The sequence below is a fragment of the Crassostrea angulata genome, chromosome 10, assembly GCF_025612915.1.
Source record: "Crassostrea angulata isolate pt1a10 chromosome 10, ASM2561291v2, whole genome shotgun sequence".
Lineage (NCBI taxonomy): Eukaryota > Metazoa > Mollusca > Bivalvia > Ostreida > Ostreidae > Magallana > Magallana angulata.
The window spans coordinates 43,928,232-44,000,320 of NC_069120.1; the positions used below are offsets into that span (position 1 = coordinate 43,928,232).

The window sequence follows — 72,089 nt, forward strand, 5'->3', positions numbered from 1 at the left end:
TTCGCAATTGAATAAGAAACAAAGTCGAGAATCCATCCGGTCTGATTTCAATATATCCTTCACACCTGTCGTCAGAGAAAGATGCGTCTTTTCAGTTGGTAGTCTCGACTGAGATTCGGCTCAGTTTGATGTTTGGACGAACTGATTTCTACGCTGTGAAGCTTCAAACCGAGCCGAAAATCAGCCCATATAAGGATCGTTGCAAAAGCGCAACAGCCCAATTACTAGTATACAATACGCTATTGCGCTAACGCGAGCTCACCCGGAAGGAATGTATTCATATATTATATATTTCAGATAAATTCATGGTTCCCAAAACGTAATATTGAAAATGACCAAATAAAAAAAGAATTCTTTAGAAATTCCTCGATATATATGAGTGCTCCGTTCTGCGTCTCAGGCGCAAACACGGCAGATCACAAACAAATACAGAATAGAATGGCGTTACATTCTCTTAAATGTGCAAATATCAGTTGCTCCCGAATAAAAGAACAGGTATAATGACTATAAAATTCTGTCAAGTTTTTGTGTAAATAAAGGAAGACTCTTCTCCAGCTCTCAAAAAAGCAAGATGGAAATACTATACATTACCGTATCGCATGGGGTATTACACAAAGCCAATTATGAAATCCTATCCTGATAACTTTGTTACCGAGATTCTTGAAATCTCTCTCTCTCTCTCTCTCTCTCTCTCTCTCTCTCTCTCTCTTAATTTTGACCGAGATTCTCTCTCTCTCTCTCTCTCTCTCTCTCTCTCTCTCTCTCTCTCTCTCTCTCTCTCTCTCTCTTAATTTTGACGAAGGTAAGGCACATACAAATGTATATAAATGCATGCACACTAAAAGACTAATAGTTGCGCAATATTTTTGTGCCTTACAAGTGAACCTCGATCACAACGAAAACACTGGTTCCTAGAGTCAGTATTTACACAGGGTACTGGAGAGAAACTTCCTGGTACCAATATTATTGCCGTAATGTACTCAATTCCACGGGAAAACACTAGTATTCAACAGGCGTTTACCTATCATGAAATTTAAAGGATAGCACAGACACCAAATCAAATTTTAGAAATTCAATTGATCGACTTAAACCGCCGATGGAAATTAATTTAAATTAATATCCAATCAATTACACATACCGATGGTTATTGATGAACCCTGCATCCAATTTTACAGTGGATATATATACTGGGGTTTTGTGTTCTGTTTGTTTTGGGGTTGTTGTTTTGTTTTTTTTTTGGGGGGGGGGGGGGTAATTTAATTCTTTGTATTTACGCCACATATTGCAAGTAATGGTTATATCCCAAAAGGTATAAATTTTATACTAGTGAACCAATCCGACCCTGGATCATTAGCCATTATAAGGGAGGAACTCTCGCGAACATGTAACACGATAACCCTTATAGCGTTACTAGATCCTTCAATTTGGGTTTGTTAGGGTAGAAAGCAGTGGATTTGACTTGGGTAATAGGTTTTTTTTCCTTAAAAAAGTGCATACTTTCACATAGATGCAGGTCGTCCATCCGAAATTTTCAGACCGGGGGGCTACAGGCCTGCAGCAAACTTTAACATAAAAACTTCCTTTGGTGTCGATTATTATAGAACTTCATAAAATATGTCTAAAAATCATATAAAAAATTAGCTGAAATTCCGGCAACCCCCCCCCCCCCCCAATACTACGCTTATAGATACATAACTCTGCTTTGTCTGCAGTACATTGATGACAATGTTGTAGGTTTGCTATAAAAATATTATATTGGTGTCAGTGCTACACCACTGATTACATTACGTTGTGATATCAGTCCTGTGGTGTTACTTATAATTATTATCTATAAGTGCTTGAAATACATCATCTCAAAACGTGCAGTTTACAAAAATCTCGATGTTTTGGTGGGTTCTCACTATACGTAGCAACAGCGGCTGTACAGTATTTTCATCCAACTTGTAATACTACACGATATCGTACTATACACGAGACTATATGCCATTAAGTTACCAATGCAACAGATCAAAAATACCAACATGACATCAATGCTTTTTAATCCATTATGCCGTTTTGATACCGATCTATACCATTGAGATAACATATGACTATTCCACCAAATAAAACACTCGTCTAATATTTTAGTATTGCCATTAGATATTGAAATTACAACTGTGATATCAATGTATGCATGTATGTCAGATACCAAACAAAACTAAACTATCAAATGCTGTGCTGAAAAGTGTTATACAACCATTGTTTGTACTACTGTAGCATCACTGCTTATTGATATCTTGTATCACATTAATATCGATATCATACTGTTACTAGCTAGGACACTGTTGTGATATAAGTTTTAAACAATAGTATCATTGTGATATCAGTGGTATACAATTGTATTCATCGAGATACCAGTGTTATACCATTGTATTCATCATAGTGATATCAGTGTTACACCAACGTATTCATCATTGTGTTTTCAGTGTTATACCATATCATTCATCATTGTAATATCATTGTTATACCATGATATATATTATTGTGTTATCAGTGGTATACCGTTGTATTTATAATTGAGATGTCTGTGTTATACCATTGTATCCATCACTGTGATATTTAGTGTTATACCATTGTATCCATCACTGTGATATTTAGTGTTATACCATTGTATCCATCACTGTGATATTAGTGTTATACCATTGTATCCATCACTGTGATATCAGTGTTATACCATTGTATTCATCACTGTGATATCAGTGTTATACCATTGTATTCATCACTGTGACATCAGTGTTATACCATTGTATCCATCATTGTGTTTTCAGTGTTACTTGTGATATCAGTGTTACTTGTGATATCAGTGTTACTTGTGATATCAGTGTTATTTGTGATATCAGTGTCATATCCTTGAATCCATCACAGTGATATCAGTGTTATACTATTGTATTAAATTCATCATCGTGATATCAGTGTTCTGAAATATGTCAGGTTTGACACATCAAACTAGAGCCAACAATAAGTTGACATTTTTTTATTTCCTGACTTCATGATCTACATTGTAGATATATGTAGATATTCGCTGCAATAATGTAGCCCTCTCCAATTTTTTTTATATCTGATGTTTACTTTACCTGCATGGTAGCTTATGCTATATAAATCAATAGACAATTTTGGAAAAAAATAGCTGGGTATTGAATATACACAGAACAAGCTCACAGGAAGCAGAACAGAGTAGAATTTTTGCTTTACATAATACATGCATGTGTCATTACATTACATTACATGGCATGTAATTCATATTGAGTTAATGCACTGAAGTAGCAATTCTTGAGTTTTTATGATTATACCTAAGAATATTGTATTCTTAAAAACCAAGTAAGAATTATGTAACTTAATACAATGCCTTCATCAGAAACATAAAAGTTGCATAATTATAACCTTATAGGAAACCCAAGGTTATAGTCTGTTCAACTATCTTCAATGGCTTTTAACAATGAAACACCACTACAAGAAGTAAAGAACCACTCTATCTAGCAGGGATAAATAAATCATTAGCACTTGACATTAAAATATTTCATATTCAAATGTAGAATTTCTTTTTTTAAAACATAAGGGCGTACAGATAAAACGCATTTGGTAAATATATAAGTAATATATTTGGCCATGTTTTTCTTTAAGCATTTTTGGTGGAAAACCCACTTCTGCTATTGAGTACACTGCTACGTATTATTTGTATATAAATAAGAATGGAGACATTTAGAAATACCTGAATTCAAATCCACTAGAACTGAAAAATCATTTTTCCGCCACATATTGCACACGCTGAGTATAACACGCTTACAGTAACAATCTTAACACCAGGCTTTGAAATTATTAATTACATTATTGGTATAGAAAATTATTGCTCCACAAACTAAAACCAATATTTTCAAACACAGAAAAAACCTTGCTCTTTATATCATTGATATTCATTCTCTCTCTCTCTCTCTCTCTCTCTCATATTTGTGTTTATCAATCTATACTTAGATACATGCAAGTGCCATAAGGTTATTAAACTGTTAATCCTGACAATCCACAGTACAATTTAACCTATGGCAAGTCCAGCTCCCACAGTAAAACCTTTGGCAAGGAACTGAACAACAGTTACTGTAAATTCCAATTAATTGTTCTCTGGGTACCAAAATAAAAACATGTCAAAATCATAACAAGGTACACTTTTTTTTATCTCTTTCAAAAATAAATAATTATATATAAATGTACCAGGTATAAACTATATATAAATATGTGACATCACACAGAACAATGCAATGACTTGTAATAAAATGTCTAGAATGAAATCTATATTCTGGACCACGGACAGATTGACACACAAGAACTGGTCTCTACTGGATGATTCTGAGGGAGGGAGAGGGGGCCGGGGTGTTGACTGATATGGATGGAGGGGGCGGGGGTTATTTGGACGGCCTCAGGTTCCGGCATAGCTGATCAGACACAGAGGCATGACCTGTGAGATGTTATAAACGATATATTCCTCATTGTAGACCATATCACCCACTCCCTGTGAAGTATGAAGACGACCGGGTGTCTGAAAGAAATGAATGGGAAAAGTCAGAAATACTGGTACATGAAAGAAACCAAAGGGGAGTCAGAAATGTGAGCAAAAAAATTTAGCGAAAATGAGTTGTTTACACATTTGAAAGGGTTGCCAATATTTGTGTACTTTATTTATTAGGATGATAAAACTTTATTATGAGTTCTTTTTGCCTGACAAAAGAATCAAAGAAAGCAATAAATTTTTCCACAAAATGGGTTCTGACTTACAATGATTGAATCAAACTCCGGACTACTGGGGGATTTCCGGGTTTTATCCTGTTTGCTGACTGTCTCAATGTTACCTAGGCCAACCTCCACAAGGAGAATTTTCTCATGCTGAAAAATTCATTTAACAAATACATCTATTTCATGCATAAAAATATTTTTGTGATATCTGAGAAAAAGACTGAATGCAAAAATTTGTCTTGTTTAAAGAATTGTGAGCTATTTCTTCCTTAATTAAATCATATATTACATTGTGAATTTCAAATTTCTAGTGCACAAAGCCCTCCAAAATTGTAGAATCCCTTAAGTGGTGTGGTCACATTTAAGGTATTTTAAGAATGTATTACGAATGAATAATAAACCCTTAAAGTAGCAATACCCTACAAATTAACCCTAATTTTCTTGTTTTAAACTTTAAAAAAAGCTGTACATTTTCAAGGTTTCAATATTTTAATTCATTCAAAAGAATAAAAGAGTTCTCAAGGTTACATCAACAATGCTCATCATTCAATGTAAATTTTTTTCAATTATTATCATAGAAAAGTTATTATAATTAAGAAAGAAACATTGTCTGGTCACCAATTCATATGTGCAATGTACTTGTATTCACTTGCAGGTAAATGACATTAAGTACATGGGCAATAGACAACACTCACTGCAGAAAACTGCGCAGCTTTAGAAGGATACTTGGAAAAATATAACCCTCGTCCAAATTCCCCAAACACAAAATCTGTAAAGAGAAAAATAATAGTTTAAGTTCCACTTCTTGATTGTCAGTGTTACGTACATAAGAATGTCTGGGGGGATGCAGTGCTAAATACATGTCTGGTGTTTTTAATACCAGTTTTATTGCCGCCCTTAACTTGATGACAATAGTCACAAAGCTTAACTGCTTGTTAAATACAATGCATATACACGTAATTCTAAACATTCAAAGACACCATTTTGGATTACATGCATTGTTCAAAGTGACAAATGTTTCAATACACTTCTCATCTTTCAGCAAGTGTTGAATTTTAACAATGAAAATCTTATCTTTCAACACAATAGACTTACAACTCCCTAAATTAGCATACACATTCCCGCCGAACCCATTTCTGAGGAAAGTTGTATTCTTTCTATTCAAAGTTTTATGTGTTACTTTACAATGAAATAGTTTTTGTAAGATTCCTAAAGCATTTACAAAATAAAAGAAACATTACAAACACATGTAGCTTTACTTTGCTTTATTTTATACATCCCATTGTGTAACATCTATACTATTGTACCCCAGTCCATCCAAAGAAAATGAATGTTATAACTGCTTAAGGTGGAATGGGACACCTCCATATTAAGATGCACTTTCCATTTAATTATACAATACAAGTGAAAAGCTGTCAATGTGACAGCAAACCGGGTTTTCATTTATGTGAACTGTATCCATAATCCATGTCAACTCGTATCCAGTGAAATGAAGTACCCTATATGCAATATTTTGCCAAAAAATGTTTAAGTTCAAAAGCTGGGTTTTTTTCATAAATTATCAGAAATCAAAATCCTAGCAATATGCACACCTCTAATATAAGTACAATTGATCTGCAAAAGAACTAATTCCTATCTTGAAAACTGTAGGAGGAATTATCCATACAATGAGGGTACCCTTTTGGCAGCCACCCGCCCGATTTTTCCGTTGGAAAACCCGGTTAAAAATCATGTGTAATTTCATAATTCTTTTTCTTTCCAAAACTTGTAATCCAACAGCGTAGCGCAGTGGGTTAGAGTATTAGCTATGCAGCTGTGAGTCATGAGTTCGATCCCGTGTTGAGTTTTATCAATTTTACCTTTCCAAAAAATTTTAAAAAAACATATTCTGGTCAAATATTGTAAACATTTGAAAATCATAAAATGGTGAAAGTATTTTGAGTATAATGTACTTTTATCCACATTAATAATGATCGGTGTCCATACCACCTTAAATCAAAAAATAAAATAAAATGCAATCAATTTGAATCAAAACAGCAGGTAAAGTACTTCAAAGACCTCAACTCCAGACATTGAAAATTCTAGGAACTGTCCTCTAGCTGAGACACTTATTCATAGTTGATGGGTTTTTACTTCCAATTCTTGCAAGCATCGATGCATTATAACAAGACACTTGTGTATTCAATTGTCAATTTAAATCTTGACTATATTTTCCTTGAAACCAACAATCAATACCCAGGTACACGCCTAATTTACAGTCTGAATCATAATGTAATCATGTGACATAATCACTGCCTCAATCTTATGATGCATCATTAAAATTTCTGACCTTGCTCTTCGATGTCGTTTTTCGACTATGTCTAAGCTATCACAACGATCAAATCATTATCTGACCTTGCTCTTTGAAGCCATGTTTGATGATGTCGTTCAGTCTCTCGGGGTGCTCTAGACCCCCACAGAAATAGAGGTCGGCAATCAAGGTTGGTTCCTTCATTCTCTTGATCTGCTCCCTATATTTCTCCACATAGGAATCGGTCAATGTCGCCTGTCAAAAGACACACAAATAAGTTAATTGATACTAGAAAATTTAAAACAATTAACTTACATTATATAAAATACAGTAAAAAAAAAAATTGTGGATTTTTTCCTAAAAAATAACTAGAACTTTGAAGAATGTAAAAATCTATCAATTTAAGAGAAAACAAAGCAAGATCATTTTTCGTCAATTAAGGGTCAACTTTGATTAATCACAAAATCAAGGTAGCTCGAATGCCTGAAACCCTCACAAATAAATGAAACTTATTTTAAAAAACAACACTATTCACTGTTTGAGAAACAAAGTTATAATGAGACATGATCAAAACAAACTGCATCCATTAAGAAGTCATTTGAACAAAATCAAAGTCCAATAGCTTTCTGGTTGTCTACTAATCCCTTAATCATCAACATAAAAGTTTTAAAAAAATGCCTTGACATTATTGATATACCATATATCAGTTTTTTTTCCATGTTATGTTTTCTTCCTCAAATCAGTTTTCACTATTGAAGTCATAGTGAAAATATAATTCATGGTTGTTTAAACCTGTGAAGTAAGAGGGAAAAAAATACCTGTATTCATATTTTTCCATTCTTAATAATGAAAAATTTGGACAATGAGACCATTTACACGTAAAGGCGGTCACGCAAATGATTTTTCTTTCAATGGGTCACGTGGACTCAGTACAATTGATTATTTACTATCACCTGTTCATATGTTTGATTGTTTTCATAAGTTTATTGTCTGTAATTTCAATGCTTTTTCTGACCATGCACCACTACACATAGAACTGCACATTAGTATGAACAACAACCCATGCCAAAAGCTGGCTGACTCGCATGAATACTGTCAACGTAAACGTTCCTCATGGAAAGTGGAACACCTCGGACCGTGCACAGAATCTATTATCCAAAATCAACACAGATTGAATCATTGTATTAATATTGAAGATATCTCATCTCAAACTGACATGGATTCTTGTATTAACAAATTTAATCAAGTTTTTCATGAAATTGTAGATCCATTTTTTGAAATCAAGAAATTTGACACCAGTGATTGTAGCACTAGAAGAAATCAAACAAAGCAAGATAATGTACATGAATTATATTTATCTACAAGTGATAAACCATGGTTCGATTGTAAATTAAAATCACTGTATAAAGAGTATATTGTTGCATTACGTAAATTCAATTCTTGTAAAAGTATTGTTAATCATCAAGTATTGATATGCAAAAAGCGCACATATATTAAGCTTTGTGAAGCTAAATGCAAAAGACAGTATTTATTGCATGAAGGTCAAAGACTAAAAATTCTTAAGAAAAATAATCCTAAGCAATTTTTTGCAAAATTTAAACGAAAATCTAATTTTAAATCTATTGTGCAACTAAGTGAGTTTTTTGACCATTTTAAATTAACTTCACAAAGCAATGTTACTATTGATAATGATATCTCCAATGATGCTGAAGATTGTATTTTTGAAGAACTAGATAAGGATATTGATGTTGAAGAAATTAAAGTAGTTATTAAGAAATTAAAAAAAGGTAAATCACATGGTGACGACTGTTTACTTAATGAATATTTCATTGAATTTGAAGAATATTTGTTGCCTATCCTACATAGACTTTTTAATTGTATACTTCAAACAGGTTTCTTTCCTGAATCATGGTCTTCTTCTATTATTGTGCCTATTTTTAAAAAGGGAGATAAATCTGATCCTAATAATTATAGAGGAATCAGCCTTGTTAGCAACATGTGTAAACTTTTTACTTCCGTATTGAACAACAGACTTATAACATGGTAAGATGAAAATGATGTCATTACTGATGCACAATTTGGTTTTAAATCTAAATGTGGTACAAGTGATGCAATCTTTGCTCTACATACTTTAATTACTTCATTGTTGGCTAGTAATAATAAAAAACTTTACTGTGCCTTTATTGATTTCAAAAAAGCATTTGACTCTGTTGATAGGTCTAAACTTTGGATGAAATTGTCAAAAATTGGTATCCAAGGAAAACTTCTACGTGTTATAAAAGGGTTGTATAAAAATGTTAAAGCATGTGTGACTTCTGATGGACACTTGAGTGATTTCTTTAACAGCAATCTTGGTTTAATGCAAGGTGAAGTACTTTCACCCATTTTATTTAATCTGTATGTAAATGATTTTGAAATCAATTTTTTAAATTCTGAATGTGTACCATTTGAAATTTCATCACTGAATCTTTTCCTTCTTATGTATGCTGATGACATGGTGATTTTTTCAGAAACAATTGCTGGTCTTCAATCACTTTTGGATGAATTAACATATTATTGTAGCACATGGAAATTACACATTAATGTTGATAAGTCAAAGATTGTTGTTTTTAGAAAAGGTGGAAGGGTAAAAGAAAACGAAAAATGGTATATTTATGGTAAACCACTTGACATTGTAGATCAGTTTGCTTATCTTGGCATTATTTTTTACTACAATAATAAATTTTCTAAAGCTGAGAAACAACTTGCTGAGCAAGGCAGGAAGGCATTATTTGTATTGAAAAAAAATATTAGAAACATGTTTTTTAACCATAATACTTTGCTATCATTGTTTGATTGCTTTGTTGGCAGTGTCATTAACTATGCTTCTGAGGTATGGGGTTCACTCAAAGCACCTAATATTGAGAAACTTCATCTTGATTTTTGTAAACATATCTTGGGAGTTAAAAGGTCAACTTGTAATGTAGCAGTTTATTCTGAATTAGGACGCTGTCCTCTGATGTACCAAAGAATGTTCAACATAGTTAAGTTCTGGAAAAAAATACTGTACCATAATAATTGTATTATTCAACATTGCTATTATACACTATGTGACTGTGTCGAAAAACATAATGCAAAAAACTGGTTGTATCATGTTAAAGATTTTTTATGCAATCTGGGTATGTTTGAATTGTGGGAAAAACAAAAAATAACAGCTGCAGATCTCATTGTTGTTAAGCAACGTATTTTTGACCAAGCTACACAGTATATTTTTTCTCAACTAGATATTTCTAGTAAATGCTCTTTTTTCAAATACCTAATTGCAACCCATAATTTACAATTTTATTTAAGGAAACCTCTTCCAAACAAATATCAAAAGTGTATTTCCAGATTCAGGTTGTCTTCACATCAATTGTCGATAGAAACAGGTCGATTTTATAATATTGTAAGACACAATAGAAATTGTTTTTTATGTTCAAATTCTATTGAAGATGAATTTCATTTTATTTTAATATGTCCCATACACGAAGGCTATCGCAAAAAATACATTAAGCCTTATTACTGGAAAAAACCTTCAATGTGTAAACTTCTGCAACTTTTTAATGTTGAAAATGTAAAGGAACTATGTAATCTGGGTAAATTTATTCACTTTGGTTTGAAATTAAGAAAAGATTTACTTAATGCAAATTAGATGTTGATATCATAGTATGTACACTTCTGCCACATTCTCCTGTTAACCTACCTGTACGTGTATATTGTTTATATTTATTGTACTGATGAGCTGTATAGCTTAAAGTTAATAAAGAACTTGAACTTGAACACGATTTCCACAATGTGAAATAATTACCGATAATTTTTTTCTGAGATGCCAAAAATTATAGATCAATAGATCATGAATCGTTAAATATACCAATAGGCTAATTAGGTCTGACAGGTATAATTAGACATTGGTTTACACTGGAAACGTAACCACTTCAATTAGCTTCAATGCAGTTTATGCTAATTTATTTTCAGTGATTCAGAAATTGTCATAAACAAAGCAGCAATTGGATATACACATGGAATAAACTGATAAAAGGTATGCTATGAAAATCTTAAGAAATCTGAGTAATTGACAGTGATATATATAATGTATTCTTTTACAGGAAAAACCTGTTAAAGTATTACACACAGCAAGTAACTTAACAAAACTTGATATATTTATTTTCTCAAAAGTTATATTAAAAGTTTTTTTCTCTCAGATATCACAGACTAAGATACTTACAAACAGATAATCAGACACACGAACCTTAGAAATAGTTGTGACTTCATAACTTCCCTTGATTTGTGGGTCTAATTTCATTCCTTTCTTGAATTGTTCAGTAACATCGTAGAAGAATGCGGCGTCCTTCATGTGGTCGTATGGTTCTCCCTGCTTCTTATTTCTTGTTGTTGGGAATGACATGTATTGGCTCTCATCTTATAGGAACAGTCAAATTCAATTACATTTCAATTTTGTACTACATGAATATAGTAATTTAACATAGATTTAGCAAACATGCATATAATGAATTCATGTCCCTATTCTTAAAATGTACCATAAACTCTACAGACATACTGTAAACCAATTTTTATTTTATAGCGCAAGAAATGTTTTCAATGGTTTGTGAAAGCTGCCTCGATCGTCATCACAATTATAATTAATATTTTCTGCCATGAACCAATCCTCAAAAGTATATGAAATTTTATTTTCAAGATTTTAAACTATAATTTGATCACAAAAGTTAGTTATGGCAAACCGCAGATTATCTCTGGTAAATCGTAAAACAAAAGCATTGCAAATAAAAATATATATACCGGTATGTGCTATAAATTGATGTAATCAGACACACAGCACATATTCAAAACCACATTTGATGCTCCTCTACATCTTTAAAATTTTTTCATTTTAGCGAGAGCAATATTAACAAAACCATGGACTTGGCATCTATATACTGTAAATTCCTTATATTACGCGAGTACTTAATTCTGCGATCCCGCTGTTTTGTATCAAATGGCGAGAATATAAAATCGCGAACGCGGAACATTTATCCATATTTCTTATAGTTATAAACTCTCAGAAAATAATTGCGAGGTTTTAAAATCCGCGAGGGATGCTTTTCGCGATTTTACGCGGATATAAATTCCTCGCGTTTAATTAGGAATTTACAGTAGTTGTGTCAAACAGCAATTAACATGTAGGCCTGTCTATTTCATTGTCAGCTATTCAGTATTGGCTCTTTGAAATCAACAAGATTTGTCTCACTTAACAATCTATGCATTTTTTGAGACTATGCAGCAACATCTTCAACTTGTTTTGATGCAAGAGGCAGATAGTTACAGCTTACCAAAAGTCCACATAGTTTTGTTAAAATGGCTCTACCCACACCTAGAACTGTATAAACATAACATTAATTTAACAAATCTTGTGATAAACTTTTTTCTCTAGAGCTCTTGAACAAATAGAGCAAAACAGCATCATTTTTAAAAAATACCTCTAAAATTTATCATATTTGTGAAGTGAGATCAATATTATATAAGGTAGCGTAACTAATCAGCCAAAAAGATCAGCGGGATTATGACATGAATACCCCGTAATTAGTAATCGGTCTTCCTTGCATTAAATCCTGAAAGTAAAGTCAATATTGGAGACCGTGTATATAATGAATTGACTTGATTAGTGATGGGCCTTACCGACTGTTGTGAATTTGCTCTTGGTGATGGGGTCTGAATCAACCAGTGACTGGAGACGCTCTCGTTTGATTGCTAGATCCATTAGATCCACCTCCCGTTGTAGGCCGGATATTAGATCACTGGTATCAATGTCATCTTCATCATCTGTAAAGACAAACAATACAAGGTTTACAAAGGAACCACGCAGCCATCACAAGTTTTCCCAAAGAATAATTTCACATTTATAGTATATGTCACACAAAGTTCAACTACAAAATGTTAAATAACTTAATTAAAAACAAATTAGTTTTTAGCAAAAAGCATGCATAGAATCAGCAAATGTCTTTTCGTTGATTATAAACATGTAATTATCCTTAAAGATATTAATCACACTAAATTTGTTAGGCATCACACTATCGCTGTATTAAACCTCGATCAGTATCTCTCGCATGCTTGAGCTTGATAATACATGTACTAAATAAAGTGCCAAATCATATAGCTGAAACAAGCAAGATTTCATACCAATAAATTTGTATATATACATGTACCAGTAAATGCATTTATACATGAAACTCAAATTTGTATACAAAAGACCAATACATCATGGCAAAAAAAGCTTGTACAAATTTGTTATTAAAGTAGTAAAGCGCCTAATGAACAAAGAATTTATCAAAAAAGTCATGCTTTAATTAGTAAGCTCATCTCCATTGACAAGACTTACCTGTCGGCAAAAATCCGCGGGGAATTACTACAGAAGTCAAAGCGTGATGGGTCTTACTTATATACTTATACAGCTTTTAAAAATAGCAATCAAAGCAACTAAACTCTTAATTGAAGAAACAAAGTTTGGAAAAAAGAAAGTAATAATAAAATATTTACTTACATGCAATTACTAGAGTAGCTAATTCACTGACATAATACAATATGCCATGGATTGCCTAAAAATTTGATAACTCATAAACTTACCTTTTGTTCATCAACGATATTTTTGCAAAAATAATGTTTCTAAGAATAAATCAACATACACTTCCCTGGTATGACTGATGTGTACCTAACAGCTGGGCTATAGATCACATAATTAGGTTACTGGCTGAAAGTACCAGTATTTATATATTATAAACTCTACAGATCAATAAAATGTATGCTGTGTCATGTACGTAGTTTAATTATGTAGGAAAAAAATTATTGGGTGACCTGATCAATACAGTAGATGGCACAACTGCTGTAATTGACACTCCAAGGCTCAAGCAGATTTCTTTCTCTGTGTCACTCCAAGATCATAGAATTACACTTCCGAGTATAAATTCAATTTGCGAGTGCTCAAAATACATTCTACGTCATTAATACCTTGATTAGATGTCTCTACAGAAAGTTCTACCTATATTCTGTCAATATTGCTCCAGAAATACTCAGTTGAATATCTAATAAATGAAAACGGTCAAATGCAAGAAGTGTTAAATATTGTCTTAACAGAGTGACATTTGGAACAGGGATATAGCTTGTGGGACTTAAAGATGCTGTATATACCATCAATGTCAAATTGTTTGTTATATTTAACAAAGTTTTTAATATTTTTATGAACTACAACATAAACAGGAAAAGTTCATCAATGCATTATTTTAAAGATGACATTTCGAAGATACATTATGTAAAATGCAATGTCTTACAGCCTCAAAAACAAAATTAAAACTGAATTGTAAATTATTGATAACATCAGACCAAAACATACAAGGACAAGAACTATCTTGATCATCTAGTCCCTGTAGAAATCCTAATTAGATTGATTTACTTCAGGTATGCACTAAAGACCAGGTGATCAATAAAATAATTGATAAATTCAAGTAAAACTAAAATATAACAAGGTCTTCTTTACCCATGCAAGTACTTTATTTTGCAATCCAGCCGTTTTGTATTACCGGTAATTGAAAAGAACATAAAACCTGGAGCACTGAACTTTTATAATGATTTCATAAACTGGTAGTGTACAACAATAAAAAGCAATGTTCAAGATCATGACATTTCTCAAGGCCATATATATTGACAATGAACCTGAATCATTTTACACTGTATGTATATCTTTCCCCATCTTTAAAAATAAAGAAAGTCTAACATATTCACCCCGTCTTGTAACCCCGACAGCAAATAAATGACCTTTGTAATAAAGTTTGAACTTTTCAATATGCTATGGTCCGAGTTTGAATTTTTCTAAAAAAAAAATCAGATCAAAACACAAGAACGACTGATCAGAGTGATCTTGATATTTATCTTCATGCATGAATCCTGTTGAGACATCTTTTCAACAATAAAACCTGACATGATATGTCAATATATATGCAAATTAATGTTGATATCTATAACTTTATCACTTATTCCACACCAACTTCTGTTAACACCCACTCACCTCAAACATCTCTTGAAATCTACCTTAATAATCAAGTTTTATATACGCACCTATAACTCTACTCAGTTTCACTGGACCATAATAAATATTAATGCATAAGATATCAACTTACTATCATTGACTTTATCACTTCCATAGGCCACAGTTCTGGCTGTTGTCAAACGATGGTCCAGGTATTCTTTCTCTGTAAAATATTTGAATTCGTTTTTTCATATATATATCAAAAGAAACAACAACTGAACAGAATACTTCAAGTACGCAAAAAAATGCACACTAAGATGTAGTGCAATCTTCATCTAGTTCAAATCAAAGCATTTTTGGGCCCTAATGTTATAAGTTCAGTTAAAGTTTACCTATATATTAAGCAGACTTGTTTATGATGCTTACATAAGATGTTATATGAGGGAGATGGGTCACACAACCATATCAAGATTTCATCTGCACCAAGTACTTACCAATCATCAGCTTTTCTTTTTTCAGTCTCTCATTTTCCAAAATCAATGTATCTATCAACTCGTTCTGTTTCTCATTCTTAAAATTAAATTTTGAAAAAGCTATTCATACCTGTACAGGTAAAGTTGAATTATCAAATGAAACTTAGATAACCATATAGTAATTACTTTTGTGCAATATTTGTTATATTTATATGTTCATGCCTCTTACAAATTGTCAGAAATTGAATATTACAGTGAAAAGATGAATAACTGACCATGCTTTTGAGCTCAATGATTTCATGCTTCATTCTCATCACTATGGACACCTGCTGCTGGTAAACCTCTGTGGTCTTCTCTTTCCTGAGGTATAAGAGAAAAACATATTTAATTGTTGAATTATTTGTATACAGTACTTATTATGGTTACTTATAGACTCAAACAAACTTAAAAAGGAAAGAATTAAGACTCAAAGGTTAATTTTCTTTATACATTTATTCTTAAAATTCACAGGTAATATTATATACATGTGCCATTACGTGGGTGACAGCTGAGGTAATGGAGGTAACTAACTCCACACTTTGTTTCCACAGAAAGTGATCATAATTATTACCACGGAGGAAAAACATACTACTCTATTAAAACTTTATCCTGTGTGTTCTATAATTTGGCAAGAAAGATGCATATAGGATAGATGATGTGGTAGAATCATTCGGACCTGTGACAGAGATGTTCCTTACATACACCATACTCACCACTTATTGAACTGTTGTTCTAACTCAAACACTTCTAAACCTGGGATTTTTAAGGTAGACAGTAATGTGTGACCTAAAATCAAAAACAAAAAAATCAAAAATACTTGGAAGTTACTCCTGATAATCAAACGTTTCTTGTAAACAGTCTTAGTTAGTGTGATTAATATCTTTAAGGATAATTACATGTTTATAACCAATGTGTAGTACATTAATGGTATATAGTATCATTATATAAATAGTGCCTGTTTGGGAGGGTAACAGTTGAAATTGACACCCCGAGAAAACCATTGTCAACCGACGCGAAGCGGAGGTTGACAATGGTTTTTGAGGGGTGTCAATTTCAACTGTTATCCTCCCAAACAGGCACTATTTATTTTGTTATACTGAATGTCTTAATCTTAAAGAAAATTTACCTGCTTTTACATAGGAATAACGTGAATTCTACGGCAAACCGTATGCGCATAATTTTCGGGCATGTAACAATTTTTAATGTTACCCGTTGCTAAGTGCGTTGCTAATGCTGAGGGTAATAGAACGGATTATGAACTGCGTCTAAACCAATCAGATTTCAGTATTTAACATGAAAGTATAACAATATAAAATAGTGCCCGTTTGGGAGGGAAACAGTTGAAATTGACACCCCAAGGAAACCATTGTCAACCGACGCGAAGCGGAGGTTGACAATGGTTTTTGAGGGGGTCCCAAACAGGCACAATCTATTTTATCATACTGAATGTCTTAATTTTAGAGAATTTTTTATATTGCTTTTATATAGAAATGACGTGAATTCTACGGCGAACCGTACGCGCATAATTTACGCGCATGTAACAATTCGTTGTGTTACCGATTGCTAAGTGGGTTGCTTACGCTGAGGGTAATAGAACGGATTATCAATTGCATCTAAACCAATCAGATTTCAGTATTTAACATGAAAGTATAATAAATTATATTGTTCCTTTGTTAGAGATAATTTGTAAAACATTGACAGAAGTAATAGTATGTTATTTCATTATTCTAAAAGTGTGTTCATACACTCACCAGAAAATGCTGGAAGGTATGCCATCAATGTACAGTTTGTGAACTGTTCTGCTAGTTCACTGAAATGATAGGAAAAAGTTTCTCTCTTTAAAAAACAGTTGTCGACACCTAGAACTGAGAAGAGCAAATAGATTTTCCTGTTGGTATAGTCACAATATTTTAATCTATTTACCTCCACCGGCTGTTGAGAACAATGTCATCAGAGAAACCAAACTTCTGGAAAAAGTCGACAGCACCATTGTCTGCATGAACAACTATTGCATCATAATGTCCCACCACCTCGGGTTCCAAAATTTGCTGAAATAGCATTTCCCATTTCTTCAATTTTATCACAACTTGATCATTATGACAACAAGAAAAAAATTGACGCATTGAATAAAAATACAGTTGCAGGCCATTCGATTTTCAGAACAGAAAATTGTTTTAAATAAAAGAAAATGGACTTAAAATAATCAAGATATAAGATTGATCAATAATTTTTTTTTTTTTATAAAACATTTGTGACAGGTACATGTATTATTCAACCAGACTCTCTTTCTCCCTCTCCCTCTGTCTGTCTCTCTGTCTCTCTCTTTCGGTACAGCAAATGTGCAAAGCTTTGAAGTGTTTCATAGGCAAAGTGTCAGATTGAACAAAACTTGTTCATAATAGCTTTGCAGAAACGAACAGCCACTTGAAGCTTTCACATCATAAAACCAACTGGCCTTCTGTCAGCCAATTATAAAACAATATCTCTCTCTCTCTCTCTCTCTCTCTCTCTCTCTCTCTCTCTCTCTCTCTCTCCTGCCATGTAAGGCATTTTCCTCTTAATATGTGGAGGTACTGAATGATCTTATTTTGATAATGATACACACCTGCAACAAGTATTTTCCAATTCCAAACTTCCTGTACCTTTTCCTCACAGAGAGCAAAGTAAGATGTATCACTCTGTCCTTTTGTCTGAAAGTGAAAACAGAGGCGTGTTCAACAGAGCGAGCGCTCGCGATCGCTCGCCAAAATTTGTGTTGCGGGTATAGGGAATTTTGGCGAGCGCTCGCGAGCGCTTGCTCTGTTGAACTCGCCTCTGGACTAGGTTCTGAAGAGCATATATTTTTCAAACCTGGGTAAATTATCAGAAATTCTCCTACCCTGGTGAAATAAAACACAAATGTTGCAATATTAACGTTAATGGTTGTAATTTTTCAATAAATTTCACTTAACTTTAACATAATAAATCAAGTAAGGAGACTTTTATAAACATGTTTATAATGAAGTGACAGGGACGGGGAATTTTGCTTCGCTATATAAACGTAATTCGTACAACCATTAGCTTCACAATAAGTTTGAAACCCATGAGGAATGAAAATCACTTCACTAAAAGTGTCAATTCATCATAAGTGTATTCGCTATAAGCGTGTTTTACTGTATATTCCGACACCTACATGTATTTCTTCTCAAAAGTGATTGCACCAATGATTCTATTCTCAATTCCCACCATGTCCTGAGATACCGTTTCCGTCACTTTCTGTTGTGTGCGTCGCTCGGCTGCCTTCTTTATAAAGCTGTTGATTCCTTTAGAGAAATCTTCTTCATCGCTTTACATTAAAAGAAAAATTCATAAAAAACACTGTTTATCAAATGAAAACAGATAAAATATACATTACATAATAATAACCTATTTGACTACCCAGGTACATCTCAGATCTAGGTGTTCAATGAGTTTTCCCAAGCTGAATATTCATTTTATTTTTTCATTATAATTAACATTATCATTTGCATCTATACCAGCATTAATTGATAGTCTAGCAAAATGATTGAGTTGGGACAGAGGGATCAATAAAGAATCAGAGTACAGACACATAAATTGGATCGCAAAGAGCAATATTATTTCATTGGTAATAAAGGTAAACTTTTGCCACTGTCTGTATATACAAGAACAAATCCTCCTGTTCTACGCAGTAGAACAGAGCCATATAAAATGGGTTTACCCCCTGTATTATGCTAATAGAGAATTCGAAAACTACCGGTAATTTGATTTCCTCTTATGCACAGTAAAATAAGGACAGACTAGCCATTCATCAAATTAGGCAAAATAATAAAATTACATAAACCTTCTTGGATTGCTGGTATAATGTCACATTAGACAGATCTATATTTACTGCGCTTCATTAGATTATAACTTACTCTTCTTCTTTGTCATACACTCATTGCATTACATATAAGACAGAAGTTACATATCTTACAGGTATAAAAAGAATTCTTTTTCTTCTTCATCTAATTTATTAATTATGAATCGGACAGCTGGGTTGTTGTACATTAAAGGTTTATGTATACCCTATATCAATAAAAGGAATTCTTTTCCTACCAAAAATCCATAGTCCCCTACATCGATCCATACAATAAAAGGTTATCAATATAAAGAGAATTTTTTGTTTAATCTACATAATTATTATGAAATGGACTGTTGGGGTTTCATAAAAGACAAGATTTATGTCCCATACATCCATACAATAAAACTCACTCTTCTTCCTCCTCCTCCTCCGACTCTGTATCACTGTACACTGTAGCAAACTTGCTGGGACTAGCTTCCTCCTCCTCATACTTGTCTTCTTCACCCTCTTCTTTTGCTTGATCTTCATCATCGACCTTTTTGGCTAAGTTTCTCCTTGTTGCCTTTCTTTTAGTTAAATCTTCCACAGTTTCTAGAGTATTTGAAATTTCATTTGTTCTCATTTTAGTGTCTGACACAAGATTTATATTTATTTAGAAGTAATTGTAAATACACATATCTCGGACCTTTCACGTGCATCTGGTACAAAAACTATTATGTGAAGACCAAAAATGACAAAATAACGTAAACTTCAAATGTAAAAAAAAGTTCACAACTCATTGACAGCATAAAACAGATTTTTGAATGTGAGTTAATTTTATCATGGTGACATAAATCAATTATTTGTGATCAGATATTCATCACTTAAAGTCTTGCTTGACCATAACATTTCTTTTTTGGGGAATTAAAAGTATTTCAATTTTTAACGAATATCATCTTTTACTGTTTTAAATTATTTGAAAAAAGAAAATTTTAAAAATCCATGCAGGACAATTACAAAGAAAGTGTTGTAAATAATGTAAATACCTTTATTATGTATTCAAATAGTATTTTGTATCTTTATTTCTTCACTGTATTAGTATTAGAGAAAACATGTGTAAAAGCCCCACCTTGAACATCTCTGACCAGTACAATGGTCCTTGCCCATTTATCACAGACTGAGGAGTAGAGAACATCTGGAGTCATGTCTGATAGAGATACATCATATAGTCCAACCACAGCATGCAGCAGGTCTCTGTTACTAATCTATCAAACAGAAGAAAAGACGAATTATTTACTACAGGTACAATATGTTAATCATACTACATGCTGTCTCAGGTCCTCTTTACTGTCAGTCTTTAGAATCTAAAATAAATATACATGCCTGTCACTGATTTACCATTATGATTAGAATCACTAAACATGTAATGGAAAAAATAGGAGAATTCTTTATATTTTGCCAATATACATTAATTATCTCTTTTTACCAGGTGACAAGAACAAATAAAGCAAGTTTTATTTTCAATGAATGGGAAAATTTACATCTTTAATATTTTAGATGTTCTTAGTGCATCTCGCACAATTTTTCAACACTATTAACCAGGCACTTTTTATATCTGAGCCATTCAGCATTCGCACTGCAATTCATCAGGATACCTTTTCATTTTGAACTGCATGCATTCTTAAACTTAACAAGTTAGACAAGTTAGAGGGGGGGGAGCAAAAAAAATGAACAAAATGTGATGTATAAACATTTCATGTATGCAAGTCTTTATAGATTACAATTAAGGGAGAAAAAAGACTGCTACATGACAGAAGGTGCCTTTATCTACAAAAATATGTAAACCCTCTATTCGGATAACCATACACTTTAAATGACCATAAGTGGTCTCACAAGAGGTTAAAGAAACGCGTGCCACAATATTTACTCAAAATCAATGTGCCAAAATAAACAAATTGTTGACATTGACAAGACGACAGGAGAGAATTAAGACCTGAAGTGTCCCCGTGCGCTAATGACAAATCAGAATAACAATGCAAGATAATAGTAACTTACTCCTGGTATCATGGCATTGGTTCCATCGCATGCAAGAGCTGCGAGGCTGGGTGCAAGCTGCATTAGTCTCCTAAAATCTACCAGCACCGGGAACCCGTGAACGACATGTCCTTCCCTGTTCTTGAATGTCTGTTTGTCTGACAGCTGTGCACCCGGCATTGAGCAACTCTTTTCTACACTTTCATGTGCAGAATTTGAATCTGTCATGATGCTTTTAATTAAACTCAAGTCTGACGAGTCGAGGCCTGCGTTTTTCTCCTCAGCGCTCGCCATTGTGTCAACAATGCAGCTCCGCAGTAAATTGCTAGGGTGTGTATAAATGTTAAAACGAAATCGGATCGATCTACCGGTACATTTTCCGGGTTATTTTCATTCTCCATTCGCTGGGATCTTTGCACTTTATGCCTTTCAAAACTATGCATAGCAGTTTGTTATTTTTATCCTTAGGTCTTAGAACTTTAGTATAAAAATTGTGGAAAAGTTTTTAATCATGGAAATCGCATGGAAAATATTACATCTATTGTAAATTAATTTTTTTAAGGAATAGTGATAGTAATCTAAATGCAGACCTTCATAAAGGTTTCTTACTGGATAGTTCTATTTGCAATAATTTTGGGTTTCATGAAATAAAATGCATTTAATTTTTTCTTTCAATGTCCTAAATTTGTTAGGGAAAAAAAAACTCTATTTCATTGCATACAAAAACCTATAACTCTTGTCTTTTATTACTGTCTGGAAACAATGATATCTTATGTCGAAACACTGCCTTTTTTACTTTTGTGCTTGAATATATAGCAAATACTTAAAGATTAAAAAATAATCAATTATGTAAACCAAATGCTGTACACGTGTATTGTGTATGGGTTTTGCTTGTTTATTATTTTTTTACTTATCTATTTACTATAACGTCTATTGTTTAGTTTTTGGGGTTTTTTTCCCTTATACATCTTCATTACCAATTATTCACATTGTTCATCTACTGTACAATCAAAATAAGCAGTATTATGCCATCTTCCATCCATCATGATTCATTAGGTAAATTAAAAGTGCATTGAATTAGATTATGTGTAATGAATATGGGTACCTTATTCCTTATGGAGGAGGCTTACATAGACATTGCCTGTTGACTAATTCATTTATGTATATCTACATAATAAAATATTTTCAAATAGAAAAAAAAAATAATAAAAAAAAACTTAGATCTAGATAATTACGTACAGATTTTCAACTGAAGTATAATCTTGATCTTTTCATCCCAAACGAATTGGTATATTGTTGATCATGATTCAAGCGAATTGTCTTGCATGTAACGCGTAACGTGTGCTCTTGACCCCCCCCCCCCCAATAAAAAGCCCCAAAACAAATAAGAAAAAGAACCAAACAAACAAAACACCAAGAGTCTCATAAGCCGCATCGCTTACATGAGAAACGGAGTTTCTTTACTAAAAAAATTTATTTCTTTCATATTTGTAAAAAAAAAAAAAACACAGTCCCATATATTAAACGATTCAACAACTTTTTTCCGCATTCTCCGATTTATTCTGATGAAAAAAAAATATATTGGCCTGGATCGAGCAGCTGATCACTATATCTTGGGCTGGAGACTATTTACTGTGCTGTAATTATTTGGAAGATGATTTTTTTTAAGGTTTTCCCCTATCTGTTAAGATGTAAAATTATTTCACCATCTCTGTACTCCAATTGGTTGTAGAACTGCGGGTTAAGAATTTTACCAAGGATGATCTGTGCCAAATATGGTTAAAATTGGTTCAGGGTTTCCAGGTGTCAAAAGTGTGAACAAAAATGCACTTAAGAACAGACAACGGATACTAGTAATCACTAAATATCAGCTAGTGTTCTTGAAAAGAAATGTCATAAACTTTGAGGCGAGGAATGGGTGAGGAGGGACACCTCTCAACATGGAGTTTTTATGACTTGTAAAATTATGTATAACGATATGTGTAGCTCAGCGCATACATCGTCTTACTACTTTTCCATAGAGTCCAAAAAGGCCAAAAAATAATAAAATGGAGAAATTCCGTAAAAAAAAGCTGATGTCTCATAAAATCGTTTAAAGACTGTTTGAAGAGAAGAGAATAATGATTAGCCAACTCACTTTTATTAGCCGTATAATTTATCTGGAAGAACAAATCATTTATGAACATTTTTTTTAGAATCATTTAACTTGCAATGCGATCATTCTCTCACCAGAGGTCGTGCTACACAAGCTTCAAAGCCTGTGTAGCACGACCTCTGGTGAGAGAATTGCAGTGCGATATGTCCCATTTTTTCTTCTCATAGAGCTATAACAAATAACATGAACTATATAGGGTGATTTTTTTTATAACAGAAACAAGTGTTTGTGGAGGCGACCCTGATGAACTCCCTCTATAAAACAATGCCATAGCATCTTGCTGCGTGCCTATGCATTATATGCAATTTAAGTAAATGAAGGTTGCCATAGCTTTGTTTTACAATTAATGAACACAAAGTAGGTAAATAGGTTTTCGGCATTTTTTTAATTCACGTAATCATGCAAAGGAAGAAAATCTACAAGTGTTATTGTCACACAGCTAGAATAAATGATATAAATAATACCATTAAACGTGTTTCTCCATTGTTTTCCATCATCCATTTTTTTTAATTAAGTACATGCACCTTTCTTTTTAAGGCTGTTTGAAAATTTGAAAATACATGCGTTAAATTGAATACCGGTATATACGTACCATTAAATTAGGGTGGCATGGGACGATATTATTGTGGATAAAAGTACATTGTAACCGAACTACTTTCACCGGTTAAGAGTTTTCAAATTTTGTAATATTTGACTAAAATATGATTAAGAATTATTTTGAATTATAAAAATTATATAATCTCCAGTGCATGGGATTCGAATTCATGACTTAAAGATTATGTCACAATTTTGGGAAAGAAAAAATTACGAGATTACGAGAAAAGATCTCGTTATTACGAGATAAAAATATTTTTTTATGTGGCCCTATTCGTCTTTCGTAAATAAAACACTCAAAAAACTTAAGAGGTTCCTTCCTCTCTTTTTGAGTAACTATTTTATGTCATCTCTAGTCTAAATATTCTGCATCATATATCAATTCCATTTGTATATTTATATTTTACAAGAACAACTAATCCATATTAATAAAATTGTTTAAAGAAAATAACATATCTACAGAGTTTAGTAAGGTACTTTATTCTGTGACGGAAGGTTTTCAAGAAGAAAATGAACAATTTTAATAACTCAATAGTTTTAGAGTACTGTTACTTTATGTTCTTAATTTTTAGCGCAGACCAAACTTCCTTATAGTTTGTGTATTACGATATATTCAAGTTGTTCTGAAAAACATATTTGAACAGCTTATATTTCACAGATGTCAAGAAAAAAAACCCTCCAATTTTTGCCTATAATAGCTTATTTCTTGCCATATCTCAATTTTTTTTTAGATGTGACTCCTTCTATTTTTAATTATACCCGAGACATCAAGTGTAGGTCTACTTGTATGCAAAGTTTTGGAAAGATGGCACTACTAATATTTTTTTTATCTGCGTTATAATTAAACTTTGACTTAAATATTACTTTTATAGTCACTACATATGTTTAACTTCATACTGTATTGAAATCATAGTTAAATAATAGTTCAAACTTTAAATATTTGTTTGACTTAATAAATTTCCATGCCAATTTTTAGCAATAATTACAGGAAAATTATCATTTCTGTTCGGGGCCCTATATTTCCAAAAAATGGCATGCGACATTGGTCACAAATAAGATAAATGAATATTTTAGGTCCCCATCTTTATATCCAAGTGGCTTTCAGATGAATGACATAACTAGCATTTCAGATGCCAACTTAAATCAATCGGCAATTGTTCCTACATAATAGCAAAATGCATCTTCGCTAGCCAAGGGTTTTCGGTCCACTTTGCTCCCCATAATGGGGAGCAAAGTGGACCGAAAACCCTTGGCTAGCGAAGATGAGCAAAATGGTGAATCGTTCCACATAAATCCCTCCGAAAACTGTGGCAGAAAGCGGAAATTCGTTAATTAATGTCTTGGTATGCATCATCAAATATCATAATGAAAAATAAGGGAAATTCGTAACTTCTAAAGCTATTATCAAAATAGCTGTATCAATTCAGAAAGAACGACAACGTTTTAGCCATTTATCAATGTCTGGTATGGTGTTATTTAAAGGAGGATTGGTTTGAAGGGTTTTACACAGAGGACATAAAGCATCCTTCCAATTGAAATGTTTGGCGCCATATTTATCCTTTTCTCTCAGATATTGCACATAAAGGGTTTCGTTTGATCCTATCCTGTGAAGCTCACGTGCAAGTTCAACCGGGGACGAAAAATCTAGAGCGTTGATATATGTTCCTCTAGGAATGTATTCATGCGCGTTTGGGGGACCATTGATTACCGGAATCATTGCCAGGTCGTGAAAGAAGAAATTGAACAACTTTTCTGTGGTATAATCCTTGCAAATGGAGTTCTCGAAAGTCAAGTAGAATTTGTAATCTTTGGCGAATTTGAAATGGCAATCTGTAACTCCAGCTGAACGCACACCGCAAGACAAATGACCACATTTCCCGAAAATATCAACGGTAACGTACTTCTGGAGACTGGTGACGTAATTTTCACGTTTGGACGGAGTGTGACAATTACTGACCGCCCACGCCACCATTTTTGTTTTCATTCTGAATATTTTTGTATAATCTCGAGTTCTTGGCGATGTTCTGCGAGTTATTGTTCCATACACCACAGGAAAACTAGAGTCTTTACGAAAAGTCATTGTTGCGTCAAATTTGAACTTCCATTTTGATTGAATTTGATATAAATAAGGAGATTCAATAGAGAAAAAAATCCAAGACTGGTTTGTCTGTTTTACGGGAATGGTACTGGGTAGATTGTCACCGTAAAAAATGACTCCTCGAAATTCTTCGAAATTTCTTTTTCCGGTTTTTATAATGCATGGACTTTTAAGATGGAGAGAACAAGATGATGAATTCAATGTCAGCGGGTTAATCGACATCCAAGATGGCATGTTGTTAAACAAGATCTGGACATGCGGATCGTGACCTGTGTGAATTAGGTGCCGGTATCCGTCATCTTTGCTTGCCAGGGTTTTTGTTGGAATCGGACCATTAATTCGCGAATATAAGTTTTTGTGTAACTGTTTGCAGTTGTTTCTGAACACTGTCACAGTAAGAAGCACTAAAATACCCAGGAACATCACCGTAGTCCGATATGAGCGCACATTTACCATTTTCTGTGTCTATTTTTTTGGCATTGGAACGCCTTATGCTTTAAATTGAGACTTTTATTATCCTATTCCTGGAATAATAAGACATTTATGAAGATATTGTAATTAAATTAAACGTCACACGCGAGTTTTAGATTATGAAAAAAAAAATGTTTCATTGAGAAAAATAGTGGTTGGAAATAATACATTTGAGTTAAAAATGTTTCAACATGAGTTCTATCTGAAAAGAATCAAAAGGCTGAGGAATTCTATCCAACAATTCGTTCAATGTACAGTGGGGTGGGATGCTTCACAACCGCATGGAATAAATAAAATTCGAATTATGTATCTGTGTTACTTTGTGAGTATATAGAAAAGTTCTGTCAAAATCAATCTCTGATTACTGCTGAATAGACACGTAGAACTATTTTAACAAGACCTTGGACATTCATTAATATGTAACTATCTTTTTCTTGCGTCAAAACAAATTTAAAATGATGCTGGTTTCATGTGAAATATACACAGATTGGGTAGTTTTAGGTCAAAAGCCAGGCGAATCGTGTTGATTTCAAAGAGCCATGGCAGAGTGGCCAGCAATAAAATAGACAGGCCTATGTCAAATTGCTGTTTCACCCAACTAGCAAAAGTCCAAGCTCCTGTTAAAATGGTTCTAAATAACATAGATATCCAGATATTAAGAAGAAACTTTATAAATTTCATCACAAGCAAATTAGTTCTCGAACGTTTCTTACATACATGTATATAAAATAATACTTTTTAAATTGGATTTATGAATTTAAATACTTACATACTTGTATATCACGTAAATACATACTTCGCCAAATTGAGAGCACGAAACTGGATAAAGCAGGCTGTTGCATAGCAGCTTAAATCGCCAATGGCTGGAATTAGATTGTTGTTAATTGCAGTTTCAACGAAAGGGATGTATTTGAACAAGCACTCATTTGTTCTGCCGACGAATACTTGTACTCCACTTCAGAACATTACGTAAAATACAACTAGTGACACTTTTATAGCACGGCAAAAAAGAAATGCACCATTTTTTAAACAACAGCAGCTTTTACTCGATGTCAGGGTCTGGAAACCCTGAACTAACCAAATTTACAGTAATTACAGAAAACATATAATTACATGTATCTATATCTGGAAGATGTCGCTATATAGTTCACTCGCCATCCTTAACTCGCTGATTCTCATTTCTAACGTATGCGTTTCCCGAATTCGTATTTAGGTTTATTTAGACAGAAGACAACGATTTAGCCATTTATCAATGACTGGGGACAAAAAATAAAGAGCGTTAATGCAAGTTCCGCTAGGATAATGCAGTCATGAGGGTTTTGGGGACCATTGATTACCGGAATCATTGCCAGGTCGTGAAAAAGGAAATTGAACAACTTTTCTGTGGTATAATCAAACGCAATAAAAATGTCCACATTTCCCGAAAATATCAACGGCAACGTACTTCTGGAGACTGGTGACGTAATTTTCACGTTTGGACAGAGTGTGACAATGACTGACCGCCCACGCCACCATTTTCGATTGCATTCTAAATACTTTTTGAATAATCTCAAGTGCTTGGCAATGTTTTGCGAGTTTTTGTTCCATATACCGCTTAAAAACTAGTGTCTTTTCGGAAAGTCGTTGCGTCAAAATTGACCTTCCAAATATAAGAAGATTCCATGGAGAAAAATCCAAGACTGGTTTGTCTGTTTAGTGGGAATGATACTGGGTAGATTGTCACCGTTGAAATAATTTCCCAGAATCATTTAAATTTAAGAGCAGCGGGCTAACTAGAACCATTTTAACAAGGCCTTGGACTTTCAGTAGGATGTAAATATCTATTTCTTGCGTCAAAACAAATTAAAATGACGCTGGTTTCAAGCGAAATATGCACCGATTGCGTAGTCTTTGCTTAAAGGCCAGACAAGTCCTGTTGATTTCAAGAGCCATGACTGGCCAGCAATGAAATAGACATGCCTACGTCACATCGCTGTTAGACACAACTACCCAAAGACCAAGCTCTTGTTAAAATGGTTCTTATACCCAAGGTGGCGTGTGAAATAGGTATCCGTCTTTGCTTGCCAAGTTTTTGTTCGGACTAGCAAATATGGGTCTCCGTGTCTGTACAAAGTTGTTTTTGAACACTGCCACAGTCAGAGGCACCGAAATATCCAGGAACATAATTGCGATCCAATTTGAGCGCACATTTACTATTTTTCCTATTTTTATTTTTTTGTTAGTGCTCCCACTTTATGTCCAATTATTCTATTCCGAGAATCAAAGAATAATGAAGAAATAAGTACATTGTATATTATTTGAATTGTCAAACTAGTTTTGCGTATGAAAAAAAACAAATGTAAGATTTTTGAAAATTCATTGAGAAAATAGTTCATTAAATTTAAACATTTCCTTTGTGAAAAGAGTGTTTCAACATTAGTTTTAACAGTATAGAAATTAAGAGGGTTCGACGGTTGGGCCTTTTTAAAGGCTGTATTGATTCCCTTTAAAAGAAGAGCCTCTTATCAAAATATAATAAAACACCCAAATTTAAAGCAATATGAGCTGTATTTTTTTTTTTAGAATTTTACTTTGCTGCAAAATTCTGCTAGTATGATAAAGTCTACGTGTAACTTAAAGTTTTATGATAGGTAAAATTTGAAAATTCATTATTTTTTTTTTAGGAAGAAAGATTTCTCTTCTAAGGAATATATAGCCGATCAATTTTTGTACAGGACAACAAAAATGAAATTTTGCTCCAATTAAGGCTTCTGAACGACCTTTTACACAAAAACATGGCTAACAGAAATTCAAAAACCATGATATTTTTTGTCATTTTGAGGTCTGAACTTGATTTAATTAGAATTAATCAAGTACATGGCGCTTTCAGACCACAAGGATTATGTTTTGCATAAATTATCTAATCAATCACATCATTGATTACATCAGTAATGGGAGTTATGGATTATTTTAGTTGTAAAATATTATGGCATAAAGAATGAAATATTCATAATTTTATGATTAAATTTATGAACTTATTAATTATTGTTATATAATCATCTCTTGTCATTTTCCTGATTATTTCAAACCAAATTTGGTTAAACAATAAAGTCACAAAAGTGGCAGAGTGCAACATACCTATTTGTTATGTGATGTTTTACTGTACAAAGATGAAGGGCTCAGGTGGTTCAATTTCGAGCAGATAGAGGTTTATTATTTCATGATTATGCGAGGAATAATGCTATATGCAGTAATGGTCTATTTTGAAAATTATCAATTATGTATAAATTGATTTTTGCTCCAAGTAAGGCTTCTTAACGACCTTTTACACAAAAATATGGCTAACAGAAATTCAAAAACCATGATACTTTTTGTCATTTTAGTAGACAATAACATTTTCGTAAAAAAAAATCAACATAAAAACTGCAGCTCATATTGCTTTAAATGGTAAAATATGAAGGCGGGTATACATGGCGGAATGACCAGATACTTTGGGTACTTGCAGGCTCTCTGGAAAAAGCCAGAAAGAGACCACCACCAAAGGACAAGCGGCTCAAGTTCATCAACTTTGTTAGAGCAGGAGAGAGGGAGACGATAGGCAGCACTGGGGAGGGCAGAGGACTTCTTGGCACGGCAGGAGATTAGCAAATGCGAGCTGACCTGAAGACCAGAATGCAATTCCCAACGGAGGCAGCATCCACCAACAAGTGACCTGACGTAGTGATCTGGTCTCCGTCAAGTAGGCCTGTCATTATAGTGCAGCAGACAGTTCCTTGGGGTGAGAGATTAGAAGATGCACATGAGCGGAATTAAATGTGGAAATACCAGGAGCTGGTGGCAGATTTTTAGGAGAGTGGGTGGAGGCTATGGTGTTTTCCAGTAGAGGTTGGCGTGCGGGGCTTTGTTTGACAATTCCCTGAGAGTCATATTCGGGGGTTATTGAGTTGGAGGGAAGACAGCTCAAACGGCGACTAAGCAGAGAAGCAGAAATGGCATCGCTGTGGTTGTGGGGAAGAAGAGAGGTGCAGTGGGAGGAAACAGTGAGAGACAGCTGTGCATGTAAGATCAGAACACAAGCGGATAGCAGGATGGTCCCGGGCTGGGAGCTGATCACCCCAGTCGGTGCACCTCTGGAGGTTGTCGTGGACAGCGCCAAAACAACCGAGAGAGAAGGATCCACCTGATGACGGGATCGTCACACATCTCAATCACCAAGATGTTGACAGGTACATGTAATTGTTGTTTTTTTTTTCTTTACTTTTAATATCAAAAAATGGCTGAACGATTCGTATCTTAGAATTTTAAAAAGATCTTTTGGCTAGTTTGTTGACCATCGATACAGCCTCTTGAATGTATTTGGATTTCTACCGTAGCTATACAATATAATTGGTTCATTGAGAAATCGCATGAAATGAGTAAAGGGTATCTGTATTTCAAAGAAAAATAATCAAACTATCGGTACAAATTATTATTTTTTTAAAACCGTTTTAGTAAATTAAAATAAAAAGACTTTTTAAGTATGAAAACCCGCATCATATTACAGCGAATCGTGGCGTAGGCAATAAAAGACAAATGATCCAAGTCTTATTCTTTATGGAGAAATTAAAACAATAGAATTAAAAGAAAAATCAGAAGAAAATGAAATATTTGAATATTATAATCCGAATATTTCAAAATTTACACCATTACAACTGTTGTCAAGGTGTAAATTTTGTATTTACTGCCTACCGTTTAATTCAAAATTTACAACATGGTGATAAGAAATTACTAAAGATAAGCTTACTTAAAGAATTGTTTGAGGAAGTTTTGAAATCGTACGGATATTTTTTTTATCTTTTAACGAAGAACAATAATGTCCCTGTAAATATACAATGTATAAAACAAAAGGTTCGTCGCACAATGGGATCGGCTGTTACAGAGGTTTATCTTGCACATAAACATGTGCGAATAAATTGCATACTTATGATTTTTGTCGCCACATTTCCTTCCCTGTCAGTTTTTGAATCTTGAAGGTAAATGAGAATTGTACTGTTTGTGTGTAATGAATACATGTATCATGTTTTAAAATTGAAAACCATCGCTAATATCAGCAACCGCATTTTGAACTAAGACTTGCTCCACCGCTTTCAACCCCCCGCCTTTTCCAAAAATATCTTATTTAGATAATTCGTAGAAAAGGCTACCCGTATCGTGCATGATGGAGCTACATGCTGACACGACCGTTCAGAAAGCCCACTTTTTGGTGGGCTTTTCGTACATATATATTTTTTTCATTTAATATTAACTTCCTATCCCTTTACTTATTGTCCCATTTGTTGGTTATAATTGGTTTCGACCCTGAAAACCTTACGGTCGCTGTCAGAGAATCAATGACATGGATGGATCTCAGGCATGAAGAGAAGATTAATTTCGTTAATTTTTTTTTCTACCTGCACCTTTAAAAAGTGGGGGAGCGGTGGTTAACTCATCCAGAATTAAATAAAATGAAAAATGGGTGGCTGCCCCCCCCCCCCCCCCCCTTTGGATGCCACGTGAATGCTTTTGTCGGTTCAGCTTATTGCAGAACCATCGATTTGAGAAATGAAATCCTTGTAGAAACTTCCAGCATACAAGTACTATTATTACACTTTCATGTTCAATACTGAAATCTGATTGGTTTAGACGCAGTTGGTAATCCGTTCTATTACCCTCCGCGCTAGCAACACACTTGGCAACGGGTAACACTATACAATTATTTAATGCTTTAGCAGTCAATAGACCAGAATATTTTTCCCGAGGTGCAGGGAACAGCTCAGTATGATCTATTGCCCGAGGCCAACGGCCGAGGGCAATAGATCATACTGAGCTGTTCCCTGCACCAAGGGAAAAAATTCTGGTCTATTGACTGTTCAAGCGTTAAATAATTGTTTTATTACCTAATTCCTTTTTTATTTTTCGGGACTTACGATTTGCATATTGCAGATGATTTTCGTGCCATTATGCAATATACTAAGATTTTTTTTCCATCTTTTACATGCACAAAACCTGTTGCATGCATTACAACATCTCAATTTAATAGTTTACACAAAGAAGGGGGAATCTTCAACCTATTAGATTTTAAATACATGTAGTCTTTTACCTTATATCAGGCTTTAAAACTATTGCTTATTTGATACTCCATTTTGATAACATTGAATTTGGTTTCACCAAGTACTAAAAACAGCGTCTATGTAAAGGAATATACATTCCATGAGAACTATCGAAAGGATGTAACATTAACATACCAGCGTTCTGAAATACGTTGCCGGTCCAATAGATCGCAGTCTATTGACCGGCGGTCAATAGATCGCAGTCTATTGACCGGCGCTCCAATAGATCGAAGACTATTGACCGGCGGTCTAATAGATCGCAGTCTATTGACCGGCAGTTCAAAATAGACGCAAATATTTAATATGTAATAAAACATCAAAATCCCTTTGATTAGGTAATAATTCGTAATGTTACCCGTTGCTAATTGCGTTGTTAACGCTGAGGGTAATAGAACAGATTATGAACTGCGTAAAAACCAATCAGATTTCAGTATTTAACATGTAAGTATAACAAAACGAATTATTACATGCGCGTAAAAGATGCGCGTACGGTTCGTCGTAGAATTCTAGAATTCTGCTTTCTATATAAAAGCAGTAAAATTCTCTTTAACATTCAATATAATAAAATAAATAGTGCCTGTTTGGGAGGGTAACTGTTGAAATTGACATCCCGAGACAACCATTGTCAATTTCAACAGTTACCCTCCCAAACAGGCACTATTTATATAGTATATAATGAACGTCACCAGTGAAAGACTTCATTTGTTGGTCAGTGTTCAGTGCTCTGGGTCATTAAACAGTACAAGTTCTTTATCCACCCCAACCCTACCTCAAAGCGAGACCTAGGAATGGGTTAGAAATTAGAATGACCAAGACTACATCACAATTCCAATATTCCACGCTTATTTGGAGAAGGTTTCATGGGTTAACTAACATTCTACATGTATTTTAATTGACTTCAGTTTGAGGAAGAAGTAACTGTTGTTCCAACCTTCTGAATGCGAATGAAGCGCTAACCGTCTGGGCTATAGTGGTGATGAAAGATACTTCACAGTAAATGGAGTTATCTTGGGGGTGGTCAGAGAGAAAAAAAAACCATGAAATAATGATGGTGATGATGATTTTATTCACAGCTATAAAAATCTTATCATTTTATGGTAAACAAAACAGAAATGCTTTACAACACAAGAAAAAATGTATAGACAGCAAATATGCATTATTCGGTCTCAGAAACAGGTGTGCAATTTCGACACTAACAACTATGAGCATCAGTGTTGTAGCGATGAAGACCCTGCAAATCTACAACAGGATATGTATATAATTTGATTGATGACAATAAGATTACAGCCTCACAGAAAACCTTAATAACTCTCTATCAATTGATACAAATCTAGCACAGCTTCAAAATACAAAGACAAAGGCAAATATATTGTCAGAAGATAGATACACAAATTAAGAATGCTACTGCATCATCAATAAAGCAACAAAAAATCACAGAAACCCGTGTATTACATATACACACACCACACTGGATTCAAATTCAACTTCATATGACTAGAATTGTTTGTGTTGCTTTTCTTAAGATAAACAGTTCAATATGGAATGCATTCAGAGTATAAGCACTCAATAATTACATAATAAATTGTTTGCAGCAGGGTAGTATTCTAAATTTGGTTTCCTGAAACCCTGCCACTGACAAAATCTCAATACAACAGCTATATATTCTATGTTCAACACTGTGTAATTAAATTAAATGATATATCAAGAACATATTTAACTTTTTTTTTTCTTCCTGGGGTTAAACATTATCAATTGAAACAGGAAACATGATTTCCTCAGACAAAATCCAGACGTGCAAAACCACTTCTGATTAAAATAAAATTTAAAACGTGACCTTCCATTTTGCAAATGTATTACATTTGGCCTCCGATGTTTGAAATATTTTCTTTGTCAAACCCCCCCCCCCCAAAAAAAAACCCCCTGAAAAATAGGGATCCTGATAAAAAAGAGAAATACATTCTTGTTTGTTGTCAACTACACAATGTAACCAATATCACGAAATCTTAAAATTCAATAAATAACGCTTTCTCTTGGAATATTATTTCTGTGACTAGACAAAGACAATAACTAATTAGGAATGGCAGTATACTACCCAAGGCTTGCTATTGGAAGTCAGCTAACATGAAAACCACAATACTCACTGAACTAAAAATGTACAGACAACAAGATTTATCACAACAAGCAATAGAAATATGGATCTCAGCAAACAGGCAAACAACCTTATTCATTCAACAGAGCACTGCAAATTTAAGTAGCCTTTTCAGTACTGTAAAATTCCTCTCTCTCTCTCTCTCTCTCCTAAACATACTAAGTACTAGCTATCTTAAATGCCATAAAGTGCAAATAAATACTAAATCTCATCAATTTCATGGGACAGACATTTAATCATTGAAATACTTGTTTATGAGCAATCAATTTCCTGTTTAAATATATGCATTTCCATAAATGTTTGTACTAAAAAAGGAAATTACATGAATCAAATAAAATGACCTTCCAAACATACTTTCAGTTTGACTTTGACTTCCAAATCAGGTTGCTTGGTTCAAAGTATACACTTTGTATTTATCCTTCCTGCAAGAACAGAAATAGCCATACTGTATACAGGGTTATTTTTTGCTCCGTCTTGAATTTGCCCAGTCACAGTTGAGTTTAAAGAGACATAATTTGAGACACTGAAATTTGCCCAGTCTTGAATTTGCTCACTGACAACGAAGGCGAAAATAACAAGGGGGCAAATATTTCCCTGTATAAAGTATAAAACTATTATCCCTTTGTAATGTATATAATTTTCTGTCTTCAGTTGTTAAATATTTACCTTATATGATGTTGGTTCCAACCCTGATAAAGAAATTCCTTTTCTAATTATCATCTTTAATTCACCTAATTTACACTGTTGATTAAGTATAGGTCGTCACTTGTATTAAAAAACTCAACAATTTTAAGATGTTTAGGATATATTTCAGGGCTGCGTTTTACAAAAGAACTTAGGACCAAATTAATGAATGTTAATTAATCACAAACTAATCAATATTTTATTCTCATGGCTGTAAAATATAATTATGGACATCAGAGTAGTTGTTTAAATATGGTTTGTTTAAGTTTTGTTCAATAAATATCATTTCATAAGACTGAAAATATTTACGACTTTGTTGTAAGTTCTTTTGTAAAATGCAGTTCAGGAATCCAAAATAACCTTCAAGCATGCATTTTGAACTAGTATTTCATTATCATGACAAAGAAAGATAATTTCAAGATAGATGTACTCAGAAGAAAGTTTTTTCCACACTCTAAAAAAGCAGTGTCATTTCTGTACTACAGATGCCCAGATTAGTCAGGGGGACCTCCATCCCCACCGCTAGTTCTAGGTACCCCTCCCCTGGATTTTCCGGGTCCTCCTGGACTATTATCACATTTCTGACACTTGAGACTATGTCCATGATACTAATGTCCATCATCTGTCATAAATCCGGGAACCTGTTTGGATTTTCGCGATAATTTGGCGGAACTACGAACATGGCGTCGTCTATGTCATCCCGCCAATCAAAAGAGGTGAAGGTGACCTTGGCAGTCACTGTAGGGAATACTGGGATTTCTAGGAGAAACGAAGAAATGCAGTACATCTTGTACAAAACCATATTGTACATGTATATTGCACTAAATATTAAAAAATATTGTTGAAAAGTACTTCATTTAATATACAACATAACTATTTATTAAACAATATACTTTTACAGCATATTTGGTACAATACATTAAAGATGATGATTTTTTTTCTATCCAGTATAAAACAGCTAAAAGGACACCTAGGACAGTTACGCAAGTATAGTTACCTATTTTCACAGGAAAGCCATCAGGTAGTTTGGTTGTCATAAATTCTCTCAATTTTTGAAATTGTTTAAAAGGCGCAATAACTTCTAAAACATCCAGCAGTCTACAAAGAAATCCAGGTAGGTTTTTCAGTAAAAAGGCTGCTTTCATATTAACTATCAGTATACTTATGCTATCATTAGTTGTACATTATTTTACAATAATTTATATCATCTTCATAAAGGAAAAACTTGAAGAATCGATAAAAAAATTACTTACACATCAATTGACATTGGAAAATTCTTACTCTAAAAAAGAAAATCTTAATATTAATACAATATACTCATTTTGCATAATTATTTCATCATTTTAGATATTTCAATATTCAAGAGAGATATTTGAGAGAGGCAGAGATTGACGAACATGAATCAACAACACATTACCATAGCCACAGTTGCTTTGAAGGACTTTGTGTTTCCCTTAGCAACCCAAGGTCGCCCCAGACAGGGGGGGCTGCCTGCAGGTTCAGCGATGTACTCCTCCCATGTAACACTGCTTTCCTCGGGGACAGGCAATGAGGGTCTTCTCTGAAACTGTCAACCCGAGATCCATATAAATGTATTACAATCTTAGTACATATACAGGAACTTCTACTTTTAGTCATGTACTACATGCCTCAATGCACCTACCTCGCAGTCATTCCAGTTTCCTTTGGTTAAATTCTCCATGATAGCTTTATTTTTCTGGATGTCGTCAGGACTAAGATGCTCCCTCCTACAACAAAGAATAAAATCAATCAAAGTTGTTCTATGCTCAGTACTTAATGGGCTTAATTTTTAAAAATTGGGTAGGGGAGTGAGTGAAGGTGGTCAATTTCAAATATAAATTTGTAAATTAACATGATTTATGTGAAATAAATATTCAAAAGCTTTAAAAATTTAGCTTAAACCCATTCCATCTCTTTCAAGTTTCAACTAAAGAAATGTCTTTTTGTTATTCTTATTAATTCATCATTAGGAATCATTCATATTGATGGGAGCCAAATCTCATGGATTTCACAGATTTCACAGATTCATGGGGACATAATTTTGTGGATTAGTTTGTACAGGAAATGAACAAAGACTATGTTTCAAATTAGTTGAAGATAAAAATTTATTGGTCCAGAGTACCTATAAAATCTAGAAAAATTTAGCCCTATAAATTCCATTGATATATATAGTCATACATTCAGTATATATATCTGAATTTAGAAAACCAAAAATGGTGAGTGGCGATGAAAAAGGAGTTCTAAGGATGAATGCTACATACTTTATTAATACCATATCACTGATCAGGGATATATTAACATAACCCACATTTACTTACTGCTCTAAAAATGAATGTTTGCTGAACATTTTTTACTTTATAAAAATTAAAGAATCACAATATACCTTTTTCTGGAATCCAGAATCAGACCATTCACTGCATAGAAATCAGCCTCAAATTCTCCCACCCTCTCCTAAAATGTATGAACAAATTAACTTGAAACAAAAAATTTCCAACTGTCTGAAAGTCAAGATTTGGTATACATGTATTTGTTTTGGGATATAAATAAAAAAAACAGTGTAACAAATAACTGATAACTGTATTTACTGTTTTGTCCTCTCTGAACAACCAGCCACTCTGAGCCCGGGAGAAGGTGATGCTCTTTGTGGACATCTGGGCGGCCATGATATCACTACTCATCAGAATGTCCACCTCATCCTCTAGTTCCTGCTCCGATTCCTTCAAAAATGGAAAGTAAAATACAGTCAAATTTTATTACATGTATTATGAATGGGATTGAGAATATACCAACAAGATATCGGAGAATTCTAAACACTGAGGTTAATACACATCAATTAGCAGTGGTATGGACCTTCCATTTCACGTCAACACACTCCATGTAAATTAATTTGTTAAGATATATAATATAACTTCTGCAATTTTTTCTGACTATTGAAAATATCAAAAGAATAAAAATATAACTCTCTGACAGCTACATCAAAGTGTCAGCTAGATCCTGCTGAAGTTCCTTTTTGTTAAAAAAAAATTGTCACGGTCAAACTACATACTAGTACATGTACTGTGGAATCATCATTGTTTGTAGAGGACCAATGTTCGTTTTCGTGGATAACCCTTGCCCACGAATGTATATACAAGCATTTGTTTAATATTTACCGGTATTAAAATTATCTCAAACTTGCTACCAATGAGATCACGTCCCCACGAACCAGAAAAAATTTCGCTACCCACGAACATTGGCCCCCACGAATAAAAATAATTCAACGGTACTTATAAGCCTCCCATTAAAATATCAAAACTGTTAAAATATAAAACTGGTTAAAAATTTTTTTCTTACTTTTAAAAATGCATTTATATAAGAATAATTTTTCAGAATGTAAGTATTATTTGAGTGTTGTGTCCCGTACCTCTGACCTAATTCTCTGAAATTCGTGGGATTTGTTGTCCAGCACTGTGAGGCCTTTGTTGGGGGGTGCATCTCCATCAAACACGAAGGTGATGTCGCCCCTCTCCCAGCGCATGTCATTGAAATCAACCAGCGTTGTGTCCAATCTGTCGGTCAGACCCAACAAACACATTTAAGACACCAATATATCAATAAAACACAAAAATTCAGACCCAACGAATACACAAATTCATACAGGATTTATGAATAAAACATGGAAAATGAAGACAAAACAAATACATGTGAATGGATTTAATGAATGTCTTATTGATAAGATATACTGCTATACACAAAACATTAAAAACAAATGCAACAGCCTGCATGTGCCATAATAAATCATGAAGAAAAAGTTCAAAAGAAAAATGATGAAAGTTTTACTACAAGATAACAAGAGTAAAAATATTTGGAAAATGTTTAATACCTCAAACAACTCCCTTTCTTGTGGATTTTGCAGATGTCTGATGGAAGTATGCGTGATACTAGAGGCACTGTACAAAAAAATGCAGAAACATCATTTCATTAGAAAGTAATGTAATTAGTTTTTGTTGCATTGATTTATAACAATACATATTAACTAAAAGAAATTTCAAGAGTGAAACTTTTTTATACAGAAGCAAATGATTCAGTTCTTGCTCTTTAAAGCCAGGATCAGAAGTTACATAATAACATTAAAATTCTCTTCTATAGTTTAACTGACAGAAGTGAATGGCTTACATACCCCAGCTTTGAAAATCCCACTTGAGTTCTACATAAAAGTCTCCTATGTCCTTCAGAGCTTGAATCAAGGCTGGTCTCCTCTCTTCTAAAGTTTCTTTGGATTGTTGTCTCAGTTTTTTCAGCAAACACATTACTACAAAGAGTGCTTAACTGTTAACAGTAGTCATTCACTATCACAAAAGTCTGCATTGTACCAAAGTCCAACAAAAACCTAGAAATCTCTGCATTTCTTTTAATGACACTAGTTAAAAAACAATTCAGTTTACTACTTTTCATACATAATTGTCAGATGTAAAAACTAAATACCAATTAAAATTCTCAGTCATAAGATTAATAAAGTCAACCAAAGGATCTATGTTTTATACAATAACATGAAGCTACATGTAAATTTTTGTTTAAATAATTTCACATTTTTGCTAATCTGACATTATTATCATAAACACGTCACACAAGCATTGACTATAATATCATATTAGCGTCACATACAACAACTCAAATTCTTATTTAAAATATTATTCATATTAAGATGAATCTCAAATCATTTCAATATAACCCAGCTAACCTTGAAGTTTAATATAACTTACTAGTTTGTCTGCTTCCAAAACTGATGGCCTCTGCCAGTGGAGTCCAGCCCTGGAGATTCTTGACCCTGACAGGTGCCCCGTGTGCTAACAATAACTGGATGCAGTCTGAATGGAATCAGTCATTCACATTATATGCTATGTGAACTAAATGTCATATTTTGAATACACAGGCCGTTTATTCACACACTTTTTATGTGAGGTATAAGCCAAACAGGGTCAAGGGGAGAGAAATAAGCAGTTATATGACATTTAAATTTAAGAGAGAATTGAGCCACTCCAATTAAAGCATCTCTTCCCTTTACATGCCGATAAAAGATCACCCAGAATACCATGTAAACAAAAAGGGTTTCCTGGGGTTTTTTTTAATATTGATGTGTGTCACATTATTTCTATTGCTGATGAAATGGAAACAATGGGAATGATGCAATGCGAATATAGAAATGGAATATGAGGTAATTTGATAAAAGTAGTCAGAAATCTGAATTAGAAATCTAGGGTGAATCTTAAAGCTATAAAAGCATTATTAAATCAGGAAGAAATTGGGACCTTTCGGGCCGAGTATCGGCAGACTACTCACGCTAGATATCATGCTTTAGTAGTCACAATTCTTTGCACTAGTGTGTCCATGAAATGGAAAAGAAAATCAATATTTTTGTGATAAGCCAGATATTATTTTGTTTACTTTTTTTTAGCCAGATTTATTTTCTATTAACCAGGGTAATTTCTTAGTTTATACTTCAATAACAACATTAATTTTTTTTTTGGGGGGGGGGATTGCATAAATATTTTAACTATTTAGACAACTTGAGTGGTGTGTGTGTCACAATAAATTATCATTCAGATTCTACAATAAGCTGAAAGTAATGACTAATCATTATCTGTATTGACAATAACTCCCAGTTTTTTTACTTCTTTAGTTTTATGTGAAAATCTTTCATTCAATGTTTGTCCATTTGTTACTCTAAAAGTTTTATAATCTGTCTGTGGTGCATTGCCACCCACCTTTTCTTCCAAGCATAACAGCCAGGTGCAGGGCTGTATTCCCTATAAAACAAAAGAAAAACAGCTGTTATTGTTACAGGACATGAGGTATTTAATTGACTTTTATGATGGGTTGAATCAATGTGAACAATGTTAAGATAAAACATGTACATGATATGTTATCTCAACGTCATTCAAGGGAATGGCCTCAATATATAAGCATAACACATCATTAATTGTATTAATTTGTACCATCCAAATTATTGAAGAGCCAGGTGATGAAGTGAAAGGAAAATAATTGAATACAACTGAATTTTCATCACATGTTAATGGGTGATCTGGAGGAAGTAGCAAGATTTGATGCTTGAGGACAACTCATAAATAAAATTCACTTCTGCTTTAATGCCTGTCTATAATATAGAACCAGGAAAATCAAAATATGACCCTTGTCATTAATTAGACTATATGAAATAATAGAGAGCAGAGACTTTTATAAGAATAATTTTTTTATTTTGAAATGACAGAAGTTGATCTTTTATTAAGATGTCAAATGATCGTTCTTTGTTAAACTCTTGCTTCCTTGACAGTGGTCCTCTCAAGGGGTTATAGACTGATGTTGGAATTGACAGTTGATCGAATGTCACCCTCAGTGCTGTACATACTAACTCTATACAAAGCTTAAGTACAATAGTAAAAACTATCAGAAGTGTCCTGAATTCATTCCCGCATCGAAAGAGTTTTAAATAGATTGGATCGTATAAAGTCAACAAATGGGTGATGTTGACATTATGATTTTCACACCGGTGTGCAAAAAAAAAAGAATACAACTGGCAATAAAACTGAAATAATGGGAAAAGAAATAAAATTATACCGTGCATATCTTTAAGTGACACATCATTTACACGCAGCAACTGTGATAATCTCCTGATATCGTTGTGAAAGACGCATTCGTGGAGTGGATATCCTTCCCAGTCCGCCATTAGTTGATATTTGCATATTTTCCAGGAGTTCAAACAATTCGAACGTAAACCTATTCGTGGAACACCCCCCTTCTTTTTTCTTTTATCACAAGTGACAAATATATTTGTGACATTTCATAAAAAGATTATGTCATTAATAAATGCGTTTTTAATTTGATTTTTTTTAGAGACAAATACAAATAAGGACTTTTTACCGTACATTTTTTTTTTCATCGGTATTAACCGTATTATGCACATTGCAACGTTATTTTTTTTCATTCAATAATGAATCGATTGATTTTCTGTTATGCCAAAAACACCGATTTGCTATTCGGCGACGCAGCTCAATGAAATTTGTCAGCTTTAATGATGAATACCAATAATATATATCATTATCATCAGCATCAGGTATACCTATATACTTATGGGTGGTTTTAATCAGACTGCAGATCTATATAATATTATAATTATGTACTTATTTTTTCAATTTCTACCCCAATTTAGACTGTCAGTCAATGTAATTAACTAACCTATCGGTCGATCATGGAAAATTTGAATGCTTTTTGCTGTATTCTTGATTACTCCCCAAAATATTTAATCAATAAATATACATGTACAAAAGATGTAACATGAACTCTTATTTTTTTCTTTGATTTTACACAGTTTTCACTAACTACATGTATTATATGCGGATGTGGTTATGAATGATAAAAAAGATAAAGACAACTTTTCATAAATCTTTTTAAAATATCATGATAAAGTTCTCATTTAAAAAAAACTGATCAAACACTACAAATTAAGATTATAAGCGTTGATTTATGCTCATTTTATTTTGACATTTGTATATTAATAAGAGAAAATTAAATAAAAATTAAGGATTTTATTCTTATGTAAACTTTATTCACCGACTTATAATAGCCAACAACGACTGTGATTATAAAATATAAATTGCATGGGAACAAGACTAGTAATTAAACATCTACACATACTGCATGCAGAAAGTTGTTGTTTTATTCCATCCTTAACAGTGAATTCGTATTAAACAACCCCGAAGCCCTCTATTGTGAATAATATTGAAATAATAACAATCCATAAAGAATGCTTGATGATAAGTTTATTCTTATTAACTTTTAGACAAAATCATGAATTATAAAGTTGGCAAAGGACTGCATATATGACAAGGGTTAGTTTAGCTACCTTAGTTAAATCATTGGTTTTATATATATAAGTTTAATTCATGTATAACATTGATTCCATATTTCAGCAAGAAACATTTAAGATATTGCTTTTAAACATTTTTTTGTACATGTAAGTACATATGTACTTGGTCTGGGATAGATCTGTACAAAGTAAACACGCAAAGTATAAAATAACGATGTTCTTTTTCAAAAAAACAACATTAATTTTAGACCCCTATCATATAGATGTATACAATCCTTTCCAAATCAGAACAGAAGATCTTTCCTTAAGATTGGCAAGCCCCTGAAGTCATCGACGCGTTTACTTTGTCTCCTCAAGTAGTCGTTTGATCCACCTTTTCAAGTATGCCTCCCGGGCGGAGTTAGCTCTCTTTGAGTTGTCCCGGGAGCGGTTACGTCCACCTGGGCGTCTGGTTCTCCGTGAGGTTGCCGTGGTAGGTGCCTGGGTGGGGGCCTGAGTGGGGGCCTGGGTGGGGGCCTGAGTTGGGGCCTGGGTGGGTGCCTGGGTGGGGGCGGCCGTGTTTCCATTATCCTCGGTTGTCACGGTTACAGATCCGGGGTAGCTGGGGCAGACCTCAGCACTCACGCCTCGTTGAACTACGTTGCTGCAAAGGTATCCATATAGCTGTAGGTCTGAGGAGAAAAACTTTTTAGATTTAAAAGAAACTATATAGAATAGATAACGGTGCATTTATTTAAAAATTTACATGGCTGCATTCTTCAAGATGATATAGTATTTCAATATTCTATACCGAAGATATCCAAACATTCCGGTATATACATGTAAACAGTTTATTTAAAAAAGAAATAGTTAAACTTCACGATTTTTTTATACAATTGTATTTTACAGCATTTTCTATAATACATGCATATAAAAATTGTCTCTCATTCTTACCTGTTCCAAAGTCAAGGTCACAAACGTAGGACACCTGTGGTGCGTTGTCTTTGGCGCTTGCCCCCCAGTAACAGCCGAGAACATACGGGAAGTCATAGGTCAAATGATACCGATATTTCCCATCTACCATACGACCGTGACAAATGTCAAGGTCATCTGAGCTGAGAGGTTCGGAGCCTTTGTCTGAGGCGTATGGGCCGTAGATAGGAAATCCATCCAAAGCGACACCTATGAACATTATTTTGATATCATGGTTTTTTTTAAACTTTAATTACCTTTAGTTTGTTGTATATTTACAATTTAGGTATTTTTAACATATTCAGCAAAAATCTACCCCACACATTTTAAACACATTAAAAACATTTGCATTCGCAGATCAAGAGAATTAAGCCTAAGGGGGTTCGGATTCCGGAAAATTCAACTTACTCACATTAACAAATTCACAGTTTAATAACAAAAAGGCTTCGCACCCCCAGCCAAAAAAATTACCCCGCCGAACCCCACCCCCTGGATCCACCCATAAATTGCGTTTGTACTCACCAATGAACTGGTCGACCTCGGCGGTGAAGGTGTCGCCACAGTTATCTGAACCGGGGGACTGGTGATAATGGTACACCCCCCGATTGTCAGAATGACCGTTACAGCGATCAAAAGTCTCCGCATCACTGCCCTCAACTGAGGAAAATCAAAGCCAGATATAGACAGGTTTTAATGAGGCTCGATAGTCTTGACAATTTCATGTAATATTTTTACCTCTAATTAAAGAAGAGTATAACTGCAAATGTACATGTAATGTGAAAAACAAATGACATTCATTTGCAAAGATGCCAATTGTAGTAAGTTCGAATCGAATCTGATCGTATGGACCAATTGCATGTTTGAAATTAATTAAAGAAGTGATTCAGAAGGGTAAGTGTACTGAAGAATAATTTACCTCTGAAAATCATTAGCAATTGTCATGATTGTTTTTGCCGAAAACCAGTTTAAATCGATACTCTATGAAAGCTTGGGACATGCGTAGTCTTCCCCATCAAAGAATTTCTTTATTCTTACATCAAATGGAGACAAAGTGTGAAATGTGCAACCGTGAGTTTGACTGGATGGTCATGGTCATTTTTAGATAAATCTCCATGAGAAGTTCTCTGTGTAGAAATGAAACAAAATATTTAAATTTAAAATAAATCATGGATAATAATAGTTTTTAGTCTAAATGTCGATTTAAAAAGTAAAGGAAGACATGTTGGTAACTTGTTGTCCATCCATCCTCCTTAAAGACGACTTTGAACAGAGTACAAGTCAACCATACCGGCGTTCAGGTCGGCGCTAGTTAGGGGATTGAAGATGACGACACCGGTCTTGGTTATCCCAATGGATCCTTTGGGAAGACTTCCGGGCTGGCAAGCAAAGTCTATCTCTTTCTTAAATGTGTACCGTAAGCTCTGCGCAGAGGCCGTATTTGGATTAACTTGCTGCATATCATGATCCGGAAGTCCATTGGATTGAATGATGTAACTAAAGAAAAAGTACTTATAGTAAGAAAACTACGAAAAAACTCATGAATTTTACACTTCATCTTTTTTGCGGGTGCCATAATTTATTTTACCGGTACAATGTATACAAGGTACCGCCCATTGCATGGCTCTAGAAAAATACCGTCATTGAAAATTGTTTATGCAAATAGAAAGTATTTAGAAAGCGGAGTTACTTCAAAGTCTTTAGGTCAAACAGTAGAAATTACGATAAAAAAAAATGAGAAAAAAAAATTAAACCGGGTCTATCTTTTGCAAATCTTTAAATTTCTTGCAACAACTGGTTTAATTTTTTTATAATGAATCTTTCTTTGTTCCAGCCATCTAGTATAACCTCTTTACGTATACAGTAGAGTTTTTGATAAAACTATAAAAAATGATAAATGATTGCAAAAAAACCCCAACAAAACAAAACGAAACAAGAAAAAATATTGACGCAAGCGTCAAATGAGCCGCAAAAAATATAATCGTTGTATGAATCATCATTAGTTGTTCACATAAAAAAACACACCACAAAGAAGAAAATAACGAGTTGGTCGTACTATTAATCTTTATGGTTAATATATTTTTCAGCAACACGTTTCGAAGTTAACATTTTACTATTGTTATTAAATAACGAGTTCATTACTGTAAGCCATTCTAACGGTAATTGTATGACCATTGCCATAGTATGAAGGAATGGAGAACACATTGATTTGTACATTATTCTAATACAAATTTCAATTCCTCAGTATTCTCTTTGGGAGATTATGTATTTCAAACCATTTTTTTGTTGTTGCATTTTATTGAATAATGTAAGATCGCGATGGATTGTCACGTGACGGGCAGGTAAATGGACGCTTTTTTGTCTGCTCCGTCGATCTGACTTTAAAACGGTGAATTTAATCGTTTTTCATTGAGAAGTTTTTCTGTGTATATATTGTGAAAAGGCGAGACATTGCCTGTGTGAATATTTGGATGTAATTTTGTGTATATATGTTGGATTTATCGACGATTATCCATTGAATTTACCTTTGTAAACACCTGAATCGTGAGTACTACTCGAATGTAAACAATGCAGGGCCAAGGTGAATTCTCCCTGAATAAGCCGGTTTATATTAAAAACCGAGAAATGCAAAACGACTCTAACAATAAGATTACTGATTTTGAATTATATGAAGCTGTCAAAGGGAAAATAGGGGATAACATCTTATGTATACAATTAGACAGCGATTTGTGGAGGGTATACCTCAAAAGTATGGAGAGCCGTTCGGAGCTTCTCTTACACGGATTCGAATTACGGAACATTTCAGTCCAGGTGTACAATTCGAACCCGTATTCCACCGGTGCTAAAGATCCAAATGACGACGTCTTAAAGATTACCATTTGTGGTCTACCCCTGTCGGTGGATGATAGTGCAGTCATTGAGTCTTTGGAAAAACTCAATGTTTCTTTGAAAAGTGAAATAAAATATGAGAAAATTAGGCACCCCGTCACCCATCGTATGACAAGTGTCCTTAACGGGAACAGATTTTTATATGTCCAACCGCTTCCGAATAAATACTCGCTTCCGAGAATTGTATATTGCGCCGGTCTTAAGTGCCGCTTATACCATCATGGACAGGAAACCACTTCATCCCAAGTCCAGTGCTTTAACTGCTGGGGAATTGGTCATAGAAAAACCAGCTGCAAAAAGGCGAAAGCCTGTAGAGTGTGTCAGAAAGAAGGCCACGAACCAGGGTCACCTGATTGCATGCATTTTGTACAGCCATCAGAAACGGTCGTTGCTTTCCAGGGGAAAGACAATCCTTTATCTAACTTTTACCCCTGTGAAATCAAAGCCTTCGGCGAAGTTCACCATTCTGCTGAACACGCATACCAGTTTACAAAAGCGATAAGATCGGGAGATATGGATGCTGTGCAAAAGATCAGGGAGTCCTCCACAGCTCTAGAGGCAAAACGGATTGGTCACACAGTGAAGGATCCAGTGGGGTGGAATGAGGAGAGGGAAACTGTCATGGAAGAGGTTATTATGCTTAAAGCCGACCAGGTGAAAGATTTTCGCGCGAAGTTGGAGATAGCCGATCCAAAGTCTGTTTTTGCGGAAGCAACGTTTGACACCTTTTGGGGAACGGGGCTAGATGTTACTGGCACTAAAAGCACCAACCCGTCAAAGTGGCCTGGGAATAACAAGCTAGGACTCATTGTGAAAAAGGCGGCGGCTGCTAAGTGTGGTAGAAGGCTTCGGAGTGTGTCAGTGCCAAGGAAAGGAAACCCGAACGAAGACAACCAAACTAACCTGGATAGGTTTATCAGGGAAGCAAGGAAAGATGCAGGCAAGAAAGGCGCTAAAACATAGCTTAGTAAGTGATCCAATCAACAACAACCATTATAGACGCTAATGAACACTAAACCTTTAACTTTATTTTCTTTAAATGCTAGAGGCTTGAACACTTATCAAAAAAGAATAACTTTATTTGATTGGTTAAAAGATGCACAGTTCGACATTATATTTTTACAAGAAACTCACTTTGTCAAGGAAAATGAACATATCTATAACTCACGGTGGTTCGGTGAAAAATATCACGCTCTCTCTGACTCTGTCTTCAGTAGAGGTGTGTCAATTTTATTTAGAAAAAATTTGAATGTTGATATCATTAACTATCATCAGTCCGTAAATGGTAGAAAGCTTTTGATTAATGTTAAAATTAACGAAAAGGTGTTTAGTCTTGTAAATGTGTATGCACCTAATTCTGAAAAAGAAAGAACGGAGTTTTTTAAACGCTTACAAGCCTGGATTGACAAATATACTTTGAATACAGATGGATTAATATTATGTGGTGACTTTAACTGTCAGGTTGAAAATTGTAGTGACAAGAGTGTTACTTTTTTAAGAAAACTCTTGAAACATTTTGCGTTGAATGACGCATGGCTAAAAAATGGAAAAGCTAGTAATGATGGTCTAACCTGGTGTAATAGAGAAAATATACCAAAAACTAGAATCGACTTTGTTTTTACAGCAGCCAATCTATGTTATCCGTTAAATAGTATCTATCTACGTCAAGCACCCAAATTAGACAATACACGTTTTAGTGATCATTTAGGAATTATCTTTGAACTAAATACAATTGAAAATACTAGAGGAAGTGGATACTGGAAATTTGATACTTCCTTACTGACCGATGATAATTTTTGCACATTATTAAAGTCTTACATAAAAGACGAACTCCAAAATATGAATGATATGCATGACCCAATTACAAAGTGGGAGTATCTTAAAATGTTGATAAAAGATTTCATTTTAAATTATTCGAAAAGGATTGCTAGGTTTAGAAAAAAACGTGTAAATTTTATTGAAGCACAGATTAAGTTAATTGAATTAAAACCTTCCAATGAAATAAATATGAATTATAAACGTCTTCTAGAGAGAGAAATTGATATGTATTATACAGAAAAATGCAAAGGGGCATATATTAGGTCAAGGGCTACTTGGATAGAAAAGGGCGAAAAAAGCACATCGTACTTTTATAATCTAGAAAAGAAGCATCAGTCTAATAATAATATTAATCAGATTCGTGATGAGAATGACACAGTTCATACAGATAATGATAATATAATGAAATGCCTATATACTTTTTACAATTCGTTGTATGCTAGTAAACATATTCCTGATAAAGATATTGATACCTATCTGTCCGATATTCAATGTCAAACGTTAACAATCGAAGAACAGGAAAATTGTGATAAAACTCCGTCTGTAGAAGAATGTCAAAGAGCTTTAAATAATATGAAAGAAAATAAATCTCCGGGACAAGATGGTCTACCAGTAGAATTTTATAAATATTTTTGGGAAGAAATAAAACATACATACTTTGCCTCTCTAATAAAAAGTATTGAGAAAGGCACACTGCCATTTTCACAGAGGAATGCTATTATCTCGTTAATACATAAAAAGGATGATAAAGATCGTTTGAAAAATTATAGACCTATAAGTCTTACAAATGTTGACTACAAAATATTTACACAAGTTCTGGCTAATCGTTTACAAAAAGTTGCAAACAGAGTTATCGGCCGTGAACAAAGTGCATATATAAAGGGAAGATATATTGGCGAAAATGCGCGCTTTATATTAGACATATTTGAGTATTACATGGATAACAATTTAGATGGCATTTTGCTCTTCCTTGATTTTGAGAAAGCGTTTGACTCTGTGGAGTATAATTTTATGTTTAAAACATTAGAAAAATTCAAATTTGGTGATAAATTCATTGATATGATTAAACTACTATACAATAAACCTATCTTTAAAATAAAAAATAATGGGTGGATTTCAAAATCTTGTGAAATGGAAAGAGGAATAAGACAAGGTTGTCCTGTGTCTGCTTTACTGTTTATTTTCGTAGTGGAAATTCTAGCAATTCAAATAAGGAAAAATCATGAGATACATGGACTTAAATTCAATGAACATATTGATAGGGAATACAAAATAGTACAACATGCGGATGATTGCACAAATATGGTAAAAGAACCAAATTCTTTAAAAAATGCACTGGAGACTATACAACAATTCAGTAAAGTAGCTGGTCCAAATTTAAATATTGAAAAAACTGAGTGTTTATTAACCGGCAAATTTATTAAAACATATGAAACCGAAACTGTTATTGAAGGCGTCAAAATAAATCGTAATAGTATTAAATCCCTTGGAATCTATCTTGGTCATGATAAAGATGAATGTTATAACAAAAACTGGACGAGTAAACTAGAAAAATTATCTAGAATCTTAAGTGTGTGGAAAAAACGAAATTTAACAATATTCGGAAAATGTACGATCATAAATACACTAGCAATTTCAAAATTGGTATATAATGCATTTATTCTTCAAAACCCAAAGCCAGAATATTTTAAAAATGTTTCAAAGATGATATTTAACTTTATTTGGAAAAAAAGAGATAGAATAAAAAGAAATACACTGATTGGGAAAATTGAAAAAGGAGGGATCAATATTGTGGATATCGAAAGTAAATTTTTAGCGGCTAAAGCGTCATGGATTAAAAGAATAACAAATAAATGTAGTATAACATATGATAGCTTGAATGACATGTTACACGAAATGAATATATCCGTATTTGAAATTATCAAAATGACAGATACCAAAATTTGTAAAATACTACGTTTGCCTATTTTTTATTGTGAAGTCTTCTCTACTTTTTATTTATGTAAAAAAGAGAAGAAATATTGTAATTTAAAAAGAGATGAAATTCTGACAGAATTTATATGGTGTAATTCATTGTTCAAATATAAAGGACAAACTATTTGTTTTGTAAATTGGATAAAAAATGGTATTCTTTATGTTAAAGACATTTTTGATGAGAATGGAGAGATCTATGATATTTCTTATTTTATGAATTTATTGAGAAAGAGAAATAACATTCTTTGTGAATATGTAATGCTTAAGCAAGCAATGAAGGAATGTATAAAACTATTTAACTTTTCAAATGCAAAACATGTAAAAAATACTTGTAGTTATTATTTTTTGTTTAAAAACAATGTACAATTGTCAATTCATTCTTTAAAAAGCAGTTTTTGTTATTCTATACTAGTAAATTCAAAATTTCTGTACCCATTGTATGAATCTATGTGGGGAAAGCTTTTTGATCTTGAAACAACAGATTTCAACTGGGAAAATATTTATTTTTCTAAAATTAAACAAATGTATGAAAATAATATTGCAGAATTTAACTATAAGTTACTGCATTGTATTGTAAACAATAATTTGGCAGTAAGCAAGTGGAATGAAAATGTATCTCCACTATGTGATGCATGTAAATTAGTCGAAGATGCACAACATTTGTTATTTAGTTGCGAAATGGTAAACAAAATATGGAAACGAGTAGGGACTTTTTTGCATCTCACAATAACATGGAAAACTATAGTCCTAGGCTTTTATAAAGATAATAATATTCATACAGTTATGTTGAACAATCTTATATCTTTTGTATGTTTTACAATCTACAAATATAAAATGAAATGTAGATTTGATAATGAAATTATGTCAGAAAGAAACCTTATACAAAAACTAAAATATAATCTTTGTTTACAAAATGATATTTTGAAATATGCGAAGAAATTTAGATCTAATAATAATATGTTTACTAATTTAGGAAATTATTTGTGAATGAATATATTGAATATATGATGTACATGTTTCTTTATTATGATATTTGTTTTAATAAAAGAGAAAAAAAAAAGAAAAAAAAAATAATGTAAGATCGCATGCTCATCCGGTAGAAACTGCTCAATTTTAAAGGTAAAAAATAAGCCGGATATTTTTTTCCTAATGCCCCGGTCACACATTCACGAATGAAATGCCGGATTAGCTACGGAAGCGATCCGGAATCATTCGTGGCGATATGTATTGACCCGTGGCTTTTCCGTCTGTTATCGTGTCCAAACGAAGCAATACTTGTATAGCTGCGACAATTTTCGAACATGTTCAAAATTCCACTACGGATGAAACCACCGTAGTACTTCCTTAGAAAAACTTACTAAACCGTTTTAGAACGTAGAAGTCCGTTAACTCCGTTTAAATCCGTAGTAATTCGTATGTATCAATTTGTATCCATTCCGTAGTGCATCCGTACTAACTCCGTATCATTAGATTTTCCGATGTCAACCGTGGAAAATATTCCGTAGTAGAACCTAGGAGTTGATCTGTGAATGTGTGACTGGGGCATTAACGATTATTTGATTTTCCGGTGTCAACCGTGGAAAATATTCCGTAGTAGAACCATGGAGTTGATCCGTGAATGTGTGACTGGGGCATAAATGAAATTATAAATCTTATCTACACTTCAGTTTATGAAGATATTCGTGCTTATTTAATTGCATGAGGTTCTCAAAAGTAACAAGCATTCTGAGAGTATTGCATAAGCAATACACGTCCCCTACCGGTTTGCAGAAATTTGTGAAAACAATGCACATTTCTTACTGACTCAACAGACCAACCCGATAACGAACCCGATTGTAATTATACAAAAAACTGTCGATTAAATTTACAACACAATGCTTGACACTATTTTACAGAACTTATTTGTTTGTTAGAAACAATAAAAGGAATGGTCCAAGTAATGCACGATATTATTACTGACAACATACTTTCCTCGTTTATTCGATACACACCGAGCCTGATAACAAACCTGAACATTAAAAATTGGAATATAAAAAATTAATTTTCTCAAAAACATGTCAACCAGACGCTACAAAAGTGTATACTTGATCAGTAGTTTGACATTTTGAAGCTGTTCAGCAAATTTCATATTATTCCTCAAACGAATAAAGAAAAAAGTGTGGAAAACTGAAGTTGGACAGACAGACAGACGGACGGACGGACGGACGGACGAACGGACGGACAGACAGACGGACTGACGGACGCAGAGGAAAGCTATAGTCCCCTCCGGTGAAAACCGGTAGGGGACTAATAACGGACCGCCTTCTGGTGGCCCGTAAAAAAGAAACGAAAATGTGAGACGTACAATATTGTACCATTCAGACTCCCAACCCCACTCATCATTGTGTATAAAAAGTGTCGCTTACGAGTCGGTGGTTTCAGTCACTGAGACGGTTCCCCCTTTCTCCTGACTGTTGTAGAACTGGGAACTCTCCCCCGAAGACAAACCTTCCGTAGCACCAACGGAGCTGGGGGAAAGAGCCAAAAGCACAAAAACGGAATACAACGTCACGGCCATCTGTAAATAATGAGGGTTTGTTTGTTTGTTTGTTTTTTTTGTTCAGGAGTTGATGCATGTAAAGAAACAACACAGTATTTGAGGGTTTATGTATTTTCTCTATTTTCAAAACAGAAAAAAAAATATCAGAACAATTGAAAACTGTTAGATCTAACTCGCGTTAACGTAATGAGTTGGTCATTTACGAATAACGATTTCAAAAGCTATAAGTAGCTACATGTTAGATTCAACAACTCGATGTTTTTTTATTTCGTAAGTTATCCTTTCGTTATATAATGGAAATTGGGGGGTGGGGGGGTGGGGTGTTTAAAGAGGTTTGTTACTCTGTTTGAGGATTATACTTATATTCATATCTATTTTGGAAATGGCGCACTTTACGATGTACCTTACATTAACTCCAAATTAATCTCTTTAATTAGAATATCTAGAGTAGATTTGATGAAGGCCAACCATTTTTACCGGACAAAAATATCAGGTGAGGGCGGTGCATACTTTTTACATGTGTATTAATTTTGGTTGATTTTAACAATTAGCTATTGCTTAATAACTCCAGAATTTATTTTGAAAGTATACCGTATATCCGTAATTTTCCCGACTATCAAATTTTCTACAATAAACATTTTAACTCGCAAAAATGACTGGGCAAATAAAAAATGCTTTACATTTACCCCATTTTCGCAAATTTTGTGACACGCGATAAAACCGGATATATGGTAAATTTTGTATCTGCGGCTGCGATTCCTCCAGATAGAAAAGGAAAAAGAGACTCAAATAAGTTTCTAAGCTGCAATCTATGTATGAAGATAGTTAAACTAAATGCATAGTAGCACTGACAGCAGTATTAAGATCCACAATTTTGTTCTGATACCAGGTATTGAGTTAAACTATATGTAAAGAATACAGGATTGAACCCACTTATAAGGAAATTAGGAGCGGTTTTAGAAAATTCTCAGGGAAATACACTTCATTGGTCACGTGATAAAATACTGTGTATATCGAGAGACTTCTTGATAGTTTGAACACATACCAACCTACATGTAGCTAATATCTCTGTTAACTTAAAAAAAATTATATCTTATATTTGAGTATGATAAGTCAAATAGTTTATGATTATAACCATAATTGATTAATTGATAATTAATAATCAATGGTCCCTTATAAACTTCTGTAGTTGATTTTTTGGATAAAAGTTATATATTAGATTGAAGCAAAATAATATTATTAATGTCCTGTGTGAAGATTAGTTTGCTATAAAATTCCTAAACCGTTTTTTCTGATAAAATACAGCGACGTTTTCATCTTATTTACCATAAAGGTTAAGGATAATGCAAAACTCTTTATCATCAAAGCCTTTTTTAAGGTAAACGATTTCAAATAGCAATTATAGGTAATAGTTATCAAAATATTTTTTACAGAATGTTTTGACTTACCGTTCCTTGCAACCCTCAATATCTACATGTATACCTTCTCTCTAGCTACATGTATTTATACTAATTATAATACCACGTGACACGCCAACGACCCTATTTCGAAACATATAAGAAAAACATACAAAACAAAGCAAGCAAAGTCTCCATTGTCACTTGAACACGAAGAAGCCCAATTTTTCTCAGGTCTGTCGTAAATGTTTTACTTCATTGCGTAAGAGAGAGAGAGAGAGAGAGAGAGAGAGAGAGAGAGAGAGAGAGAGAGAGAGAGAGAGAGAGAGAGAGAGAGAGAGGGGGGGTTTCTAAATGTTGGTTTCTAAATGTTGCTAACACACTGTTCATTTAGATAAAATTTACTTTTAATTTTTGCTTTTTGTTTGTTTTTTTCTTTTATATGGTTTTTTTTATGGTTTCAAAGACATAAAAAGGCTGGTTGACGTCGAAAAATATTCGGGCACCGAAGTTTTAGCGACTTCTTTTCTTACATGAATCGGTAACATGTGTATTTGTTTTTTATCAATACCACTTATTGCTCTCTTTTTACACATAAATTTGTTTTGTTCCGTTTTTGACCCAGAAGTCTGTCACCAGCAATCCCCGGGGAGTCCGTCTGTGACGAAATCTACATCTTGATAAACCTAAATGGACACGGCATATATAGGTTGTCCGCTTCAATTCTATAAACAAAAATCGGTAGTAGGGTCAAACCTACTTTTGAAATGGTTTAGCTGGTCGATTAATAGGGAACACTTTCATCCCCCCTAAGGGGTACTTTTCCTTGGAGATTTCTTGTATCATGGATGTGTAAATTGCTGTTTCACAGATAAATAAAGAAGAATATATACAGTACTGCTAATTAGTCGGACCAATGTTTTAACATATGTATGATATCCTCTTTCAACAAATCATAATAAAATTTGGTTATAAAGTATGCATAAAACAATTTTTTTCATAATAAAATGATATGGATATGGGAAGACAATAATGCTTTAATAAAGATGTGTTATAATTTGTACGCATCACCAGTACATGTTTTATTTGTTTGGATTTTTTTTTGGGGGGGGGGGGGTCTTTTGCTTTACTTTTGGGTTTTTTGTTTTTACAAATGTATCAACAAATGTTTTAATGGATGAAAAAGAAAGATTAAAGTAGACAAAGAGTACATACCGACATACGACATGCGTCTTAACATCTATAGTTAGACTTTGCTTCAGTTATTTAATCATGTGGTTCATGTAATCTATATACTAGTATATACCGAATTTTTGGATTTCTCATAATATCAATCCAATCTTCGTACCCTGTGTCCGTCCAAGTGAAAAATTACCTGATTAAGAGAAGGTCTATTGGCAACCATAAAACTGATGCCGGTCACTGCCGGTCAAAAGGGGGGGGGGCATTTCAATCACGACTGTGAAAACACGTTAAAGAAAATACATATATAATCTAAAAAGAATTTGTCCTTCGGCTTCAGTGTCCATTAAAGGTTTTTCAGAAGTTTATCTTTGCCGTCTGGTTTGACCATTAGATTATTTTCCAGATACATATTATGGTAAACATTTCCAGTCATCGTTGAGTTGATTCATTTGTCCCGTCTGCCTGATGGGGGTATATTCACTGTACAAGCGGTTACAGTTTCATATACAAATAGTTTCAACTGTTATGGCATTAATACCAACTTCACATCGCCAAAACTAATTGTTGCGTTCCTTAGAGTAACACAGAACGTTAATGGGAGGATATGTTTAGCAAACATTCCATGATATTTTTTCATATCTCGGCGATATCAAAACATTTCAACAATAAACTACTTCCTGAAGTAATTCATGCGGGATATGAAGGTAGCGACATTAGATGATCGATATCTTAGGAGGTTAAGTCTGACATCATCATGATTATTTCGTGCAATCCGTGATTTTTCGTAGGTTGCTGAAGGTTTCGACCAATTGATGAACTGGTTAGAACTCGATCGTATAAAGTTCAGCCCTATCACCTTTTATAGACCTGTAAATTACAAGTGATTTGCTTAAGAAATGTAAGAAAAAATACAAGGTGAATATAATGTAACTATATTATATTGTTATACTTTCATGTTAAATACTGAAATCTGATTGGTTAAGACGCAGTTAAAAATATTTTCTATTACCCTCAGCGTTAGCAACGCACTTAGCAACGGGTAACATTAAAAAATGTTACATGCGCGAAAATTATGCGCGTACGGTTTGCTGTAGAATTCACGTTATTCCTATATAAAAGCAGTAAAATTTTCTTAAAAATTAAGACATTCAGTATAACAAAATAAATAGTGCTTGTTTGGGAGGATAACAGTTGAAATTGATACCCCTCGAAAACCATTGTCAACCTCCGCTTCGCGTCGGTTGACAATAGTTTTCTTGGGGTGTCAATTTCAACTGTTACTCTCCCAAACAGGCACTATTTATATAATAACAGCAGGGTAACAGCATATTGCAAAGAATATAATTTTTTTTTTCAATTGCAGGTGTCAAAACAGAATTTCACCGACGGTTCACATGAGAACGTATGTACCATTTGAATTTGGGGCGTTTCCGCCCGTGACAATAGCAATTTTTTTTAATGAAATTAAAAACAACGAGTAAGGTGTCTTACTATCCTAGTTTTTGTATTAGAACCGTTTTGGACTTTTGGTCAAATGTTACTCTCTAGTTTGCTCATCAAAACAAGGTCCCAAATATTGACCTTCTTTCGTCTAATTCGCTAAGAAACTCTCATTAGAACCATTTCAACAAGTCCTTTGACTTTCTGTAGGACGTAAAATTTTGTTGATTTCTTGCATCAAAACAATTCTAAAATGACGCTGGTTTTGAATTAAATATGTATAGATTGCGTAGACTTAGCCAGACAATTCTTTAAGTTACATATATGTAACAGTGGAATTAAATCTTGTGTAACTGTCAGTGGTTTATCCTCTGATGTGTTTTCTTTGTACAGTGGGTATTAGACAAGGTGAAAATTTTTCACCTTCTTTATTTGCACTATATCTTAATGATAAAGAAGTATTTTTATCAACAAATGATGTAAAGAGATTGACATCATCAAATCAATTAGAACAAAAAAATGGTATTTGACAGCTGTAAATAATTAAAACCATTTTATTCATGAGATAAAGTCGACTCCATGTACCTCGTTTGTAAGTTACAATGTATTTATATTGTTTAAACAAATTACACCCCCCCCCCCCCGATAAAGTGTATTAAATTTTTTATTGCTACTCCTGCAAAGGTTCCGAGAATCCCCCCCCCCCCCCCTGCGTTACCATTACATCTAAACAGAAAATGACCCCGATTACTTATTTTCCCTAAGATTTGTTAAAATTCAATTATTGCACTGGTTTATTATCGGAACGGTACGATATTGTTGCGTTCAAATCGGACAGCTATGTTATGCATAATCAATACCCGCTACCCAAACTTTCTTTAATATTAGTGGATTCAGCTATAACCTTTGATTGGCTGCTGGTACATGTACGTACTTAATTATGTACAGACAACTTGAACATTTTCCTTATAAACAATCTTTATACATGTAGGCTAACCGACATTAATCTTAAATTCACATATGAAAAATTGAATTATCATTGAGTTAGCTTTTTTGGGGAGTATGTAAAAAATTGAAATGAAATAAGGAAATGAAGAGTTAAATATAAGTTAGAAGCATACTACCCCCCCCCCCCCCCCCCCCCGGGCCGATTAGGATTTTCATGATTTGGGGATTTTTTTTTGTGCTTGTCAACTTTACTCCCTATTTCAAAACGATGCTACTTTCTGCATCTACCACGCATTTCTTTCGAAAACTTATTGTTAATTCATAGCTCTGTAGAAACTGACAGGACTGAAATCTGCACGCCCCGTTTATCGATTGACGGAATGCACAAAATAATCATGATAAAAGCTACATTAAAAACACAGACTCGATGGACTTGCACGTGTTGATCTCAAATCTTCACGTACCTGTAGTTACCATAGTAACGTTCGTGTATAAGGAAAATGGACTTCTTTTTTGTAACGTTTTATCAGTAATAGAAATTAACGTACTTTTAATCACTTTTTGATAATTGATAAAATGAATCCGATTTAAATGTAAATAAATAAACTGTTTACAAGTAGAAATTCTTTCTATGTGTTTCATTCGCACATGCAAAGGTGGTAGCAAGCCTTTCAGAAATTATGTGCATAACCCGTTAAGTCAGTTTGTGTAACATGAACATGTGCATGAATCGCAAAGAAATAATTTTTTTTGTTTGAATAAACAAATGTAATTTGTGACTATACATGTAAGAACCATAAATTTGGCGTACAGTACGTGTACACACATACATAATTTTGTAATTGAACATCAAATATATCATCTATGTCCCACTGTATGCGTCAATCAGCCAACGTACTACTATTTTGCAGACACCACATAACAAAACTACAGCTCATCAACGCTTTCCTAGTATTAGATAATCATATTGACAAGACCATCTACCAACCACCATTCGTTTCCTTTACAGAACACCAAAGCGGTAAAAAAAATTAAATTATGCCTTTTTATCATAAAGAATGCGATAGAGAGAGGATCCAAGCGTAATGTATGGAAAGCCATACCTGCCTTAAGATCAATTTCATACTATATGCAATAATGATAATCATTATATGCAGTGCTAACATCATTATATGCAGTGCTAACATCATTACATGTAGTGCTAACATCATTATATGTAGTGCTAACATCATTATATGCAGTGCTAACATCATTATATGCAGTGCTAACTTCATTATATGCAGTGCTAACATCATTATATGCAGTGATAATACATTATATGCAGTGCTAACTTCATTATATGCAGTGCCAACATCATTACACGCAGTGCTAACTACATCATATGCAGTGCTAACATCATTATATGCAGTGCTAACATCATTATATGCAGTGCTAACATCATTATATACTGTTATTTCGCCATTATATTCAGGGGTAAAATCTTCAATAAAAAACGGCATTATCATTACATTTTGTCGTAAGATCATTATGTGCAGTGGTTTATTCATTATATGCTATGAATAAATCTTGACATGACATGATAAACTCATTTCATACAGAGCTAAACTCATAATGAACTATTGTTTAATCGTTTTGTTATAATGGTACACTCTTCATGTGCAGTTGCAAAATCCTTTTATGTAGTGCAACTTTCTTGACACTAAGTGATAAGTTCATTCTATGCAGTACTAACATCATGTTATGGTGTATTAAAACCATTATGTATGGTGGTAAAACCTTTATGTATTGGGGTGAAAGCTTTACATGCAATTGTAAATCCTTTATATGATGTGACAATTTTATAATGTGCCGTTGTTGAGTCATTATATAACGAAGTCAGTTCTTTACATGATGTGATCATTTCATTATATGGAGTGGTAACTTCTTTATATGCAGTCGTAACTCTTTATGATGAGGTTGTAAACTGGTTCTCGCTGAAAAGTTTTAATGGGGAAGAGGTCCAGTTTTATTTTTAAAAAGTTGCCGCGTTCATTGTGGGGATGCACATTTCCTGCTCAACTTGTCGTTTGTTTTGAAAAGAGAGAGAGAGAGAGAGAGAGAGAGAGAGAGAGAGAGAGAGAGAGAGAGAGAGAGAGAGAGAGAGTTTATCTGTCCTTTAACATCGATATTATAATATCAATCATTGAACTCATTTTGTGTGAAAAATCGAATGTATTATTAATGTTTTTTAATTTAAGAGTAAAAAAAAAAAAATTAAAAAAAAATGAAGCAATCAAAGTCGAAAGACCTTTGTTTCAATGTACTATGTAGGTGCTACTCCTCGCTGATCAATGTCTTTAACACAAAAGTAAGAGACAGATTTTCATTCATAGACATAAATAAAAATTTGTTTTCCTTTTTTTTTTTAAATTGATTTGATTTTTAAGAAATAATAAAGAAATTGGTTGGTCTTAACCTCTTTTTATGGTTGTTTCATCCACTGTATAAAATTTAAGCTCACTGGGCATGTATTTTTGTATTTTAAAACCTACAAAGAAGGTGTTGCAGTTCCTGTGCTATTTTCCATAAAGCTGTTGCAGATATCTTCATATCATTTTTATAAGATAATTTTATACGCGGATCCAGAATTTTTTTTCGGAGTGGGGGGGGGGGGTGCGATGAATTCTGAAGTTTGCCGAAGGAGTTGGGGGAGGTGGGTTCGAGGAAAATGTTTGGTAATTTCATGGACATTTTTCTGGGGTGGGGTCCTCCCCGCGACCCACCCCCGTTCAAGACCCCCATGCATTAACAAATTGTAAAAAGATTACACTGAAAAATGTGACTGGTTTCATAGCATATCCGACTTTTGTTTCAAAGAGGCATATTTTTAAAAATTAAACTTCGAAAAAAAAAACCCTCCAAAGTTAAAAATGGTGTTGTAAATCTTCGCAAATTTCATTGTGTCAAGTATAGCCGAGTGGTTACGCAGGATGGCCGAATAATCACCGAGTCTAACTGCTTGGTATTTTTTTTTTTATTAATTTTTGATCGCACAAAAAGGTAATACCCCTATTCCAATAGTTTTGAAAATAATTAATGTCCGGATAAATAAGTTTCAAAACGCTTGTCATTGTAATATTCTACATGTGTGCTGGGTTTTTTTTAACGTTACCGACTTTGTTCACATTATAAACATGAACTGTAATCATCTGCTGCTGAACGAGGGATTTAAAAACAAAATAATGCATTAATCGATAAATTTAATGGGTTATTTTTTGTAAAACATGTCGTTTAAAAAGAATATGTACATATTGTTCGACATTGTTTAAGCAAGCCGTGCAATAATTTATGAATCAGCAAAATACGGATAGGTTTGTTCCAAGCGCAACGGTTTATAGGGATGCTATTAAAATTATTTTAAATAACAATCAAGAACAAAGTAACTCAATTTAAACGTTTTTGAAGAGACAGAATTAGATTAATTAATTAAGCTCCGAAGAATTACATGCATATTTTAAACACGATAGCAAGTAGAAATCAAATTGTTCTATGTTAATATCAAAATACATAAAGTGAAAGTGATCTACCTAACTGTATGCGAGGATCTAGAAGAAGGTATTAAATTTCTTCACAAAGTACAATCAATTTTGAAATTTAACTTACTTTTAAGATTAAACGCGTACTCTACTAAAAATTCATTCGATTTACCACACACTGATGTATCAAGAACAGAAACTCTCTCTCTCTCTCTCTCTCTCTCTCTCTCTCTCTCTCTCTCTCTCTCTCTCTCTCTTTTCTCTCTCTCTCTCTCTCTCTTTTCAGCGAGAACCAGTTTACAACCTCATCATAAAAAGTTACGACTGCATATAAAGAAGTTACCACTCCATATATATGGAACGCCATGGCTGCCTTATGTTAGGTGATTTTATTATATGCTGTGGGTTTATAATTATATGCTGTGGGTTTATAATTATATGCTGTGGGTTTATAATTATATGCTGTGGTTTTATAATTATATGCTGTGGGTTTATAATTATATGCTGTGGTTTTATAATTATATGCTGTGGGTTTATAAATATATGCTGTGGTTTTATAATTATATGCTGTGGTTTTATAATTATATGCTGTGGTTTTATAATTATATGCTGTGGGTTTATAATTATATGCTGTGGTTTTATAATTATATGCTGTGTGTTTATAATTATATGCTGTGGGTTTATAATTATATGCTGTGGGTCTATAATTATATGCTGTGGGTCTATTATTATATGCTGTGGTTCTATAATGATATGCTGTCGGTTTATAATTATATGCTGTGGTTTTATAATTATATGCTGTGGTTCTATAATTATATGCTGTGGTTCTATAATTATATGCTGTGGATCTATTATTATATGCTGTGGTTCTATAATTATATGCTGTGGGTCTATTATTATATGCTGTGGTTCTATAATTATATGCTGTGGATCTATTTTTATATGCTGTGGATCTATAATTATATGCTGTGGGTCTATTATTATATGCTGTGGGTCTATAATTATATGATGTGGTTCTATAATTATATGATCTGGATCTATTATTATATGCTGTGGGTTCATAATTATATGCTGTGGGTTCATAATTATGTGCTGTGGTTTCATTATCATATGCTGTGGTTTCATTATTATATGCTGTGGGTTCATTATTATATGCTGTGGTTTCATAATTATATGCTGTGGTTTCATTATTATATGCTGTGGGTTCATTATTATATGCTGTGGTTTCATAATTATATGCTGTGGTTTCATTATTATATGCTGTGGGTTCATAATTATATGCTGTGGGTTCATAATTATATGCTGTGGTTTCATTATTATATGCTGTAGGTGTATTATTATATATTCTGTCGGTTTATTTGAATCCGGATTTCTCGTTTTGGAGTTTACATTTACAAGCACAAAAATGGCGGCAACTACAAGTGTAACGTTGGACTTGGAGTTGGAGGGTGTTTTGGCTGATCTTGACTTAAATGACACCATTGAAAATTTCAAATCGGAAAGAATTGACTTGGATAATTTTTTAAGTCTTACAGAACAGCAATTAATCCGATTAGGAGTAAAGACAATAGGAGACAGGTTGCGGTTGACAGAAAGGGTAAGATCGGAGATAAAAAAGAGAAATGCATGTAAACCAGTTGACCGCAACGAAACTTTGGCAAGTCAGATAATTCAACAGCGAAATACTTTGTTTAATCGGAACAGAAATCGCCGAGGTCAGAAGAGACGCACGGGCAGTGTATCTAATTCTGTAGATGCTTCGGACTCGTCTAAAATCCCATGCACACGTGGAACCAGAACATGGACCGTGACTGTGGTGTGTTTGGCAGATACAAATGCTAAAAAAATTCCATCCGTAGAAGAAAAAACTGTTCTTATGAAGGCTGGGTTGGGGGCTAAAAAAATTCAGTTCAACTTGGATGATGAAGAAGATGATGTTCTTTTAAGACTACAATCGGATAATATAAATATGAGAAATGGTGAGAGCATTGGATTCCCACAGTTACAGAATTCTGGAGGGTTCGAACTGCTGAACTGTAAACAAAATTGTCGGGAGCTGACATTGATTAATTGTCATTGGAACGTCAGATCATTAAAATCATACATTGGCAATCAAGCTAAAATTTACATTCGTCCTATTCAAACTAGCCTAGATACAACACCAAAAGATCAGGGAGAAATATTAACTGATGCAAAAGTAAGCTGCAAAGCCTGTCATTGCCTGTTTTCAGTTCGTGAGTTAAGGGCACACATTCAGACTTGCATGGGTGGAAAAAGCATATGTGAAAATGAATTACTGGCACAAGATCTAGATAGTGATGATCTACCTGACCCAGAAATTGGCAGGCAAGGGCAGTTGCCTGTTATAAATCCAACTCAAAGTTTCATACCACTTCAAACCACAGACCAGGATGTGAATTTGAATAATACAGTTTTGTATTTTAATCCCCCTTTTGTTTTCATTCCTGAGAATGAGACTCAGCCTCAAATGTCTACAGAATGTATTGTACCAAGCATTGATAGAAATTCGTCTACTCCAATTATGAAAGAGGATGAGTCTAATCTTCCTGCTGCAAGTTGGACAAATGGCACAGGCACACTTGATGACCAGTCTCAAAATGTTAGTAGCAGACCCTTACAAGCCTTTTTGGCATTACAGCAAAGTACAACAAATTCCTTGGATGTTACCTCTGCCGCAAGTTGCATCACATCTGTTGAAGCGACTGTATGTGCAAATGCACATGAACCGGTGTTTCCAAGTCCCGAGTCTGCTTCAGAGGAAAAGAGGCAAGAAGATCAGACTATTGAGGCAGTTATTGCAACAGCAATAGAATATTGCTTAAGTCATAACATTCAAGATCCTGTTGAAATGCTTCGATATTTACAAAGTGTGATTGTTAGGGGACGAAAACTTGAAATAGTAGATACATCACAATGTCTTGAAGGTGCAACAAACTTCATAATTGTTGATCGAAACAACATTCTTGAGACTGCTTTTGAGGAAATTGATTCCATTGCAGACCTTAGAACGACGCTTGAAGTGCAGTTTTATGATGAGGTAATTTAATTTTCATTTAACATGTTTAATGAAATACGTTTATCATTCAAATACAATGTATATCAATAACAAGATGTATTTGTGAAACACTAATGCCCTCGTATGGCAGCTTATCATATGGCCAAGGCTAATTTTTCTGAATTGCACACAAACTCCAAAGATCAAGGTCAAAAATTTTCGTACTGGAAGGAAGGTCTTGTCACAAGGAATACACCTGTGAAATATGAAATCCGTAATTTTTAACTGTTCAAAAGTTTAGGCCAAGGTTAAAATTTTTGAAAAGTGGGTCAAACTCCAAGGTCAAGGTGAAGAGGTCAAATTTGGTGGTACCTTAAGAGAAGATCTTGTCACAAGGAATACACCTGTGAAATATGAAACCCATATCCCCACCCATGCAAAAGTTATTGACAAGGTTAAAGTTTTAGCAGACAGACGGACAGATGGACGGCCCCGACACAACAAAAAATATATACCCTGGAAACTTTGTTTATAAGGGCATAATAATAGCAATTTATATTATTATTACACTAGTTTGTATTCATGAACATCATCCCAGAATAAAACAGATTTTGCTTTGTTCTTGTTGAAAATTATTTCACACTTCTGAGTATCCTAATTTTGTAATTTTCTATGAATTTATTTTTGTGAATCCTGTAATGTTATACCAGAGTTTTTGGTTTTGAATAATTGTCTTCGTTTAAATTTACAAATTGTTCTTGAAGAGAAACAAACTCCATTTCATTGTATAATTGACAGACTGCTGAAGATCTTGGTGGTCCAAGGAAGGAATTTTTTCAACTTGTATTATCAGAGATAAAAAGGAAGTACTTTGACAGTGGGCTTCGTGAACACCTTGCTAAGGATTATTTGACAGTAGGGAAAATTATGAGTAAGTGTCATGTTTTGATCAAATCTTTTATAATTCTCACAAAACAGTCTAAGAATAATATTTTGAATATACTGACTGTGCTTTTATTCCCAATATGGATCTTTATTAAGAGGTTCCATTGCCTTAAATGCCTTTTCATTGTTGATCACCTTTGATATCAGGTACATGTACATGTATTTATTATCAGAGTTCTACAATGTGTAGATTGCTAGCATCTAGACATTGCATTCACTCAATCCCATTTTGTTAAAGAATTAAAATTACTGTATTGAATACATCTATCATGTCTATTGTTTGTTACACATATTATTAAAATGTTTATTTTCTTCATTTAAACACTGAATAGGTTTAAGTGTACTCCAGAATGGAAAACTTCCCAAATTTATGGACCCAGCAATCTTGGAGGATGTTTTCAGAGATGAAGATGGAAGCAGTGACTGCATCAAGAATTTGAGAAAGGGTCTGAACTGTTTAGGATTAGTCAAGGTATGATGACCATACTAAGTATATGACAGAAATTATACTCAAACCTGTTTTAATGGCCATTCTAAGAAAAAAATTAGATATCATAATTTAGATCAGGCTCGTCAAACTGCACGTGACATTTGGTGCGTTTAGACCGTGATGTTACATGATGTTGTATGTAAGTTACATTTTCAAAAAGAAGCCTGAACAGTGCTGAAAGTAAATGAAGAACGTTTTGTTTACTAATTTATCTTCAATATTTATCCATTAAATCAGGGCATGTTTACTTTAAGTTGAACTTTTGCTGCTATTCTCGCGAGAACTAGCTTAAACAAGTGATGCATTGTAATTCTAAATTACTGCATCAAAAAATTCTATCAAATGAATGTGCAGTAGTCCGCAATTTTCTCTGTGCACAGGTATTGCTTTATGAGCTCGCAGTGACGAGTGTCGCTTTGCTCGTTGGGCTTGCTATTAGCTGTCATGAGCTGTGATATAAAAGCATTTGACAGTGTTGTTGATGTTCTTTGTATCAGACAGTATGAATTTATACTAGATATTATCAGTATGCCTTCATTTTTCCAAATTTTCTTTACAGATTGGAAGTGTGTTCCCTATTTTTGTGCACTTATTTAGACCTTCTCAGACTACATTGACCCTGAAGGCTGTTATACAGATTTTAAAACCAGTATTTTCTGAAGAAGGATCAAATAGCAGACAACTTGAAAATTCTGTGTATTCAGCATACTTGAAATATTTGAGAGCAGTTGCTAGTAAGTATGCAAGTTGCTGAGCATATTCAGTGATTTTTTAGGGCCGATTTTCGGGCCCAATCCCAATTGAAAATATGTCTGAATTTTCCCAAAAAATAGTGAAAGTTTTCCCAAAGAAAAACTTACAAAAAATGTGATAAAATTTAGTGTGTTTATTGCATGTTTTTCAGTGAAGTTGAAGCAGGTTTTGTTGTTCAGCCATGTCAGATTTCTTTATTAGATAATTCAACCACTATTGTTCTTGATGCAAGTAATTAGATAATTCATACCAAAAATAGTCTAGTTTTTGTTATAAAAAATGTTGTTAAAGTAATACAAAGTAAAAAACAAAGCTTTTTGACTGTCACAATGCTTTTTAAGTGACTGGGTTTTCTGGGAGATTCCCAATTTAGCCTTTATTGTTGCTGAAATTCCTAATTCTGAGGGCCCCAACCCCCAGTCCCTAAGTACTGAAAAAAAAACCCACTGAATTATTGTACAAGTGGAAATTTTAGCGAGAGCGATTTCTCCTTAAAAATTGGTATGACTGATCCACAATAAACGATCATAGTTTTTATAGCTTAAAACTATTTTATATTAGCATCTTTAGGAAATTTAGATTCAAATTTGTTCAAATCATGATTCCAGGAAGTAAGGAGGGGAAACAATAGGGATGAAATGTTTACAAAGGAATAAATAGGAAAAAATCTTCTGTTCAAGAACAGCAAAGCCATTGTTATTGATATGGACGCATTCTCAGGTAGCTTAAAATTCAAGCCCTTCTTTTCAGTCTCATCCGCATGTGGTTAGAGCATCTGCTGTAGAGTCACTAAGTAAGGAGTTGTTCTTTACGTTGCATGGTCGAATCCCACTGTAGAACGTGGAGAGTGGTCCTTCAGATGAGACCCCATAAACTGAGGTCCCTTGTCGCAGTAGTTGCTGGCACGAAATAAATCCCTCCTTGCTCAATGGCCCTGAGTGCCGAGTATAGAACAAAATTTGCAGCTCTCCACCAGCAAGCACTGGCAACTCCATATGAGTGAAGAATTCTCAAGAGAGACGTTAAACAATTTACAATCAATACTGAACAGATTTGTGCTTTTTTTCTAGCCAATGTGCTCAGGTGAGCAGTGTGGCCCATAGACCTGTTGTTTTTAGTGAGAAGTAATTTTAGTGATTAAAATGGTCATTTAATGTCAATGTTTATAGTGTTTATAAAACAGTGAATAAAAACTGGCTACATATTTAGAAAGATCATAATGCTATACTTAAATTTCATATTTCATGACCCCAGGGGAAGGTGTTTTGACTCCAATGCAGGGACAAAATGTCTTACAGAATATATAATGCTTGAGGGTACAAAACACAGTTTTATGTATGACATCAGCTAGGACATTACTTGGTGAGGGACAAGCAAAACTGACCCCTATAAAAAAAGAAAATGGAGGCTTGTTATATAGACTTTTATACATTAATGGACAGCTAAAATTTTGAATTTAATGAATATTCAAGTACATGTTTAATACAAAGATCATTTACTAATACATGTATGGGGTGTTTGACACTTGAAACATAGGGGATATTCAGGGAAGTTTATGCATCCATTTGCAGTAAACCTATGCATTTTTAGCTCGCAATTCCTTGAGCAACAAACAGTGCAAAATTCTGACATAATAAGTTATGTACATTTCACAGAATAAATCCTTAGGTTTTCTTTGAATGTACGTTACTTTTAGAATACATTTTCCACCTTTTGAAAGAGGTATATAACAGTACCTGCTTCTTAAGCATGCAATTCTGCACATGTGTAAACCAGATGTGTTTTGGGAGTTATCTCCCCCTATTAAAAGTATCCCAAAAACTTATTTTTATCTCCTTTTGTTAAATATTAAGATAAGACTCTTCTTCATGCACATAAAAACAAAGAAGGTGCAATTTTTACATAGACTTTCTATAAATAGCATACCTTCCCAGCATGCTTCTCTCTTGAACTCCCTCTCCCTGAATTTTATAAGAAGCTGCATTTAGCTATTTGAATGGAAGCTAAATACACATTTAGAAAGAGTGTAAAGCTATCTACCAAAATCACAAATAACACAGCCCTTGGGGCAAGAGTTCAGGCTTTTGGCAGTGGATTGGGGCAAAATGAATAAGAGATGAATTTTGTTCTATCAGTTTGCTGACAATGAATGAAGAGTGAAACCATATTTAGAGATGGTACAATGTACTGTTTACAGGGAAATTTTCGCCCCTTTTGCCTTATCCTCATTTGAGCGAATTTAAAACGGGGCGAAATGAAATAATACAAATAATTTTTGTAATAAAACTATGAATGGGCGAATTTAAAACAGGGCAAAATTGTTTGTAAGTGTGAAAGGGCAAAAATTAAACGGGGCGAAAATTACTGCATACAGTAGTCAACCAAAATTTTTGATTCAGTTGGCCTGGGAAAGGAGTTCTGGTGGGGAGGGGGTCTAAAATTCAAAACTTTTTCTTACGGTTGTTAATGAATGAGAATAACAATGTGCATTTAGAAAGAGGATGCTGTATACAGAAATTATAGATTTTATAGTCTCTATTGTAAAATTGGGGGAGGGGAATCAAAACAAGTGACCAACATTTAAGATTTCTTGTCCTTTAGACTCCATAATGCACCTTAAATGTAAATATGAGACCTCTTGACAGGTCCCTGTATGGGTTATAATACTCAGGTGACTGTTAAGTCCTGTGGGCTTCTTATTTGTCTATTAAAATGCCAGTATTTTACATGATCTTTCATTTCTTCTTTTTCACCCTGCATAACCAGATCATCTCATCCATTGAATTTCTTTCAGGTGGGAGGAGAGGATCTGTATCCTTGCACCACATCCTACAGTTTGCTACAGGTACTCCTGAGGAACCCATTCTTGGATTTACATTGCAGCCTTCAATCCATTTTTTTGAAGTGAAATCAAGTTCAGGGTTTATCCCAACTGCAAACACCTGTATCAACAACATGAAGTTACCAAGACCGTCTTATGAAATTGCATTACCATCTGAAGAGGAACTTTTTGCATTGTACGATTATGCATTTTTGAATACCTTTTATGGTCTATTTTGAATAACTTTATATCAGCTACCTTCTTAACACTAATGAATGTTTTTATTGTCTTCATAATTTCTTATTAGGCTGTATTTTTTAGCTCACCCGAGAGAAAGGCTCTGTCAGTGTTGCTATCTATTAACATTTTCAGCTTCTTTTCCAGAAAGTCTTCAATCTGTTCCAATTTGTTCAAAATTTACCCGGGAAAAAAGCAATCAGTAGTTCATCAATGATTAGTGAGTGTTGTTGCTAAAGGTCTTCTTCACACCTCCTTTTTTGCACTTAATTTGAATGGCATTGGTACAATTTACCTGGCTAATTTGTGTGTGTGCCCTAATTACATTGTAGACAAATATATAAGAATATATTCCAGGATGATTTTGTTCATTACTGGTTACATTGATATAGGAAGAAACTCCTTAGATTTTTAGGCCTGAATGTCAAGGTCATCCTATGAGGACATCTTTTGCTATGGTCTTATTTGGAGAAGTGTTGTGAAGGGTATTCTTCATTGCAGTGCCTATATATTTTTATGGCACATGAATTTCAGTGTATCATATTACATATTAATAATAAAGATAACTAGAGCAAAGCTCGTTGCACAGCAACGAGTGGGTCTTCCGTTAATGTCGGAAGTAAGGCTGGAAGTTCCTGTAAGAAGCAGAGCTCTTAAACTAATAACAAGAGTAACTAAAATAAAAAAGATGAAAAAAATCGAATTATTCTTGGTACGATTTAACAAAATGCGAATAATTTTAAGTACGACTTAACAAAAACCTTTCTAATTTCAAGAACGACTTAACAAAAAAAATCCGAATATGTTCAAGTACGACTTAACAATTATTTTTAGTACGAGTTACTTTCACTTTGAACATTACGCTAATTTTTAAACCAAGGACGCGGAATCAAAATTTCCGGAAAAAATCAATTTTTAAACCCCGATATCTCTGTAATGCATCGTCCGATTTAAAAACGGATTTCAGTTTTGAACTCAGCATGAAAATTACTGTAAGATTCGTAAGTAAATTTTTTAAAATTGAAAAACATGAAAATTCAAAAAAATTGGTTTTGCTTCCGGTTTCGACCGGAAGTGTCCGAATTGAGTTTCCAGCCTTATGTCATAAGTAATACAGTAGTTCTACATTCTCTGTAAATCTCATAGCTTTATCTTAAATCAAAAATGAGAAAAGCTCCGGACAAAATCACTTTTTAAAACGTGAAAAACGTCAATATCTGACGAATTTGATGACGTCATCAAATAATTTTTTCATATTATGGAGATCTTTTAGATACACATTAAACCTGTAAATTTTAAAACAATCGATGCAAGCGTTTTTGAAATATTTGAGTTGGAAAAAAAATAAAAAGAATAATAATAATAAGAACTAGACACGATCTCGTTGCGAGCAACGAGGAGGTCTTCCGTCCGATTTTTAGAAGAGGAAATGACTTTGCCTTTTATCTTCATCAACGAAACATATCAGGAAATGCAGATGTGATCTAAAAGAGCAATGGATGAAGGATTATACACCCCGTTGGATCCCCAATTTAGGGACCAGCCACATTTTATTTCATATCAAATAAGAGGTCTTTTGATTTCGATACATTTTGTGTAAAAA

At 33.7% G+C, this 72,089-nt stretch overlaps 5 protein-coding genes and 1 long non-coding RNA gene across 10 annotated transcripts; 2 read left to right on the forward strand and 4 right to left on the reverse strand.

The window, feature by feature from the left end:
- Positions 1–3,085: 3,085 nt before the first annotated feature.
- Positions 3,086–21,780, reverse strand: LOC128166670 (uncharacterized). 2 transcript variants are annotated; one of them, XM_052831972.1, is made up of 18 exons: positions 21,471–21,780; positions 20,545–20,680; positions 19,847–20,027; positions 18,768–18,920; positions 18,201–18,285; positions 17,519–17,643; positions 17,347–17,405; positions 16,309–16,381; positions 15,832–15,916; positions 15,578–15,653; positions 15,235–15,306; positions 13,443–13,469; positions 12,743–12,886; positions 11,319–11,488; positions 7,156–7,306; positions 5,457–5,530; positions 4,804–4,911; positions 3,086–4,567 (listed from the first exon to the last, which is right to left on the reverse strand). In XM_052831972.1, the coding sequence occupies exons 1-18, from the start codon at positions 21,741–21,743 to the stop codon at positions 4,448–4,450; spliced, it is 2,112 nt and encodes a 703-aa protein (XP_052687932.1). In that variant the 5' UTR covers positions 21,744–21,780; the 3' UTR covers positions 3,086–4,447. The 2 variants fall into 2 exon arrangements, with proteins under 2 accessions (XP_052687932.1, XP_052687933.1); XM_052831973.1 differs by lacking the exon at positions 13,443–13,469 and having other exon boundaries at positions 21,471–21,779.
- Positions 21,781–25,453: 3,673 nt separating this feature from the next.
- Positions 25,454–31,647, reverse strand: LOC128165540 (alpha-(1,3)-fucosyltransferase fut-1-like). 3 transcript variants are annotated; one of them, XM_052830182.1, is made up of 3 exons: positions 31,530–31,647; positions 27,564–27,630; positions 25,454–26,820 (listed from the first exon to the last, which is right to left on the reverse strand). In XM_052830182.1, exon 3 carries the CDS (start codon positions 26,750–26,752, stop codon positions 25,622–25,624), a length of 1,131 nt encoding a protein of 376 aa, XP_052686142.1. In that variant the 5' UTR covers positions 26,753–26,820; positions 27,564–27,630; positions 31,530–31,647; the 3' UTR covers positions 25,454–25,621. The 3 variants fall into 3 exon arrangements, with proteins under 3 accessions (XP_052686142.1, XP_052686141.1, XP_052686139.1); XM_052830181.1 differs by having other exon boundaries at positions 27,541–27,630; XM_052830179.1 differs by having other exon boundaries at positions 27,537–27,630.
- Positions 30,667–37,171, forward strand: LOC128165541 (uncharacterized). The gene is made up of 3 exons (XR_008241066.1): positions 30,667–30,972; positions 36,656–36,821; positions 37,055–37,171. It is a non-coding gene; the product is annotated as an uncharacterized LOC128165541 (long non-coding RNA).
- On the reverse strand, positions 33,918–42,451 carry LOC128165539 (ankyrin repeat domain-containing protein 13C-B-like). The gene is made up of 13 exons (XM_052830178.1): positions 42,323–42,451; positions 41,473–41,514; positions 40,471–40,575; positions 39,888–40,019; positions 39,591–39,657; positions 39,132–39,276; positions 38,314–38,445; positions 38,112–38,179; positions 37,371–37,455; positions 37,125–37,274; positions 36,961–36,989; positions 36,705–36,805; positions 33,918–36,466 (listed from the first exon to the last, which is right to left on the reverse strand). Exons 1-13 carry the CDS (start codon positions 42,429–42,431, stop codon positions 36,333–36,335), a joined length of 1,299 nt encoding a protein of 432 aa, XP_052686138.1. The 5' UTR covers positions 42,432–42,451; the 3' UTR covers positions 33,918–36,332.
- Positions 42,452–43,509: 1,058 nt separating this feature from the next.
- LOC128165542 (uncharacterized) lies at positions 43,510–55,275 on the reverse strand. 2 transcript variants are annotated; one of them, XM_052830184.1, is made up of 7 exons: positions 55,188–55,275; positions 53,606–53,757; positions 45,811–46,016; positions 45,045–45,179; positions 44,505–44,732; positions 44,112–44,242; positions 43,510–44,075 (listed from the first exon to the last, which is right to left on the reverse strand). In XM_052830184.1, the coding sequence occupies exons 2-7, from the start codon at positions 53,755–53,757 to the stop codon at positions 43,911–43,913; spliced, it is 1,017 nt and encodes a 338-aa protein (XP_052686144.1). In that variant the 5' UTR covers positions 55,188–55,275; the 3' UTR covers positions 43,510–43,910. The 2 variants fall into 2 exon arrangements, with proteins under 2 accessions (XP_052686144.1, XP_052686143.1); XM_052830183.1 differs by having other exon boundaries at positions 43,510–44,242.
- Positions 55,276–63,629: 8,354 nt separating this feature from the next.
- On the forward strand, positions 63,630–71,011 carry LOC128164923 (uncharacterized). Its single transcript, XM_052829034.1, has 5 exons — positions 63,630–65,282; positions 66,039–66,171; positions 66,518–66,657; positions 67,235–67,409; positions 70,223–71,011. Exons 1-5 carry the CDS (start codon positions 63,630–63,632, stop codon positions 70,486–70,488), a joined length of 2,367 nt encoding a protein of 788 aa, XP_052684994.1. The 3' UTR covers positions 70,489–71,011.
- Positions 71,012–72,089: the final 1,078 nt, after the last annotated feature.

What these genes read in the sequence shown, in the direction of transcription:
- LOC128166670 (XM_052831972.1), bottom strand. Translation starts at nt 21,743, where the DNA reads ATGGCGAGCGCTGAGGAGAAAAACGCAGGCCTCGACTCGTCAGACTTG. An exon ending in TTGGAAAATACTTGTTGCAG is followed by an intron (nt 17,644 to 18,200) that starts GTGTGTATCATT and finishes ATGCTATTTCAG; the next exon opens with CAAATTTTGGAACCCGAGGT. An exon ending in AAAAGAAAAGCTGATGATTG is followed by an intron (nt 15,307 to 15,577) that starts GTAAGTACTTGG and finishes AATATTTTACAG; the next exon opens with AGAAAGAATACCTGGACCAT.
- LOC128165540 (XM_052830182.1), bottom strand. Translation starts at nt 26,752, where the DNA reads ATGGTAAATGTGCGCTCATATCGGACTACGGTGATGTTCCTGGGTATT.
- LOC128165539 (XM_052830178.1), bottom strand. Translation starts at nt 42,431, where the DNA reads ATGGCGGACTGGGAAGGATATCCACTCCACGAATGCGTCTTTCACAAC. An exon ending in GTGGGATTTTCAAAGCTGGG is followed by an intron (nt 39,658 to 39,887) that starts GTATGTAAGCCA and finishes TTTTTTGTACAG; the next exon opens with TGCCTCTAGTATCACGCATA. An exon ending in GAAACTGGAATGACTGCGAG is followed by an intron (nt 37,275 to 37,370) that starts GTAGGTGCATTG and finishes TCGGGTTGACAG; the next exon opens with TTTCAGAGAAGACCCTCATT.
- LOC128165542 (XM_052830183.1), bottom strand. Translation starts at nt 53,757, where the DNA reads ATGGCCGTGACGTTGTATTCCGTTTTTGTGCTTTTGGCTCTTTCCCCC. An exon ending in CGAGGTCGACCAGTTCATTG is followed by an intron (nt 44,733 to 45,044) that starts GTGAGTACAAAC and finishes TAATGTTCATAG; the next exon opens with GTGTCGCTTTGGATGGATTT. An exon ending in TGACCTTGACTTTGGAACAG is followed by an intron (nt 44,243 to 44,504) that starts GTAAGAATGAGA and finishes TTTTCTCCTCAG; the next exon opens with ACCTACAGCTATATGGATAC.
- LOC128164923 (XM_052829034.1), top strand. Translation starts at nt 63,630, where the DNA reads ATGGCGGCAACTACAAGTGTAACGTTGGACTTGGAGTTGGAGGGTGTT. An exon ending in GACAGTAGGGAAAATTATGA is followed by an intron (nt 66,172 to 66,517) that starts GTAAGTGTCATG and finishes AACACTGAATAG; the next exon opens with GTTTAAGTGTACTCCAGAAT. An exon ending in ATATTTGAGAGCAGTTGCTA is followed by an intron (nt 67,410 to 70,222) that starts GTAAGTATGCAA and finishes AATTTCTTTCAG; the next exon opens with GTGGGAGGAGAGGATCTGTA.